The sequence below is a fragment of the Patagioenas fasciata genome, chromosome 3 (genome assembly GCF_037038585.1).
Source record: "Patagioenas fasciata isolate bPatFas1 chromosome 3, bPatFas1.hap1, whole genome shotgun sequence".
NCBI lineage: Eukaryota > Metazoa > Chordata > Aves > Columbiformes > Columbidae > Patagioenas > Patagioenas fasciata.
Window position 1 is genome coordinate 55,368,019 of NC_092522.1, and position 58,900 is coordinate 55,426,918.

At 40.0% G+C, this 58,900-nt stretch overlaps 2 protein-coding genes across 3 annotated transcripts; both read left to right on the top strand.

Moving 5' to 3' along the window:
* The first annotated feature begins 2,679 nt into the window (after positions 1 to 2,679).
* On the top strand, positions 2,680 to 30,031 carry WTAP (WT1 associated protein). Of its 2 annotated transcripts, none has more exons than XM_065833564.2 (8): positions 2,680 to 2,790; positions 6,869 to 6,906; positions 6,993 to 7,048; positions 13,479 to 13,537; positions 15,227 to 15,354; positions 21,790 to 21,968; positions 26,771 to 26,925; positions 28,802 to 30,031. In XM_065833564.2, exons 2-8 carry the CDS (start codon positions 6,877 to 6,879, stop codon positions 29,389 to 29,391), a joined length of 1,197 nt encoding a protein of 398 aa, XP_065689636.1. In that variant the 5' UTR covers positions 2,680 to 2,790; positions 6,869 to 6,876; the 3' UTR covers positions 29,392 to 30,031. The 2 variants fall into 2 exon arrangements, with proteins under 2 accessions (XP_065689636.1, XP_065689635.1); XM_065833563.2 differs by lacking the exon at positions 2,680 to 2,790 and adding an exon at positions 2,939 to 3,203.
* A 3,041-nt stretch (positions 30,032 to 33,072) lies between these two features.
* Positions 33,073 to 40,416, top strand: SOD2 (superoxide dismutase 2). Its single transcript, XM_065835554.2, has 5 exons — positions 33,073 to 33,222; positions 34,109 to 34,311; positions 36,576 to 36,692; positions 38,420 to 38,599; positions 39,908 to 40,416. The coding sequence occupies exons 1-5, from the start codon at positions 33,194 to 33,196 to the stop codon at positions 40,051 to 40,053; spliced, it is 675 nt and encodes a 224-aa protein (XP_065691626.1). The 5' UTR covers positions 33,073 to 33,193; the 3' UTR covers positions 40,054 to 40,416.
* Positions 40,417 to 58,900: the final 18,484 nt, after the last annotated feature.

Genomic DNA, 58,900 nt, shown 5'->3' on the forward strand with positions numbered 1-58,900 from the left:
TATAGCTGAACAAATATATTACTCTTATTTCTTCACTGGTGCTTGGACAGATTGTTACATGTCCTCTCAACCTGAGGGCAAACAGTGCTGCTGAAGATTTTGCAAGCACCTATTGTTCAAAAAGCCAATTTACTCCCGTTATTGCGCCGTAAACAGAAACCAATGCAGGTGTCAACTCATTTATTCCAGTAGCATCAAAAAATCCCAGGATAGTTCTCACTGCGTTAGGTGATGTGCACACAGAATTAAAGACTACTTCAGTTAAATGACCTCTTCCTAAAAGTACAAAAGGACCAGTTAACAATTTGCTGCTTTTATTTTCTCAAGCAAAAATTGTTAAGTGTAGCCTGATAGCACAGGTGTTAATATGAAGGGACAGCAGGAAGGCAGGCCAGGACACAAAGCCTTGCAGACTGATTCTGCTTCCCTCTACATGTCTCTGGCTGTCTGCCTCTTGGTCAGATAGCACATTTTCCACAAACGGAATCTGCACTTGTAAAGATAAATTTTAAATAACTAAGTGCTCACACAGGGTAAAAAAAAAAAAAAAAGCAGATATATTTTTTTGTATGCTCACAAACAACAGGCACTGGTAAAAGGTTCAAAGTCCTGTACCTCATGGTGTTATTTGTGTTAGACTTTTACTGTGTTACTAAAAAGACACAAGGAAGGCCTGGTTTCTGAACATCATAAAGAATGGCCAAACTCCAGGCAAATATTCGGAGGTCATGTGTTTAAATCACCACTGATACACTGAACATGTTTGGAAATTTACATTAAAAATAGAAATACACAGAACAGAAACAGCCTTAAGTACAGCTCTGCATCCCTTTTATATGGAAAAAGTTTGCATTCCTTGTCTGACTTGGCTTATAAGGTACTTTTAGTATTGTAATGTTTATGCATGAAGAAATCAAGTCAATTTGGTATATTAACGTTCCTATTAAGGACTATTGTGGTATTTCAGTGCCTCATCAATGCTACCATATGTAGTGGCTTCATCTGTTCATTAGCATCTTGAATGCTTAAAACAAATACCTGCAAGGTATTTTTGGAGAAAACCAGAGGCAGGAGCAGGAAACCCAGGACAGTAATTACACAATTTCTTTTTCAGTTTAAAAATAAGAGTTCAAAGGAATTAATTCAAGACCTCTGTTCTCATGGTCACCAGTTACATCATGGTCACCAATTACATGATCCTCACCCTTTTTGGGGTAATCACGTCAAATCACTTCTAGCATGGCTTGGTCTTCAAAATATTTCAAGTTCTCACTGAAAAAAACCTGTGTTTATATATATATATATACACACACACAGACTGGGGGCCATGTACCTTGGAATCTATTCTGTAGCAAATACTGGTAAGAGGAACAAAAATCTTCCAGAAACCCCTAGGCCTAATGTAGCAAGACTAGGCCTAACATAACAGAAACTTGACAGAGAAACAATAGCTCTACAGAGACTGGACATGAGGCAAAGTGGGATGTCCTTGGCTTGCAAGCTGGGAAAGCAGAATGTTCCACTCAATGAAGAAAGAGCTACATGACTTTTACTGAGTAGCAGTACAAAATTACAATATGCTTGTTCAAGAAATTAGGTCAAGAGGCCGACAGCGGGGGCTGCAAAGGCCACCAGGGACCACTACAGAGCCCTGATGAAGTCGCTCAAATACCGAAGACGGACTGCCGGCAAAGGGCAAGGTTATGTCAATATTTTATGTTTAATGCATTAACTAAGCAGTAGAGATAAATGAATATGCAATAGGTATACATAATAAATACCAAGATGTGCAAATCACGTGCACGCTTGATTAGAGGAGCAATCCTCGCAGTGTCCGGCGCACTGTAATAAAAGTTTCAAGACACTGTGAAAGAGTCTTTTTGCTGACTTTTCAGTATCATTTTCTACAGAAAGCACATTTCTGGATCATCTTCAACAGCAGCACAGTGAGTGACAATCAGTTACACCTGTGCAGCCCAGCTGAGACTGATTTAGCCTACAGAAGCTTAATGAGTTTGCTGGCAAAAAAAGAATGTATTTACTTGTCCTAACAGCATTGCTTGAGAAATCACAATAAAAAATGAGGAAAGTAAGTTCAATTCTGAACTAGCAGCTTAGTGCTAGACTGCAATTAAGACCAAACTGTATGATTTTTCCTATATGCTGAAAACGAAGTTTAATTTATTTGGAAGCAACAGAAATTTAACTCCCTTTTCTTTAATTTTCGATTGAGGACACCGACTTGCATCGATTACCGCTGAACTCACTCCAAACGAGTGAAAACAACATTCTCTAGCTTTGGAGACCGAAAGGAAGCCCCAGAGGTCAGGCTGGGAAGCCCAGCGTTCTTCTCGTTATCAACGGCTATACGCGTTTTTCCCTTCTAGAGATGTCAGCTCTTCTGACAGCCTTCCCCGACAGCTCCGAGCAGCTTTCCCAGGCGGCCTCTCGGCCCCCCACCGCCGCACCCCGCCAGCCGCTTCCGGTGGCGAGGCCGTGAAGCGCTAACCCGCAATGAGGGACAGCCCCAGGGTGTGAGCCCACTGCCCCCACCCTTCAGGTCCGCGGCGGCGGCGCCTCGCGGCGGCGGCGCCTCCCGCCGGCAGGTGAGGGCGCAACGCCCATATCCTTCCGCCCGCCCCAGGATGCCCCGCGGTTCGCTGCCCGCCGCGGGCTCCCCCGTCGCTCCCCTCTGCCTGTAGAACTAACGGACTTCAAAACAACGTTCAAATAAGCCCAGGAAGCCGCCGCACCGGCGAGGCAGGACTGCCCTAACACCGGTCCCGGCAGGTGCGCAGCAGCCTCCCCAGAGGCAGACCCACAAGCGAGCCAGGGCCGAGCCGGCCGACCCAACTGCGGCAACTCCCGCCACCCCGCGCTGACTGCGCGCGCATCCCCCGCCCCTAATCGTGAGGGGGTGGGCGGGGCGGCCGGGCGCTCATTTCCTCCTTGGGCGCCATTTTGTAGCGCAGAGAATCCGCAAATAAAGAGCGGGCGGGAGCGGCGCGTGAGGGAGCCCGGGTGGGGGACGCGGCCCCAGCTCTGGAGCGGCGGTGCCTGTGAAGCCGGTTGCGGGCGCAGAGGCAGCGGCGGCAGTAGTAGCAGCAGGCGTGAGCGGTGGCGGAGTTTCGCCCTCGATGCGTCGGTGCGGCCCAGGCAACTAGTGTGCTGGGAGAGCGAGGCCTCCGCACGGCGGGCGGGAGGTGAGTGGCCGCGCTAGCGCTCCTCCCCGCCGCCAAGCGGCCCCCTTCCTCCGGCACCGCCATCTGCCCCTGCGCTGGAGGGAGCGGGGCCCGCGGGAGGCACCGGGCACCGTGGGGTCCCGGCGCGCCAAACCGCGGCAGGGGCTGCTCTCTTCCCTCGCCTCGAGTTGGGGGAGGAGCGGAAGCACTCGCAGAGCCATTTTGTGCAAGGCCGCGAGCCTGGCCAGGCTGCTCGGCGGGGATCCTCCCCCAGCCTCCGGCAACCGCCGCGCCCGGGCAGGGCAGCCGCCACCGCCCCCCCGTGTGCGGGAGACGCGTTTCTCTCATCCCTTGTTGAGGACGAGTGAGGGCGGTCCGGTGGGGCGGGCAGTACCCGGGCTCGGGAGGCGGTGGCAGCGGGGTCTGTCAGGTGCCTGCAGCTGGTCTAACCAATGCAGCTGCGCCCGGCCCGCGGGGGCTCCGCGCAGGGGGCGGGGCCCGACCGCACACCGCGGCTACTGAGGCCGGTGCGGAGTCTGCTGTTTTTTGTTTGTTTTTGCTTCTTAAATCCTGCGCTTTATAAACATGGTACTGAAGGGTGTACAGACTGGTGGGAGTTCCCAGAGTTGAAATGCACTTTCCTCGTTTCAGTTCTGTTCATGTTTTAATTGCCATAAAAGCCTGAAACTTGATGAGGTTGCTGAAAAATTCCTGCAGTGCCCATTACAGGGGCACTTCAAGTATGGAATACGGTTTTATACTGCTTGTTGCCAGGAGCAGATACGCAGGAGGAGCAGCATGTAGTAGCCATTGTTTCCCCAAAATCGTGAAAGTGCTTAGTTAAGATAGTACGGTTAAGCTGTTCATCATATAAATCACTAAATATAATCGTGTTAATTCCAGTCAGTTATACAGGAATGTTGTTTTCGTTGATTCTTTTTATTGTAGGAAATAACACTTCGTCATGCTCTTACAGAGTATTTCTGATCTGCATAGGAAAGAGATCATCTCCTCTTTTAGAGTAGAACCAAGGGATGAGAAGCACCTCTTGCTGCACAGTGTTTGAAAAGTTACTGTATGAACACCTGTTATTGTTTGTAGCATACAAATTAATTTGTTAATGAACAGAAATCTAAAACAAATAACTGTGAAAGCTGATGTAGTCAGGCTGATGCTCTTATGTTTCTGAAAAACACTGAGCAAAATGGCAGAGCAGTAATTTCTAAGCTTTTGATAAGTTACTGCAGGTGCCAAAAATGCTGTTGCATGGGAGTAGTGAGGTGAAATTCACAGATACAGAAAGAGCACCAGTGTTTATTTGTAGATATGATCAACCTTGCTTCTCCAAAATAACTTGTAGAATATTTTTAGGTAGTGTGTGTGTATTTTTTTTCTTTAGTGTACAGTTTTATGACTACAGGTGGTAGTAGGTGGCAGTAAGATGGTAGTTTCTGTAAAGTGGTGGCCTGTAACTTCAGTCTTCAGCACTTTTGTGCTCATTTGAAAGCAGGAGATGGCTTTGTAAATGGTGGTGTGCTGGGCAAAGAGGTTAGAGTAGCTGGGTCTGATGCTGCTGTAGAGAACTGGATGCAGGAACCTTGCATGAGGTCTAGAGATATGAGATTGAGTACCTATACTTAGATGGAATATCAGCCTTTGATTTCTTTTAGTTATGATTATGACAGCAATTGGGTATTAATGGTCATATGCTGCTGGAGAGTTCACAAGCCAGGTCTTTGGGGAAACTCACCTTTTGGTATTTGTATGCTTCTGGTACTTTTCTGAGGAACAAACAAATCATGACTTGGTATAATCTGTGCACAATTTAATCAGTGTTAGCTGTAGTTCTGTGGGACATCTGAAAAGCATGTTTCTGTCTGTCTCAAGGACTTACATCTTGCAGAGATATTCAAAACTAATTCCAAACACTGGGGGAGTTAAAAGATTATAAAAACCTTTTGGAAAATTTTTAGTGGGAGAGGTAGGTGACTTAAATACAGGGATCACAAGCGTCCCCCTGTGACCTCAAGTTATTTAGTACGATTTTTGGATGACCAAGTTGGGGACCAGCAGTTTGTCTTAATAGCCTCTTATGCTTGAATACTTTTAAGGTATGTTTCTGGTAAAACAGTCTCAAAGAAGGAGCTGCATCCAGAGGTTAAAGCAAAATGCTTGAGTAACTTCTGGTGAGAGAGAAGGAAGGTGGTGGGGGTGCAGGGACCTCTTAGGCTAGGGAAGCACTTTAACAACCTGTGCGTTACCAGGACTAGGAACAGGAAGCTGCCATTTGTCAAATGTCCTTCTGCTGAATGTTTTTGGAAACCTTTCCCTGGCTTCTAATGTCAGTTTTTATTTAATGAAAGGCTTGGAAGTTGTCTCATCAGTGCACCATGCTTGGTGTGGGGTTTTTGTTTCTTTATTTGGAGGAGGTTTGTGTTGCTGTGTTTAGTGTTTTGTGTGTCTTGTGGGGTGTTTGTTTGTTTTGGTTGTTATTTTCTTTTTCACCAGGGCCTTATTTGGTAGAGTGCTGTGTATTTGTCAGTGGTTACTGTAGTTTGCAGAGGCTTTACTTCATTTGGTGTGTATTTGTACCATTGACAAACAATTTCAGGATTTGTTTAAGATTTGGAAAAGTAATTAGTTTGTGTGTTGTCATGAAAATACCTAAGGTAGTCTGTAAAAGTTTTTTGAGAAAATATTTTTTAGCTGCTTAAGAACATTGGTTTTGTGAAGCCAAGTGTTCTCAACTAAGGAGCTGACACATCCTTTCTCTGGCATATATGCATCACAGCAGCTTTACAACCTTGTTGAATCTTAATATTATATGCTACTTTTCTTCTGAAAAGCATGTTGTGAAGATGCATGCCTCTAGCAAGCCTTGCATTCATTGTTACTTGTGTGCTTGTAATCTTTGCAGACTCAATTTTTTTATATATAATCATAGTTGTAGAAAATACTATGTGCTATCCTTCTGAGGTAAGGAACCAGGTCCTGTACCTCAAGGAGGTGGGAATATGTAACCTGGCACAATGCAATCGTGTTACGCTACGTACACACAAAAGGAATTGAATTTGATGGTGCATCTAAGCCATTTCTTTGACATCTTTTCCTAAAAATATTCACAGGGGTTTTAAAATAACTGCATAATACTTCCTGTTTATCAAAATTTTAAAAGTAAGAGAATAAGTACATGAAAGCATGTGTTATTTTGCCATAACACAAACATTAGTGGTAATGTTCACAAATGATTTATTCCAAAGAAATACTGAAGTAGCAGTGTAAATTGTGTTCCTGAGACTCTGGTTATCTTCTGCATAATAAAATACATTAAATAGTTATAGGCACATATTAAATGTCTGTTTGATCTAAACAAATATGGACAAAGTTTTGGGGTGTTGCTTAGTTAAACAGGAAGAGTTGATTACTGATAGACTTTTTAGACATCTAAAAGTTTTGGTTAACTTTTAGAAAAAATGCATCTGTTAACTTTGTATGTGGATTACAGCAGTGAACTTGTCATAGTGTTGTTTTGTACTCTGGCTTTGTGTTACGTGGAACCAGTATTTCAGTAGTCTAATATTGCAAATTAAAAAAAATTAAGTCTAGAAGTACAAGCTTTTAACTTGTTCAGCATTTCATGTACGCTAGTAACTACACTAACTAGAACTCCCTTTTTTCCCTTTCAGAGTTCACAATGACGAATGAAGAACCTCTCCCAAAGAAGGTATGTTTAAAAATACTTGTGACCCCTTGCCCCTCCCAGGTAATCATGACAGCTTGGTAAGTTGTGATTTTTCTTTTGCTCCGTAGGTTCGCCTTAGTGAAGCAGATTTTAAGGTTTTACCTAGAGATGAGCTCATCCTAAGGTAAAGTAAAAAGCAGTTTTAGTCTTAAAATTTTAGTGAATGTGTAATGGAAGATATGTGACCTCCCTCTTCCATTCCTTTTTTAGCATCCTTGTTCTGAAAAACTATTTTATCTGTTACATGACACATCTCTTTTGTAAGGTTCTCATCCTATCTCAAATATTTTTCTATGTGGTTTGGGGTGGAAGCACTATTTCCAGAGACAAAATCCTGGACAACGTTTTGTAATACATTAATAGGAATTGTTTTTCTCGTTTCTAACTTTAGAAGATGTGGTTGCTTACATTCCTTGCTAGATAGCAGGTTATTTTTAAACATCAGAAAAGTGTCAACTCCTTACTCCTACGATGAGTTTTAGGTTTCTTGGTATGCGCAGTTATCTTCTCAGCATATTCTGATATTAACAGCAAAATGTTAAATGAATTTTTAATCACCTAGAACTTGCATAAAGAAGAGCCTGACTATTTTTTTTCAGCTTTTAAAAAGCTAAGTGTCACCATGGAAAAAATAGTAGGCAACCCTGTCACACAGATCACCTTCTTAAAGAAACTGACCCAAGCCCCTTGTCTCTGTATAGCTAAATTTCCTGATCTGTGAACAAGGAGCTAACTAAACCATGCATCTGTGGTCATCTGTTTATCTGCTAGAGTAGTTTGTGCATGCATTTTGGTAAACTTTAGCTCTTGGCTTTTTATACCCTGTGAGTTACTAGCATTATTAAGCTGTTAAGTTAAATATTGCTGTTTCATAGAACAAAGTCTGAACTGTGTAGAAACTGCCAAATGCAAGTGCTACACTTAAAGGATATGATCAGTTACTTCCTCTTCTGGGAAAACTATCCTGCCATCTACTTCTGGGGTGACAGTTCTTTCCAGGGGAGTGAAAATAGCCTGGTTCCATATGTTTAAAAGTATCTAGCCTTTTGAGTAGTAAAGGAAAATGTATTTGAACAGTAGGAAAAAAAGTTTATTTGATGTCAAGTGGTTTAGGCCTTGTGAACCTTTTTATAAAAAAGTTTCCATACTCAAGGTTATCCCTGGGGATAGCAAACTCCCGAGTCTGTAAAGCCATGCCCTTATTTCTGGCTATGAAAGTCCTGTCAAAGTATCAAATGTGCCACTTGCTTTTTGATTGATAGTGTGAAAACAACAACAAAAAAAATCATTGTTGCTGTATAATTGCAGATAAAACACATAATGTAGAAAATACTAATTTTTTTTGTCATTCCTGTTCAGTGAATCCCAACTCCACTGTTCTTTTCAACAAAATACATAATTTAGGTTTGCATATTTTTACTTCTGTTAACTAAAAGTGAGCAGGAGCAGCAAGAAGCCTTTCAGTCTGGCCTTCTGGGAATTTCTGCTTGTCTCGTTACTTGTTGCTGTGGACTCATCTCCTTCCCCTCTTTAATGTAGTAACTACTTAGCTGCACTGTGTGGGAGCTTCTGTGAAGAAAGTAGAGCCAAGAACACACTAACAAAGCAGTCTGTGGATCACAGCTAAAAATCTGATTGGTGTTGTCCTGATGCTTTAGCCTAGTAGTCTGTAAAACATTGAAACATCATGATTTACAGAAGCAGTTCTGAGGAAATACAGTGCTTTTACAGAACTTCAATCAACGAGGACATATAGCCAGTCACTTTTGGAATGGCTAAGGTGCAATGCTGTGTGTGCCCAACCCCCTAAGTGCTTATCATTTTTTCTCAGAAAAAGTGGACCCCAAAACTCAGCATAAAAAAATGGGTGCTCCAGGAAAAATAGTGGTATGTATGGAGATATTTTGAATCCATGGAGTCTTAAAGTCTGCTTAATATTTTTAGAGAATGAATTAACTAACCTACATAATGGTGCTCAGTTACCTTCCTGTAATTGTGAGGCTCAAAGAGACCCTTTGAATGTAAATTAATTTCAGGGCTATCTTCGCAGTTCTGTGTGCAGCTCTGTCTCTGTTCTTTAGAGCCTTTCCAAGTAGCACTTAGCGAAGCTCTTCAGATTGTCACTGTTTAGTCATTAGATTACCGACGTGAACTACTAACCAGATCAAGAAGCTGATATTAAGTGAAACCAAACTGATAGGAGAAAAAAAAGGTGGCTTTTACCCTTTTTCTTTTTCCTGACTTGAGTTGGCTGATGAGCTGCCCATGTCCTCTACAGCTGTCCCAGAAGGGGCAATATGGGGCATGGAGGTCAAAGCAACTCTCAACGTTTGCTTGAACTGATGTATCTCTTAGACTACGTGTGCGAAGAGGCGAACTTTCCCTTTCTTGGATTTTGGGAAGAAGGGCCTCAGACTTCAGGTCTGGCCAGCAAGTTCCCATGAATCGCTGGTTTATTTAAATAAGCTTTTGTAAATATGTGCAAAATCTTAAATAGTTTAACTGAAAACTGGATTTTTGTGTCACAAAGTATTGATTCTTACCAATGTCTGTTAAAGTTTAATGCAGGTATTTTGTGTAGGTGAAACCTGGTAGAAGGAATCTATCATCTTCAAGTAAGGCAAAGAAATCTCCCAGAAGGGAAATGCTTTCCTAGTGTAGTAGATGATGTGCTAGTAACCATCTTCAAATTTTAATTCTGGCATAATTTTGGGGGGGAGAAAAGTATTTCTGTTTTTATCAACTGCTGAGTTTTTTGAGCATGTTTCTTTTACTGAACTTTGGAATATGTTTAGGGGCAAAAGTATTTTCCCTGAAGAACCTTTAATGTTAGCTAGCTGGAAAATACTCGAAGTATGTAATTTTTAGAATATTATTTATATGGAAGCTTCCATAATTTGAGAGGTATTTAATGTGTTCTGGTGTCTTACGGGAAAGTTGCATATTTTTGTGCAGAGAATTATGATATTTCTCAATACAATTTGCATTAAAATTTCCAGCTGGATCTCAAATAAAGACCTACTCTGTGACATGATTACATCTGTGAGCTGGCTTTTATTCTAACTATTTCTTGGTAGCAGTAGGACCGATGGAGGTTTTGGATCATACTTGCTCTCTTTTTTTTGTTGTTGTTGACTTCTAGATCTGAACCTTTGGACTGTACTGGAGTTGTGCTTAGTAGCTGGGATTTTTAGGTGATGGTGTATCCACTGCTAGATGAGCCTCAGCTTCTGCTGTATAGTTTCAACATCACTGAGCAAAGACATCATTACAGGATTCCACAAACTGCTGTCCTTGTCACCTCTTTCAAGCTCAGTGTGAGAACAACATGTGAGATTCATGTAATGGGAATGCAGGCTTTCCTCAGCTTTGCAAGTTGGCAGCTGGGAGTCCATATTATTTACAAAACTACAGAAGCAAAAGCGTTGTATGTGGAGATTCAGTTGTACAATATAAGACCAAAGTTGTGTATCTGGAAGTACTGCCCTTTTATTGTTCAGGTAAAACTAGATTTTCTGTGAGAATTGTTCATTTAGAGAATGGTATTCCAGACTCAAACACCTTTCATGTGGTCATTTGAGACCTAGAAATACAGTTTTACACCTGTCTTGTGTGATTTTAGTATCATGTGATCTTCTGTACCAGTGTAGACATAATAGAGAAAAAGAAGTAAACAGATAAGAGTTAACAATGTTCAGAGTTGGACCACTAAACATATTGTAAATGAACTTCAGCATCTTCATTTTTAAAAATATTCTGTCATAGTTCCTTATTTTCTTTCTTCTTTTGTGTGACTTCAGAAGTTACAGCTTTGTAGTTTGGGCTTCGAAAGATCAGAATTCCACTTTAATTCTTTCTGTTAATGGTCTGTGCTACTACTGTAAACAAGGGAAAACAATCAGAGTGAAACAAGCTGGAAAGACAGTATTTAGGAAAATAGATTATTAAAGGCACTGAACAAGAAGAGTTACTGCAAGAGGACGCTTAAGAACTTGGACATTACTAAAGGTGTTTAAAGTGTTAAGTCACTTAGACACTTAAGTGAAAACTAAATTATCAGAGCCATTACAAGACTTTAAAAATATTTAAAAGTAGTCAAAGTATGTATGTGTATGTATATATAAATCTTTATTTCTTCCTTTAGGTTGGTTTAATGAATGTTTTTGAAAAACTGTCTTGTTGATACATTTGGTAAATATTTTGACATATTAGTCCTCAGGATTACTGAGAACACTACAAAAATATATACCTATCGGATGTATCGCAACTGCAAGCTTGAAAACAAATCAGTCCACTTTCAGTAGGCGCCTACTAATGTATTTGCTGATTTTCCTGAGCCGAAGTTACAAGATGGTCTACTTCATTAATGTGAATGTTTTTAAACTTTAATTATTTCACTTCTTGTTTTGATGCTTTTAGTCTGTTTGTCTGGTTTAATATTTGTGGTGTTGTTTTTGTTGGTGTTGTGTTTTTTTTTTTTTTTCAGTCGCATGAAATAAACCTGGTTTGAATTTTTTTTCTATAATTGCTAGCTTTCTGGTTTGACTGAAGTGAGATGAAAACCAGCTCTATTCCTAGAAGAGAAAATTGCTTCCGAAATCTTCTTCTATAGTTGTAGCAAATTGAGATAGTGCATGTGTGTGAAAGTAAAGCTACTGTGGTAGAAAAAGTTCAAGTTCTAACGCTGATGGCTTGATTATTGAAGAATTCTCTCTGACTCTAAGTGTGATGATCACAAGTTTATTCTGTACAACGTTGTAAACTTGCTTGAAGATGAACTGTAACAGTCATCATGAGGTTTTTGACAAAACATGTATGAAGAGTCACGTTTCTAGAAGAGCTGCCAGGCATGTGACTTGAAAAATCTGTGACGTGGCCTAGTGCATTCTGGGTTTTATTTTCCAGGAATTCAGTTCGTACTTAAATACTAGCATTTGTTGAGAGGTGACTTAGAGCTTTTCTCTCTTAACATTTTTAGTGACCACAGACTGTGTTGTGTGTGGTGTTTCTTTGGTTTGGTTTTGTTCAGTGGTGATCTGTCACGTCTACGTAGCTTGTGTTGCAGGTCTTAATTTCACTTACTCTTTGTATAGCTCCTGATGGGGGAGGAGGGAGGGTGTCAAGATTTTGACAGAATTATTGTTTTCAGGCTGTGAGATGTAACTTAAATTCAAGTAATCCTGTAGCTGTATTTGAATACCAACTCATTTCATGTAATCGTTTCATGTAAAAGTTAGGTTCTTTCTGGATTTGGTGTTTAGCTGTTTCAGTTTAATTTTTGGAGGTTTGAAATCTGAGCTAGCATAGAACTTTTAGAGGTCGAATAGTGAAACTTCTGTTTTTGATAGTGTTCTTTTTAGAGCAGAGAGAGAACTTTTAAGAGTTAAGTGGGGATACAACTGTTTTCTTCTACAGAGCTTAAGAGAGTTAATTCATACTGATTTTGTGTTCAGCTGAAGAGATGCAAAATTCTGTTGCTGCTAGAAGGAAGAGATCTTGTGCTTTTACATTTCCCAGTTTTGTGATCTTGCTTACTGTTGCATATGTTGTGCTTTTTATATCCTTTAATGACCTGTTTGAATTTAGCAAATGGTCAAAAATGGTCTAGAGTTAGATTTTATAGTTTTGATTTTTTGATGGGGTGGGGAGTTAAAAGAGTTACAAGTCTGGCATATAAAAGAGGTGTCAGGGAGAAAGAATGGTTGGGAGGGTGGAACAGAAACCTTCCTTTTCTGTAGTGGTAAACTATTAGATTTGTTTCATAATGTGGAATTTTACTATCATGAGGATGATGCATAATTAGAAGTGAGGTACTTCTTTGGAAAAAAAAAAAAAAAAGCAAAATCCCAAAACGCTATCTTGTGAACTTTGTTGGTAAGGCATGTAATGTTAAGCTTTACTGCAGACTTTGCTACTGACTTGATGGTTTATATCAAATGCAATGCTGTTCTTAAGTGTGATGTTTTCTGACTCTGGATGAGTCGCTTAAATAACATACTTTCAAAGAGTTATTAAACTGTTTGGCTTCTGGTTCATGAATATAATCAGAGTATGGTCTTGTTTTAAATGAGCTGGTGTAACTACTTAATGTAGGCTGAGTTGTAGTGTATTGTAATACACTTTTGCTTGTCTTGTTCACTTGGTAACAGGCTTGAAGTTGACTTCATATTATGTTTTCTGTTACAGAATTTTGTTTAAATTTTCCTGCTTTGAGAATGAGGTGTATCTTAGGTACTTAGACAAATAACTAAGCAATAAGTGTTTGATTGTGGTGTTTGTCCACAATATTACAGGAAGTTTTAAGATGTCAATTTTAAGTGTTGTAACATGCAGCTACCTTTTTACCCTTTTGAGATTCAAAGTGTATTTAACTATTTCTATGATCAAAAGACACTTTTTTAAAAAACTGGAATTGTCTTTTATGCAGTTGCGTAATTCCCTGTTGATATTTTCTGATTGTGGTATGAATGTATACTCAAAGTCTAGAGGTGAGATGCCTTGACTTAATAAACTGAGCTTCAGAAATTTTTTTTTCCTCTTTGTCTCTGCAATAGGTGGAAACAGTATGAAGCATACGTGCAAGCTCTGGAGGGCAAGTACACAGACCTTAATTGTAAGTTAGTCAAGTTTCAAAATGGTATGAGTTACCTGAATGTTAGTTGAACACTCTGCTTTATACAAATAGTTTTAGAAAGCACAGACATTACAGACATTAGAAATAAAAGGTAATCTGTATGTCAGTTGTTTTCAGAAAAAAATCCCTGTTTATTCTAGTGTAAGTTTTCAGCCTTTTCCAGCTTTCTCAACTGCTTGTTTTTCTTTGCAGATCTCACACAGCATGTAAAAATCTATTTTTACATCTGTAAGACCATCTTTACCTACACTGCTAGGGGAAAAATACAGAAATAGGTGTATTTTCATTAGTTTTTTTATTAAAAAGGAAATGTTATCATCTAGCAAAATTCTCAATGAATGTTTGTGCCTTGAGTAGTCTTAACAGGATTGTAAACTATGTGGGAGGGGGAATAGTTTGTAGAGGTAAAGGTCTAGAATGAGTCCCCAAGCTATGTTTGATCTGATCAGGCAAATTAACTAATTGTTTGTCAGTCTTATGTGATCTTTCAAACTTCGTCTGTCCTTCAGTCTTTCAAAAGAGAATATGGGACAAACATCTTACTCTCAAATGGGAAAAGCTGGATATGTTCTGGAAGTGACTGAATTTTAAGTAGTTTTTAAAAATTGTGTTTGAAGCTAGAGATGAGCTCTTTCCTATTTTCTGCTCACCTTTTCAGTGTAAAGACTTAGTATCACTGAGTTTAAAGAGTATTTTTCTGTCATCCAAACAGATGTCTTCTCTTTTTTTTTCTGTTGTTACATCCTTCTTCTGCCACCCCGTAATGTTTGAGTTTTGGAGAGACTAAAACATAGCAAACGGAAGCATTCAATTTCATTCTAATCTCAAACTGTCCTGACATAAATAAGTTGTTTCAAAATTCTCAGTTTCTCAATTTTGGAAATGCTGATACAGGCTGTAGTAATCACTATTATGGAACCATCTGTGAAAAACTATTTCTAAATACTTGTGAAGCAATTTGTGGTGGTCTAAGTTTACAACTGATTATTCTCAAGTAGTTAGAAAAGATAAAAATCTTAATTTTTCCAATTTTCCATCGTTTCATACGTGATAAAGAGCAGAGTCAATATTTGCTGTATGTATCAGGTCTTCCCATTTGAGTAATTTGGAAATGTGCTGTGCTGCCTTCTCTCTTACTTCAGATATGAACTTTCATAAATGTTCATGAATCAAAAGAGTTCTAGTTGTAACTGAACTGCTCTTTCTGAAGTTCTTGAATGTCTTAACTGTTTACTCATGGGATGCTGAGACCAGTTTGAAGATTGACCACAAATGGCCCTGTTTTACCGACTGTGGTTTGCTTTGTCAGAGGGTAGACTTCCCCCTTCCCTCACCCTGGTCTCAATGTTTCTTATAGATAGGAGAACAGTTCCAAGTTTTAGACTGCAAGTTGTAATAGTAGTTGGTTAAGCAAGCAATTTAAGTTATTTCCTATATAAACACAGAAACATTTTCAAAAGTTCAGTAAATCTTAAAATCAGTTGTTGCCAAGCTTTTCTAATAGTTAATGCTATTTTGATTTTTTCCTTATTTATGCTTATTATAGTCATGCTTGTTTATGACTTTCTGGTTTTGAATTTGGTGTTTAGAGTCTTATAGCTGACTTCAAAAACTGTTCATGAGAGTATGCTATAAAATGTGCTTTTTGTATGTCATTGCTTGTATTAGCCAATGATGTGACGGGATTGAGGGAATCTGAAGAGAAGTTGAAACAGCAACAGCAAGAGTCTGCCCGAAGAGAAAATATTCTGGTGATGAGGCTGGCAACTAAGGAACAGGAGATGCAAGAGTGTACTGTAAGTATTTAAAGAGGATAAGTGTTTTCAGACTGTTACAGGGATATCAGCTTTTGAGCCAGTACTCATGTGCTGTATTTTTTGTATATCTATAGCATCACATTTTCTGTGCTTGAAGAAATGACAGGGCACTTAAAATTTCACTGAATCTATAGAGATCACTTCTTAAAGTTTGCTTTTTAAATCTTAGTTATTTCAGGTGATTTTCAGCAGCAATTGTGCTTGGAAGGACTTTTGCTTCAGAACCAAGCTAGTTCTTGCGTGAGCCATGCTTTTACTTCTAGCATTTTTCAACTGTGCATATTAACCAAAAATGTTACTTTTGACACTCTCATTGGATGCAGGAACAAATTGAAATGTAAGGATAACATTGAGTTTACTGGGTTTCATTTAGGAGATTTTAGGCTAATATTTATGCTTGGTTTGGATAGCAAGGTATTTGTAAACTTCTGCATCTGGTTGGCTAGGCAGGGGAAAGAGCTACTGACTTTTTCAGAGAAAACAATTTTGAAATGTGGCAGATCTTCTTGGAGTTTCTAATGTTCTTTGTACCTAATACTTTTATTTTTTTGTTGCTATTTCTGTTTCTCGTTTATTTCGGTGGATTTTCTGTCACTGTTTTCTTCTGTGTTTAGTTTTGGTTTCTTGAAGCTATCTTCTACCACTTTTGGACTTTCGATCTTTATGTTAAGAAGCTAATCCAAAAATTTTCACCTGCTGCTTTAATTTGTCAGTTTCTGAGAGAAGATTGTAAAAAGCTTCTTATTGCTTATTTCAGTAATATACTTCTGAGAGCTTTTGAAAAATATAAAATATGTGCAACACTAATAATTACTGTTGTAGCTTTCTGCTGATATTTTCTTTTAGCCTACCTTTCCTTTTTCCTGTAGATTTTCAGAGCTGTCAGGAATAACGGTGTGACACTTGGTACATATTTTTTTAACTTCTCCTAAGACTATAAGATTAGTTTAGTTTATAGTAAACACTAGCGTGAAGAGAAAGAAAGAAAAAAGCTTACTTTGCAGTGGCAAAAAATTAATTGCAGAATCACTAAGGTTGGAAGGGACTTGCCATTTTTCTAGTCCAACCTGTCTGCTCAGAACAGGGTCAGTTGGACTGTATTACGAAGGACTCTGCACAGTTGGGTTTTGAGCATCTCCTATGGAATGGAGACTCCAAAACCTCCCTGGGGGACCTGTGCCAGCATTCAAACACAGCCACAGAAAAACAAAACCAGAAACATATGTTGAAGTGGGGTTTCCTGTATTTCCATTTGTGCCCCTTGCCTTCTGTGCTTTCAGTGGGCACACTGAGAAGAGCCTGGCTCTGCCTTGTGTTTTCCCTCCATCCAGTATTTATGCACATTGATAAGATCCTCCTGAGTCTTCTCCAGGCTGAACAGCCCTTGCATTCTCAGCTTCTGCTTGTCTGTCCGATGCTACAGCCACTTAATCATCTTCATGGCCTTATGTTTGCTCCACCCTACTACATGCATGTCTCTCTTTTACTGGAGGAGCCCAAAACTGGACCCAGTACTCCAGTTGTCTCAGCAGTGCTGAGTGGAGAGGAAGGATCACCTCCCTCAGCCTGTTGGCAGCACTCTTCCTAATGCAGCTCAGGATGCTAATGAAGATCTGTTCTGGTACTGTATGGCAGCACTTCCCTAGTAATAAATTACTGTATTGATCCTACTTTTCTTGTTAGTTTTATTGATAAATTCTGCTATGAAGAATAGTGGTAATAGTTGTTTGTGTTTTTTTTTTTTTTTTGCTTTTGAACTTCTGAGCATATAGCTCAAAAATAAATTTAAAAAAAAAAAAAATTCACCCAAACAAATTTGCGTGTACTGTTTTCACCTTTCTTCCTCCTTATTTCTGAAAGAATGAGTTAGACAAAAATTTCAGATATTTAAAACAATGAATTTTGACAAGCTTATGAAGGCTATAGGATTTTTTTGCTACGCTTTGTTATAGATGTTTATGGCTGTGATAAAAAGGCATTCTGGAACATCTGTTTAGAAGAACTTCCTGAAAGCCTTTATTTATTTCAGTGTACCTAAAAAAATAAGGGGAGGGGGGAGTAGAACAAGCCAGAAAAAGAAAAAAAACCACACACACGAGTAGTGCTTATTTTTTTCCAGGTATTGATAAATGAATAACATCAAGTATGTTGTCTCCTCCATAGTGCATGGAGGGTAGGAAGGTGTATCCTTGAAGAAGGGGGTAAAAGCTATAATGGAGATACTGGTACCTTAAAGTGTTTTTGAGTTTAAATGCACAAAGTTGCAAGAAGCTCTGGAGGACTTGGTTTTGTAGTATTAGACAGTGTGGTGTTTTTTTTTTTTTTTCAAGTAAAGTAACAGTAGCAAAATAAGTCATGTTGGATGAGACACAAAGCTAAGCTGCAGGTTGCTAAATAATTTCACAAATGAACAAAAAACTATTAACCATATGATAAGTTATTTGACATCTCTAAGTAACTTGTATTTTTGGCATAGTTAACCATTTTTTATAATCATATTTACATGTAAAATATACCACTGGTAGTTATTTATATGTAAGCCTTTAATATTCCCTGTCACATCTAAATTAGAAAGACTGAGCATCTATGGTGTCAATTTTCTTGAAAACTAAAGATGAATATTTACAATATAATATGAATAATATGAACTTATTGTTCATATTAATCTGTTTTTGGGAGGTTTTATACTGTTCTGTTGTCCCAAGTTACTTGTAAGAGTAGCAGTCCAGAACAGTTGGAAGTGGCATGCCTGAGGTGTGTAAAGCTAAATGCAGATTTGGTTTTAACATTTGTGTGGTTTTTTTCCTTAGTGAATTGAGTTCTATTTAGTAATCTAAGGTTTTGATTTTCAAAACTGTTGGGCAACATTTTATGACTCAGTGTGGTTTTACTTGCAAACTTGTCATGCTCAAATTGAAATTAATAAAAACTTTAAAATACCATACCATATTCAGATGGTGGTTGACAAGGACATTAGCAAGGACATTTCCAATTACTGATGTATAAAACACCTCAGTAGTTAAAATATACTAGCTGTGTTTTAAAGTAAGGTGTGACAGACTTTGTCTTAGTTGCTATTTTAATTTGTACTCTTGCTTTTAAGATATAAACCACAACAAAATGTATTTTAGCCTATAAAAGTCACCAAACACTGTCTTGAAGGTGTAGGTGTGCATGTCAGAGTAGCAGAATCATTGTCTGAATTCTCATTCAGTATTCTTTTTGAACACGATAGTAGTTGAGTGCAAAGCTCTGTTTTCTCTCTTGCTTGGTGCAGAGTCTAGCAGCAGAATATATGGATTTTTTTTTTGAGCTAGGAGTCTGATTGGTGTTGCAAACTTACTCTGCACAGTTCAGGGTGGCTAACTAAAGGGCTGGGTTGAAGTTTAGATGTTTACTAACCTGTGTGCCCTATTGCCAGCATCAGACTTCAGCTGCCTTCCCAGTCCTAGCAGTAGCAACACCGTAAAGGGGTTGCTGCTTTCGGGGAAGCGTGGGTGACATATCAGCTGCTGTTTCTGCATAAAAGCATTATTTCTGGCAGAGGTGGTGATGGGGATATTGCTACTTCAGGAAAGATCTTGACCCCCTCCTAAGCTACTGCACGTGGCTACTGTAGGCCAATAAGCAGACAGGCATTGGGAATACTTGCTACTTCAGTAGGTTTTCCATGGAACAGATAACAATGGGTGGAAGCTTCCTGTGGATGTAGTTGGACTGTAGTACCTAGATAGTCACTACTCTTAATAACCTACTTGTGGTTTAGGTTACAGCTCTTTTGTGTTTTCTCTCTTTTCTTTCTTTCTGTTTCCCTGAAAATAAGACAGCGTCTTATATGAACTTTTACTCCAAAACTTATTACTTTTTAACATGTATAGCTGCCTGGACACTATTTAAATTGACTTTTTTAATGAACTGTAACTAGGGCTTATTTTTTGGAGTAGGGCTTATGTTTTGAGCATCCTGAAAAATCGTGTTAGGGCTTATTTTTGGGGTAGGTCTTATTTTCAGGAAAACGAGGTATGCAGTTTCTTCCCTCCTGCTCTTCCTTTTAAGAAAAATAGATAACTGTACTTAGTCTACATTTTCTGTTAAGCAACTGTGTTATCTTTTGTTAAATTCTTCATATCAGAGGATCTGTTCTTTCTGGATATCTCTGGACAACTCCAGCTAAAAGGATTTGACTGTTTCCAAAAATATGAGAGAAGCAGAAGGGTTGAAAATGTTATTTTCTGTCTTTACCAAAAAAAAAAATAGTCCACCCAAACCCCTCACAACCTTATGTCCTTTAAACAGACTACTTTCAGTATTCTGCCTTGGGTTAGCTGCAAGGTTTTTATTCTGCCTGTGAAAATTCATTCCTATTTGTCCACTTGATGGGCTTCTGAAAAATACCAGCTAGTGTGTGCTGTGTGGTTTGGAAATACAGCCAGCCAGTAGGCATTTTGGGTGTTAGAGCACATGTCCTGAGGTCTGGCATTTGAAATTACTATTCCTGTATATTCAGCTCTAGCCTGAAGAAGTTGGTCCTGACTGCAGGAAAAACTCTTTAGATCCCACACCCCTTACCACCTGGAATGCCAGTGGGAAGAGTTGTGTACAAGGGGGTGGTTAGAGGTGGCAAGAATGGGAGGTTTGGACTGGCCAAGCAGGAAGAATGGATAAGGAAGTAGGCAGACGGGTTAAGAGGTCTGGGCTCACTTTGGCAGTGGGTCATGTTGGGGGGAGGTTGCTAGGGCTGGGTGGCAGAAAAGCCTGAGAGGTGAGAATTCTGGAGAAATTGGACTTGGGGAAACTGAAGGGATTGATGGTCTTTAAGTTCATGGAGAGAATGAGCAAGGGTTGTTCAGCTTTAGTAAATTCTTTCTGTACTACTGTTTTAGGGGTGACAGTTGAGGTGTTATGTGAAGCCTATGTGGGTGCTCTGCTTGGCCTAGGAGCATGAGCTAGAGAGATCCAAATGAGACTGTTAAATAATGGACTTCAGGCAGGATCAGCTGGGTCCTTGAGTGTTTTGGTGCATGTCTGGCATGAATGAGGAGCAGGTGGCATCAATTCTCTCTGCTGCTGAAGTAAGGAATCTATTACAGTTCCTAGGCTGACAGTAGAAGAGGGAGGGAGCTGGGCCTGGGGAAGACAAGGAACATGCTCTTTTTTTCCTCAATGATGCCTGTCTAAAAATAGGTTGGGAACCATGTTGCTGTAGCATAATTATATTCTTGGAATACAAGTTGCCAGCTGGAGGATCTCTGTGTGTACAGGCATCTGTTAAACTAGCTGTTTCACCCTCTACTAGTGCCACCCCTCACAAAGAATTGACAGGCTGCTGAAATACTTCCAGTAGTGCAAGCATCAGAAACTTAAGTGGGTAGGAAAGATATATCAATAGCAATAAATTAAATAGGTCTTTATTCAGTGAGCAATGTTGTGTACAGTCAGTGAGGCAAAGGGGTAAAATACCATCTCAGAAATGTTAGGATAATCTTAATTTGTACTTACTGTTTCCAAGTAGTATTTGTAGGTGGGCCCTTGAGTGGTTTCTTTGTTGAAAATATTTTTATGCAGTGCTTTATTCCCTTTATGTTTCTTTCTGGACAGATAAAAGGTTGTCCGTTTAAAATTCAACATATGGTGGTTATTTCATTTTTTAAGTGGCTAAACATTTTTATTTGAATAATATCAAATTAATGTGGAGTCCATGGAAATACTTCAGTTATTTCAATACCTTTAAAATCACTTATTTGAAATAAAATCCAAGAATTGTTGCTACTTGATGAAATATAAATTAAAATGTATGATATCCTGAACCAAGAAGTGACTGAGGTCACTACCTGTTTTTAATGTAAGTAGAATGTTTGTACTTTCTATTTACTATTGTTGTGTAAAGACCTCATTACAGAGTAACTGTGTGTCTATAGAAAAATATTACTTATCAATAATAGCTGTAGTGTTCCATAATATCTTTCACTGAAGTTACATGGAAATTAGCTATCTGTTTTAAGCAGATAACTCTTTGTATATACTTCCCCCTCACCCCCCAAAAGAGTGCAGGCAGATATAATAGAAAGGGAGCATTCTAATGCTCCAGTCATTGCTTTGAGAAATGTAAACTGACATGTAGAAAACACTTTGAAGCAGAGAGAGGAGGAAAAAAAAAACCCACAAACACACCAACAAACTTTTAAAGTTTAAACTTGGCAGGTGGTGGGATGGGGAATTGGGTGAATATGCACATTGATAGGATTCAGGTGGGCAAAAGTTATTTTTATCCTGCCCTTTTCAGGTTACAGCATTGAAAGACGGCAAGCTTCCTTGATGTTATCTTTACAATAACTAGTTTTATTTGTCTCTAAGTAATTTCAAAATTTTATGTAATGTTTTATGAGTAACAATCCTTTTTATTATTTTATGCAGAATCAGATTCAGTACCTCAAGCAAGTCCAACAGCCTAGTGTTGCCCAACTGCGATCAACAATGGTGGATCCAGCCATCAACTTGTTTTTCCTAAAAATGAAAGGTGAACTGGAACAGACTAAAGACAAACTGGAACAAGCCCAAAATGAACTGAGTGCCTGGAAATTTACGCCTGATAGGTAAACAAAACAAATACTCCCCAGTCAAGACTTCCCTGACAGTCCCACTACGAGAATGCTATGGTGGGACAGCCAAGTACTCGTTTCCACACCAAGACTCAGACGTTTTGAGGCAAAAGCCACATTCTTATACTGTCCAGCTTGTAATGCTTAATGTAAAACTTACCAGATGAACCTTGTGTTTCAGCTTTTTTCTCCCCCTTTGCTTCAGAGGCCTGACGGCGTCGGACTATTCTGAAGAAATGGCCATCTTCGAAAAAATTTTTCTAGAACATGTAGACATTTGCAAAATTGTTCTATTTGAAGAAAATACAGGGAGAAACAGAAGTCTTAAGTCTGTGGCACACTGTGTCTACAGATGATTTGGAGGAGAGAGAACCTAGAGATTAAAAATCATGAATTGAACATGTAAAATTCCTGTAAAATGTAGAAGTGGAATATGCTTCGCTCTTAACCTTGAGCCTAGTGACTTAGAGACACTGTAAGTCAGTTTTGCCAATAAGACTGTGGACTTCCTGCTTGTTCACTGAACTGCTGGGTCAGAACTCGATGAGGTGAATTTTGCGTTAACGAGTTTACTTGCTAACCAGTTTTGAATAGCCATGAGAGTGCTATTTGCTATCACAACAGTGGTAGCGTACACATTTGACTGTTAAGCCTTTGGGCTCTAGCACTTGACGGAGCCTTACGTCAATGTTGCTAAATAATGAACTGTTTTCTGGATGATTGGTAATACCATGGACGCCTCAAAATTAGGACTGTACGACAGCTATATATATATATTTGATCACAACTAGTATGTATAACAAAAACTGGTTGTGATAAGTATTTCGTTGCATGTTTTCATGCAGCAATGAGAATATTTCGATCCTTCTATACTAAGAACTGATCTCAAATGCTCAATACCGAAGGCACACAATGGCAACTGTCTTCAGTGTTGGTGGGGTGTTTTTATTCCTTTGTACACCTGTTTTTTTTGTATTGCACTTCTATATAAAATGTGCCTTGAAATAGTTGTAATATATAGTTCAAGGAACACTACTGGTTATACTGTTGTATTGTGAAACTCCTGGGATGAACGAGAATTGAACAGGTTGTTATTTCTGCATTGTCTCGTTCTCTGAAAACAAAGTCAGTATTTTAACAAACCAAAAAAACGTAAATGCATGCATTTTCCTTGGTGGAATCAGTGAAGGAGCCTTTGCTACTCTATTGATACCTCTGTTCTGTTGTCCCAAGTTACTTGTAAGAGTAGCAATCTGGGACAGTTGGGAGTGGCATGTCTGAGGTGTTTAAAGTGAAATGCAGATTTGGTATAGCGTTTGTGTGTTTGTTTTTTTCCTTAGTGAATTGAGTTCTATTGAGTAATCTGAGGTTTTGGTTTTCAAAACAGTTGGACAACATTTTGTGACTCAGTTTGATCCTAAAAAGGTTAAATTTAAGCTAAAAAAAAAAATACATCACCTTCTGTGACAGCTGGATGTCGAACTGTTTTTATGAATTAATAAGATGGCATTACATATTTTTAACTCGGAAGTATCGTAACTGTTTATGCTTCAGATGATTAATATGGGATCACAGAGTAGTGAACTTATGCAGGTTTATTTTGTCTGCATGAGTAATGACTTAACAGCAAAAGAAAAACCTAAAGAAAAAGGTTAATTTTTAAAAAGTGGTACGTCTGGAATGATTTTGCTATAGCAGTGTCTTAAGATTTTAACAATCTAGCATCAAAACAGAGGTAAGACTTGAATTAATAAATTATTAACATGTTACCAAGCCATTTGTAAAGCTGACTATAATGTGTGGACAGAGGCATGTTGTGGAGGTTGCTTGTTTAACTTTGAGTTCAGAAGGTTATTTTATACTTTTTAGATACAAGTTGTTTTTTTTTTTAAGTATTTGGTCTCCAAATGTGTGTGTACAACTGAGGCGACACAAGTAACTTAACACTTTCTTTCAAGCAAAAGTATCAAAAGAAAATTTTGTTATTTCTGTAGCTACAACATACCCTAATATGCATCATATAATTTTAAGTCAGTGATGCGAATGTGCATAATTCATATATGCAGTAGCTGGAATACAGAAAATTACAGTTATTTCCTGGTAAATAATTGAGGCTGTCTTCATTAACTGGGTTAAGATTTTATTGATCTTTATTTCTGGAAAGATAAAGAAATGATGACTCATGTAAAGTATTTATAAGATTTTTCCATTCTCCTTGCACATCCTGTCTGTCCCCATTCCCTGCCTCCCCCTTTTAATTGCTTTAATTGTCCATCCTTATATGCAATTACTCTTATTTCGTGGCATCAGACCTAGTTTTTGAAAGAGATGCTGTTCCTATTCACATCTCCAACTGACGTTCTTAGGGTAACACGTTAACTGCAACCCTAAACGGTGTTAGTTCTGGGCCTTAACCACAGATAAAGGTGTACAGCATAGTCATTGCTGGTGTCTGGATGGAGAAATAAAAGGGCATATTTAGTCAAAGGAATGGCTATACTAAGCCATTTCAATTGTCATTAGAGTATACACTTGGATTAAAAATTAGTGGAAATGTCATTTACAGTAAGCTTAGTACAACCAATACTAGTCTTCCGAAATTTAACCGCTTATATTCTTACAGGTTTTGTTGCATGTATGTTCAAGAGGATTTGTGAAAAGAATGCAAACCTAGTTTTTCAGCTAATAAGAGTTATTTTAATAATTACTGGATTTTATGTTCTTGCATGTGTTGTCTTTTTTGTAAATTGCAAGGGGAAGTTACATGGTGCCGTACTAGTTCAGAACATCTGGAAAAAATATGATGGTAAGAAATAGCATTATAGGTAACTATGCAAATTTCTATACAGGTAATAAATACTTTACATTTTGGCAGGAATTAACATGAAGAAATTAATGGGATTCTAAAATTGTCCCAATTCCAAGGTAACTGGTACATGCTAATTCTACAGTTGACGTTTTGTGAAGAGAAAAGCATTAAATGACTTAAACTGTGAACTTCTTCAACTTTTAGTGATGGTAACAGGAATTTGCGAATCGCTAAAAATCATTGCATGTCTGCCTAATAACTTTTGGGGTATTGTCACATTGATTATCTCCAAAGCGGTCCTGCTTTACCCAGAATGAACATCTCTAAGGAAACTTGCATCTTAAGTGTGCGACTTGGACTGTATTAGGTCAGCACAATTTAAACTTCAAGGACCTGGCATTGGACATCACGTCAAGAATGAAAAAAGGCTGCTGCTTTAGCAGAGTTGCAGGCATCCAGGACCTTACACAGCCAGATTCCTTCTGGAGCAGCCCATCTGAAAAGTTTGGGAAAGTCAGTCGGAAAATCTTAAATGGGGCAGAGTTGGCAGAACTTAAAAGTTGGCTAAGGATTGAATGCTTAAAAAGTAGCCGATAAGGAAATAACTATTTTGGTTTCAGGAGAGAACTGTGGCTGTGAATTGCAGCAGAAATTTCTGGTTTCTTTTTTAATCCTCAAAATCTTTCAGTCTTCATCACTTGTTTAAAAACGAACAAAAAATTAAGCGACCTTCTTGGTCTTGAAAAGTAATAAAGTCCTGCCATTGAATTTGCAATAAACCTGTTCAAGTTTGGTGGGGTTTTTTTTGTTTGTTTTTGGTGGCGCTTTTTTGTTGTTGTTGTTGTTTTGGTTTGGTTTTCATTGTTGTTTTTCCTGGCAGAGCTTACACTTCTGTAGAAAAGATGACAGCTTCATTATGTTGCTGGGCCTATTAAAAGGAGAACTGTTTGTGGTTACTATACTGACTTTGGCAGACCAGAAGTCTTAAATGACTTTAATTTTTCTCATTTATGGAGTCAGCTGTATTGCCTATATATTAATTTGCATACTACTTCCTATAATGCTTTACAGTGCAATTTTTATCGTGAAGATTAAAGATGTGTGATGTTACCCATTTAGTAAAGAAAATCTTGTCAGTTAAAATACTGCTTTCCTGCCTGTTTCCTGTTTCTTTCAGAAACTGGATATCCTAATGATCATTACTCATGAGCTGAAATCTGTCATTCTAAAGGAAGTAGATTAATAATATACTCCTTCCTTAATTTCCTGCCAATTTTTAATTATGTTTTACTTTCTGCTCACCATGCAAGATGTGCTTAGGGGAAGCTGACCATAGAAATCATTAAACAGACTGTGTACGTTACTGTCATATATATAAATTGAGCTGAAAAATAGACATTGAATTTTTTAAATTAGACTTACTGAACAGCATTCAAAACAATGTCTGAGCCTCTTAAAGAAAAATGGATGTCACAATGAAAAATGATCGTGGAATTTAAAGTTTCCCCAAGCAAGTTTCTTCTGTTCACTCAAATGTAATAGTTAAGTTTTACTAGTAAAATGAATGAAGGTGGTTTTTATCTATAATTCAGTTTACACATGTGATTTTCATGCAGTACTTTATCTGTTGAATTATAGGCACATCTTTAATCAAATATTTAACTCAATTGAGAATTAGCACATGCAAGATTGTGCATACTGATAATCCAGATGTTGGTATCAAAAAAAAGAACAATATGCTTATTCATATTTGCAGTAATAAAACTTGCCTTCCACTTTATGGGACAGCGACAGAAGATCAACTGGCGTTGGAACAGCACGTGGTAACTATAGGGAGACTTTCTGCTATGACAATTATGTTGAGACATAATGTTCTTTGAATTGTGACATGCAGAAATTGCATCTCCTTTTTGTCTGTAATTGTGATTGAGGAAGATTACTGAAGGTTTTGTATTCATTTTGTGATAGATGGCTCTTTCCTTTACAGCCAAACAGGCAAAAAGTTAATGGCGAAGTGTCGAATGCTTATCCAGGAGAATCAAGAGCTTGGAAGGCAGCTTTCCCAAGGACGTATTGCACAGCTTGAGGCAGAGTTGGCTTTACAGAAGAAATATAGTGAGGAACTTAAAAGCAGTCAGGATGGTAAGGGATTTTTTTAAGAAAATGGAGTTGCCTTGCACTTCTGCCAGTTTAATTTCCTGATGATACGCACTGTAAAACCATCTTTGCCAGAATGAAAGGGCAATATGAAGTAAAATATGAAAATTTTAAGTCTTCATTGGTAGTCTTAAATTATAAATGATAGATACAAACTTAACTTTGGGGGACTGGAGGAATTTGCAGCTCCAGTAATGCAGTGTTTGAATTTGAAATTGCCAGGTTTCGTACTGTAGGTCTTGCTATTTGACAGGGAATGTTTAGACTGCACACACTTGGTGAACTGGTAAGATGAAAGCTATTAATGTTGCATGAAGCTAAGCATGCACTGAGAATAGAATGCTGCTTGTTAGCTCCGATTAATTTTGACATTTTTAAAAAATCAACAGCTTTTTAACTGCCCAAGAAAAAGGAAAAAAAAAATTTTTTTTAGCCTTGGGTAACTCAGGTGAACTAAAATATCTGATTATGTTCACAGTGCAAATTTTACAGTATTGTAAACCTAAATTGAAATCGCATATAAACTGTGATCTCTTGCATTATTTAAATGGAGGGGCAAATGCAAAGTTAAAAATATCTTCAGGTGAGAGTTCTGCATAGAATCACTGCTTTTTTAGTATAATGTTACAGTAAGTTATCTGATTATTACAACAAGTCTTGGGATACAAGCTTTTTAGGTATCACATGAAACTGGATATGTTTTTGTTTTGCAACTGAAGTTTGTAGGATACCATAGACTTGATTTGGCATTAATCTAAGCTGGTATATCCTGTATTTTTAAGGATAGATTTCTCCTTCCCCATCCCCATAGGATCAGATTTTTGAGAAAGTAATAGTATAAAGTGACATTCAATAACTGGAATTCTTAAGGCAAATTATTCTTTCTGTAATTACTTTTTGTTGGAATAGTTGCCCTTTTGCTTCTTAACTACTATTTGGGGTAATGCACTTCATCTAAATTTACCAAGTTCATAATTGAAGCAAAGGTGGACATTCTTTAAAGATTTCTGCTCTTGAATGCAATGTAGTAAAGTAAGCTCCAGAACCAAGATGTGTTCTTTAGCCCCTATGGCTTCTTCCCCATATGAACAAAGACAATTCTGCAGTTTTCCTAATGATTTTTTTTCCCATAGCAGCAAGAACACTTTAATTCTATGAAGTTTTACAATAACAAGCAATTTGCATTTTAACTCGCCTGTCATATCAGTGGTGCAGTTTAATCGAAGACCAAGGGAGTCAGTGTTTCTCTTACTGATTGCAGGTCAAATTTGTTTTGCTCCAAAATGCAGGCCTAACTGTAAAATCCTTTTTCTTGGTGTGTAAGTACTAAAACACCCTGTGGAATTAGCTAACTGTTTTGTGAGTAAGAAAGTCTTGCAGTGTCCTGTTATGCAAGATTTAAAGGATTAAAAACAGGAAGAGCTGAAACTTCATTGAAATGTGACTAATTTGTTTTTTTTGATTGCTGAATAGGCTTTTGTAATTATTCAGATCTGTGTGATACAGATGTGGTTCATGGTCACTTTCAGAGTACTTCTAAGATTTTATACTTGAGTAAAAGTAGATACAGGTGGTTCTACTTGCAAAATAGTAATTGCTGGAATTGAACTGTTTTCCAAATACCATCCACTGGAAATTAATTTCTTGTCATATATTCTGAGTAGCAGTATAAAATGATGATAGTTAAGCATTTCCTCCTTCAGAGGCAGAGTGTCAAAGCCATGCATTACCTGATGGCTGAAAAATTGTTGAAACATTTAATCATAAAATGTTGAGTTACAGGGTTTTAATTTTTTTGTCTGAGATTCAAGCTATATACTGGCTATTAAGTATATGCAACAAATGTGTTTTCTTTATATAGAATTGAATGACTTCATCATCCAGCTTGATGAGGAGGTAGAGGGCATGCAGAGTACCATTCTAGTTCTCCAGCAGCAGCTGAAGGAGACTCGCCAGCAGCTAGCGCAGTACCAGCAGCAGCAGCAGTCCCAGGCCGCCAACCCCAGCACCAGCAGGACTCCAGCAGCTCCCGAGCCCACAGAGCAGGGCGAGGTGGTGGGGAAGGACTGCAGCCGCCTGGCAAACGGACCAAGCAATGGGAGCTCCTCCCATCAGCGGACGTCTGGGCCTGGATTTTATAGGGAGGGTAGCGGCACGGAAGATGACTTCCCGGCTTCTCCAGGGAATGGTAATAAGCTGTCCAACCACTCTGAAGATAGAACTGGTAGAGGAAGTGGTAGCTACATAAACCAGCTCAGTACTGGGTATGAAAGTGTAGACTCTCCCACTGGCAGTGAAAACTCTCTCACTCACCACTCAAATGACACAGACTCCAATCATGATCCTCAAGAGGAGAAAACAGTGAGCATGAAAGGTAACAGAACTGCGGGTTCTCGTCATGTTCAGAATGGTTTGGACTCCAGTGTAAATGTGCAGGGTTCAGTTTTGTAACGTTTTTCTGCAACATTTTTATACAGTGTCATTTAAATTGGGAGAGGATGCTGTCCAGAAGCCGTTTAAATTAGTGCATACTTGTCACAATTTTGCCTTTTTGTGGGTTTCTTTTTGCTTCAATACCTCTGCCACTTTGGAAATTTTAACAGTTAATTATGTTGAATGTTGCTAAAAGGACGTTTGTGTAGCTCAAGTTATTTTTATATGAGTTAATGTGAAGTTGAAATGGAAATTACTTCCATAAAGTATAACATAAATGATGTCTGTACAAATCTGTGTATATCTAGAACCTGTGCTGTGTAAGGGCGTTCTTACTCATACTGTTGAACTTACACCACCTTTGAGACTTGTCATAATAGCTGTGGGTTTATGACTGCCAAGTTTGCCCAGTACAGTAGTTTTATCACTAAAAGATGGACTTACTGAAGGAGTCCTGTAGTAGTTTCAGTGTTAATTACAGTTTTTCCCACCACACATCTGTGCATTTTCTCCTTAGGTGACCGAATGTTTATGAATTGTGTGCATAGTTACTCAGTTTTTAAGAACTGTTGTATCCTGTTCATGCATATTGCTCTGTGACTCCAATATTATCTTACCTGTACTGACCAAACCTAAATAAAAACTTTTAATAATGTTATTTCCTCATTGTTCTGCATTGGCTTGCACGGTTCTATTTGTACGAAGTGTATTTACTGTACTTGCTTTTTTAGCTGAATTTCTTCCTGTCTCAATCCTATCTGATACAGCTTATGCCAAATACCTGAAGTTACAGGGGTGTACTGTCATACTAATTTCAGGCTAACCTGACAGTGCTTATTCTACAGGTTTTTCCTTACTGGCAGGTAACAGAGAAAGGGGAAAAAAAAAAAAAAAAAAAAAGAGAAAGTTAATGAAACTAAACCTTAGAGTTGGAACCTGGCTTTTACAAACTCCGAAAATCTAGAATTATCCCACAGATAAATATACAAATTAAATTACAGAAGGAGTTAGTAATTCAGCTTCTTAAACCAGATGTATGTCCTGTTGTTTTTAAAAGCCACCCTGAGGGAACTGACTTCTTAACAGGTGCAGAGAATGAAAAAATTACCTTTAAGTGCATACTTTTATTGTTCAGTAGCAATGAGTTACAGATTCTCAGAACCTGAATTTCTGGTTATTTTATCTACTAGTTTAGTGACAGTAGCATATAAGCAAGGAGGTGAAAAAAATTCTGACTTTTAAGCACTGTTTGAAGGGAAGATAAAAGTACTTAGCAATATATTTTCAGGTAGACTTAAATCCGGTTTGAACATTTTTCTTACCTGTGAATCTTGTAATTGTCAGATGAGTAGTAAATCTCATTTGTAGCCACTAAAAACAATAGTAAATAACTTAGTTTGGAATTCAGTGTGGGAACAGACTCTTGTTGTTTTGAAAGCAGTATTTCTCCAGAGTTCTAGGACATACTTGAATTTGTTTTGAATTTACAGTTAAATTCCTAGATTGTAGAAGGGTTTCTGTGGTACCATTTTTAAGTGGCATAGCATCTGCAGTAGTCCAAGACAAATGGATGTAAATAAAACACTACTAGGTGCTGTCATCTGTGTTGGAGACATGCTAGTGCATGTACTGCTGCTGTTTTAATTTCATTGCTTTCGCTTAAATGTATTAAAACCACTAAGTAGTTGTCACTGGAAGCCTAAATTCCTTTTGCGCTACCTGGTTGTTTTTTGAACATGAGCCCTTGTGGACAGAGAAATAGTAGTTAACAGCTGAATGCATGAGAGGGAAGTGGCAAGTATCTATACAAAAAAGTACCAGCATCTGGCACACAAAGTCATTTCTAGCTTACAAAAATCCCTGATGGTGATGTAGCTCTGTAGTTGCTGGTGATTCATACTTGGTCTTAGTGTCATATTGTTTGATTATCCATAGCATGTGTATACATACATCCTAGATCCTGTACATGGTAGAAATAATATCTTGAGCTTAAAATGCTGGTAACAGACTATAAGATTGGCTTTATCTGGTAATATTGATGGTAAAAATCCATGTGAAATATGTGGTTGTGGTTCAAATCAGTCTGAAACATGAAAGCAATTCATGCCAAGAAAATGCTAGACATCTTTTTACCTAGTATAAGGAATTAGAAGGGTGTAAATAAATATTTGGAGTTACAGTAATTGCTATTAATTGTGCTAAGGTTAAAAAAAATGCATAGTTTACAGGTGACGGCTTGCTACTTAAATTTGTCAGTTATTATAGAACACACATGTCTTAAATACTCCTATAAGGATGGTATTAATTTTCTTAAGAGTGTGTGGTGCTTAATTTTTAAGAAGTAAGAAAGCTTAGCTAAAGAGCTAAAAAAAAATTAGAAATACAAATTTTACCCTCAGCCTTGATGTTAGCTTAACTTGCTGGAGAAAACTAATTGTAAGGCAAGGTAAGCCATTCCCCTTGATTTTCTTTGCTTAGAGGGTATCTTCTAAATAAGCAGGCTGGGGTATTTTATTTGATTTTTTTTATTTTGTTTTTTTCTTCCCCCAAAATGAAAGCAACCCAGCAATTGCACCAGCTAATAACAAAATGCATCATATAATTTATGTGCCTTCATGGAACACTTCCTGCAAATCTTTAGTGTATTGCAGTATAATAATACATACAGAAATGCTAAAACCTGTTATATTCGTGTCCTTGCCTTGCTGTCAATGCCTATATTATGACATTTAGTACTCCTGAATGTAGTTAGTTCATTTTAGCAGATGATGACATTTTGTTGATCACCAATAAATACTACATATTCCTCTTTAAAATTAGATGCTGCCAGAATCTTGCTGTATATGTTTTCAGGGGGAAATACTGTTTCCAAACCTCCTGTTGATTTTGGACAATTCACCTTTTATTGTGTTTATTGATAAAGCAGTTATTTTCACTGCTCAGATTCCAGAGAGTAGCACTGGCTGATGGGTGAAACTACATCAAAGTGGTCTTATAGGGTCTGTCGAGAAGCAGGGGCATGGACACATGCCACTGTGTGGGCTGAGATCCCCAGATTCCCAGTGTGGATCTCTCCAGGTGGGTTTCCTGGCAATTTCAAAGATAAGGTAATTTATTTAATTTCAACAAGGTTGTTCAGACCTAACCCCCACTTAATTGTTTTGACCTTCTTTATGGTCTGGTAAATGTAATATCTGTAATATCTTCGAATATATATGTTTTATTCAAAAAGACAAACCGAAAAAAGATTGAGGATTTTGTGGTAGCAGAGATGTTTTCCATACAATTCTAATTTTACCTGCTGTTTGTCTTATCTGCAGTGTGCCTCCTGAGGGAGGAGTTCTCACTGACCTTCCTGGAGAACCAGTTTTTAATGGGTCTTTGAACTCATTTGTACTAAATATACCGGTTATTTTATCTGATGGGGTTAAGGTATCCACATGAAATTTTCAAAGCTTAATGTGGCTGGTTTGTGCTGCCAGGTCCTCTCCACTGCCCACAGGCAGAAGCTCCTGGCAGACATTTTTCTGCCTGGTAGAGCCTCCTCAGGGGCTCCTCACCTCGGCTCGCAGCGTTGAGTTTTAACATAACGGCTCTATATAGTGGTTCTGTTTATAATATTGTGATACTTTTTTTTTTTTTTAAATGTAACTTTCTTAATGTGAAGAAATTGGGTGACTGCAGCCCTGTGTCACCTGCGACTCGGGGAAACTTCAGCCCCCTGCGCTGCCCGCCCTCGACGCCGCCCTCCGCGCCGACAGCCCGGGCTGCGGGGCGGGCGCAAACCCTGTTGCGCCGTCGGTGAAGCGAGGGAGCCGCCATGTTGTGCCGCTTCGCCTCGGCGGGAAGGTGAGGACGCACCGCGGGGTGCTGGGGGGAGTGTAATGGTGGGCAAAGCTCAGTAGCGTGAGGCGGCGGCCGGGGGGCCCTCCCCCGCGGCGGCCGAGCGGGAGGGGAGGCGAGGCGGCGGTGGGGTCGCCCTTCAGCGGCGCCCCGCCATTTCGAGAGGAGGGAGGTCGCAGCGCTGCCGGCTGCTCCGCAGGGCTCGGCACCTGGCCGGGTGCTGCCAGAGCCTTGCTGGCCAGGGCCACCGCACCCGGCCGCTGGTCACGGCCCCGAGGGTTTCGCTCTTGGTTTGTCTCTGCTTTGCGCCAAGGTCACCAGCGAAACGTACAGTGGCCTCAAGAGCTGGGTTTTCTCCTGGCGCAGCGGTTCTCCTTTTACGTTTCATGACAAGTGCGAGATGTTGAGGCAGGCAAGAGTGACCACAACCTGCGTGGGGTTTTCAGCCTGTTTGTTTTCTGGTACGGGGACCTTGTGGATAGTAAGGAAAATGGACTTCAGGGACATCTCGGCCTCTTTTTCATCCATAAAGATGAGGTGAAGCTTTGAATGTCAGCATGTTGCTGCTGGCTCTCCGTTCCCGCACCCATCTTTGCTGTGTCTGGGAAGGTGGGTGACACTTTGCAGGGGTTTGGGGGGCTCAGTTTGAGAAGTGGCAGCTTTACATTGCACAGCCCTGCATCTGTGACCTTTATGTGAATTCATCTTTGCAATTAAGCTACAGAGCATGCTTGCTTAGAGCTCCTGAAAAATGGTAGTTTGACTTCTTGGCCTTAAGATACCACTCCATAAACTCAAAGCAGCTGATCGTAACAGTCATGCATATAATCTGCTTTAGTGGTAAAACCCAAGTACTGAATAAGACTGCTTTCTCTTGTGTTTTCTCTTCTAGAAGCAGCACCAAGTTGATAGCACCATTGGGCTGCTTGGTCTCCAGGCAAAAGCACACTCTTCCTGACCTGCCATATGACTATGGTGCTCTGGAACCTCATATTAGTGCAGAGATCATGCAGCTGCACCACAGCAAACATCATGCCACCTACGTGAACAACCTGAATGTTACAGAGGAGAAATACAAGGAGGCACTGGCAAAAGGTTCGTATATCCACACTCAACACATGAGGCAGAAGCTAGCTGCTGTAGATGATATAGAAGAAAAAAATGGATAGTCCTTCATTCTAGGGGAAATAGTTTATTTTAGAAGTTTTGGGTTACCTAATTGAAGCTTTTTTTTTTTTTCTCTTTTTAATAAAGAGAAGGACTATTAGGAACAAGCTGTCATTGTGAGCTTCAGTGATGCTGATAATTGGAAGCTAGGTGTAACTAAAAAGCATTATTTCTGTTCTCCGTAGTGCTGTAAAACTAGAAGACAATTAATTGTTGTGGTTTTAGTCCATATTTACATTAGTAACTTGAACCAAAGACTGAGTAAATAGGAAACTGCAGTCATTTTACTGTACAAATATTTTTTAATGAAAGGCTAGTAACAAATGTATACAAAGTGAAATTTGTGCACCTTGATGGTTTTTACATCAGATGCTCTGCTGAATCTTGCAAAATAATCTTAGTCACCAACAAATGGAGGTAAGACAGATGTGCAGGTAATGTATATGACACCCAGTGAAGAGATCTGAATTTGGCTGTCATATCATTGGGTCAGATTAAGAGGTCATAGGTTGCATGCCAGTGTGAGACACAAAAATATATGTCAAACCATCATGGAATTTTTTTTAAGATCTGAGATTGAATCTTGAGATATGCTTCTGTGAAAACTTCACAGTTGTTCTAGCAGTGCTACACAGAAGCACATGAAATGCTTGTTTCAAATCTTGCAGTTTTTCAGTGGGACTGATGGAAGTATGTGGTATAATGTGTGTATCTTTTGAGGAAGCTAGAATATTTTCTGAGGTTTTTTTTCCTATCATTATGATCTTTCTAAGGATCATCATTTTATCTCTAATAAGTGATTACTTTATAGACGGATCTCTGTGTGGTTTCCAGGTGACTACACACTGTAATTTAACTGCCTGGGTTTGCATGAAAGTGAGAATTGTCAATTTCTGAGCCAGTGTGCTTGAATAGAGAATGTTACCTATGAAAGCATAGAGATTTTCAAGTGCCTACATAAACCTGAAAATAACTTGTGCACTAACGAGATTTGAGTAAGAATCAGTTACTGAAGATTGGCTGCCAGCAGTAGGTCTAGGAAGGACCTGAGGGAACCTGAACTGTTAGAAATCAGTGTATCTGCTGCTGATGTTACTAATGCTGTTTAATGAGCAAGGTTTTAGCCATTAGTGGAGGCAGAATTTCTGGTTAGCAGAAACATCTGCAGTATTGTGGATGATTTGAGGTATTTTTCAAAAATACTGTACTTTGGTAGTGTCTCATTGCTAGCTGTTGGAAATGGTCTGTCTAGAGGCAGAAGTCAAGCTTTCCTTATGGATTTTGCAGGCATTATTTTGCAAATTGGTAATGTATTGGTGATGGTCATGCATGTCAAAGCAGGCAAATATTTGCTTGTGATATCTGTGTGTGTTTTGGTTTGGCCTTTTTTTCTGAGCTGGTATCCCAGTATATTGTGTGTAGTATTTTGACCCTCAATAGGAAAACTTATAAGGCCAAGCTTCATGAAAGGAGAATGTCTGAATGATCACCTCAGTCTTTCAGTATTGTCATTCCTTTTCTGTATTTGAAAACTGAGGATAAGGAAAAATCTTTCTACACTGCATTTCATTGTTGGGTTACATAGCATATCTAATCACTAATACCTCTTCTGGATAACAGATTTTTGTCAATGGCTTTTGTTCAGCAATAGAAAGTAAAGTTTTTTCTTCAGATCATCTTTAACATCTTCCTCACCTATCTATATCTGCTTAGAAAGCTCAAATAAAAGCTGTCCTGAGTAGAGCTGGCTTATGTTGTCAGCTCATTTGAAAATGAGTGTGCACTTTTGTGAGCTCATGGATGAACAGTGTTCTTGTCTTATAGTCTTAACATGGAGCACTTTACAAATGCTGAGTGCTTAAAATATTCTGACTCTACTAATTGCTTTATTCTGCTCTAGAATAATAGTAGATCTTATATGTGTGGTCTGAGTTGCCTGATAAGTGCAGTATTGCCAGATCACACATAATTACAGGATAAGAAAAAGTCAATGATAAAGAAATCTTTAATGTAATTTATGTCACCGACTGAAATATGGATAACAGTCACAAACCTTTTCCATAGACATGTTATAGACTAGGAAGACTTGAAAGATTTTGGAGATCAATGGAGGCTTAATAGCAACTTAGTGACTACTGTGGTGATGATTATGTTTTTATTTATCTTTGTATTTTTATCTTCTGCATCCTTAGGTGATGTTACAGCTCAGGTATCACTTCAGCCTGCCCTGAAGTTCAATGGTGGGGGTCATATCAATCACACCATCTTCTGGACAAACCTTTCTCCTAATGGAGGAGGAGAGCCTAAAGGTTGGTGCTTGTTAGTTTATTGGGTCAGTTTTAATTAACCAGTAAAACTGTTGATAATTTTTCAGAGAGTAAAGGATCTTTATTTTTCAGAGTTAATTTGCCTGTCTATATGTGACAGTTATTCCAGGTCTGAGGACTTCAATGTTTTTCAGATGCAAGCCAAGAACATGAAGAGCTAGCCCTGTGCTAAGTATTTTTAATTTCTAAATCTAGTTGTCTACACTGCAGAAGACTTGGCTGTTGCTGCATATTGTCCTTTCCATGTTAATATGAGAAAATAGTTTTTCAAAACTATACTGAGTAAGTTGTCATATATGTACTTGCTTCACAGAAAAGAAAGAAGTGTGCTGCAGATCACCCAATGTAGTGACTGGGTTTATGCTCTAATTTGAAATAGGGATAGTTTAGCAGTTAAAGCCTAAAGGAAGAAATTCCCTTTTGGAGGATATCATAGTGGTTTTCTACAAGTGACCTGCAATTAAAGGTAAAGGCTCTATAATACAGATCCCACAAAAGCTGTTGTGATAAACTTGAGGTTTTGTGATTGAGGTTCTTATGCCTGTCTGTAAATTGATGGCTTTCAGGTAGTTTGTACTCCAGTGGTCATAGGTGACATCTGCTTGTGACTTTTGACTCTGCTATGGGAGTACAATGATGCCCTGAAGATGGTCCAGTTAAGACTAGAGCATAAAGTTTTGAAGCTGCGAAGCTGAAATTTCAACACGCAGTTCTTAAATCAGTGCATTTCTGATAGAGCTTGTTTTTAGATTACATTATCAGAAAAGATGCTATAAAACCATGATTTTTGTTTCCCAATTTCTGTGAAGTTTTTGTGGAAGTCAGTAAGTTTAAAATGGCATTTTTCAGTTTCAAATGAATGGTTCAAGGCTTTCGTAGGAACCTGCTAAAGCTTATCTTAAGATGCACTTCAGCTCTCACCAAGCGATTTTCAAGACCATCTTTCTGAAGGGGAAAGGAACGAAGAATTCTCTAGCATTGCACTGTGTGAAGTATTCTTACATGTGCTAATTAGAGAGAAAACCTTCAGGTTTTGAGCAAATACTTAAATATCTGAAAACTACTAGTGTACTGGGTGTACGGAAAAGGAAATAGTTTGACAGTGCATTGTTACACTAAAACAATTCTAGTTTCTGTCCCTTTTGCCCCAGCACAGGTTAGTTTAACTGTATAATAAAGAAGGGACCTAATCACAGGGCCTACTTAGCCATATCAAATAGGCTACTTAACTGTAGAAGCAGATGTAAATCTTAAAACTGAGAGAAGCGGTTAAATACCTCTTGCTATGTGTAGGCTCATTATATTGATGTCAGCGATGTCCAAATATTTCTTTGTATGAAGACAAAGAAATTACAGCCCCTGAGTATTGTCCTTTTAGATATGCAAACTAGCTCTTTACCTTATTTTCTGGTCCTCCTCTGTGACTTTCCTTTTCCTTTCAGACAAGAATATAAATTCCTGAATGTCCTGTTGGTAGCACCCTGACTGTGGCTTTGAGAACAGCATGTTTGACCACTGTACTGATTTCTTGCTTGTCCACTTCAGCAGATTGGGACAGAACAATGCAACTGCTCTTTTAGTCTAGACATTTCCCTCTCGCAGAGCCCAAATGCTTCTGCTCCTCTTTCCTTCTGTTTCTATGTGATATCTGGAAATTGAAACATGTTCAGTATCTGACCTTCTGTGATTTTCTGTCCATTTTTTTAAAGGAGAATTGATGGAAGCCATCAAACGTGACTTTGGTTCCTTCGCAAACTTCAAGGAGAAGCTGACAGCCATATCAGTTGGTGTTCAAGGATCAGGCTGGGGGTGGCTTGGCTATAACAAGGAGCAGGGACGCCTACAAATAGCAGCTTGTGCAAATCAAGACCCTTTGCAAGGAACAACAGGTCCCATTTCTTTTGTTCCCCTCCACTTCTCACTTTATAGATTTCTTAGAAAAATATATGAAATCTGAAAAGGGCTTTGTGGACAAATGCTGAGAAGAGATTGCTGGATAAATAGGGCTGGAATACTGAATGTCACTACTAGCAGGAGTGAAAAACAGTTGCAATTTTTAAAGCAGCATTTGTAAATCAGGAGTTAGAAATGGTAGACAAAGAGCAGTAGGGCTTGAAGTCTGTATAGGCAAAGGGGAAATAGATGGGCCATATTGTTGAAAGCACTCTCTCAGACAATAGTTTTAGTTTAGGCTCCTGTGGATTATTTTTGAGTAACTGGAGTAGCTTGCCTGTGTTGAGGAAGATTAAACCTCCTGTCTTTAGACTGTTTTCTCTGGCAGAGACACTACTCACAGAACTGTCAGTGTAGGTCAGACAGCAGGAGGGGGGAAGGTGAACATAGTAGTTACTGGGTAGGCTGGGTTTAAAATGGAGGGCTCATAATCTGATTCCTTAATATTGATAAGGAGCAGTGAGTGTCAATTAAATAAGCCGTGGATGGAGATAAATTACGCAAACAGCATAATGCTGGCCTTATCACTTTTGAAGACATTTTTATTTGCTTAGACATGGCAGTGACGGTTGCATGCTGGACACCCTCCAGAGAAGGAGAAGCTTATGGCCAGTGACAATCCTGCCTGCAGTGGCTGTTTGTCCAAATTCTATTTCAGATATCTTAAAAACATGTTCTGTAGAATTCATAGGGAAGGACAAGGACTTTTATGTATTGCTTTTCAGTAAGGAAAAAAAAAGGTATAGGAACATACAGCATAATGTGGGTAAATTTCACCCACCCCCATGAAAAATCCCCACTAAAAATTTAGTGAGAAGGATATTTTAGCACAAAAGCAAGGAAAATAATCAGATACTTAATTAATAACTTGTGTTAAAAATATATTGAAGCAAACTGGCATGGCAAGAGACTCCTTCATGTTGTAACTTCCAATGAAAATGCTTTCATAACTGTGCAAAAGATGTAAACCTTTCAAAAGTTTTTTTATCTGGTTTCAGTTATGTCTTCAAGGCAGTTCTAGAGTATTCATAGGTGTTTATCTTGATAATGTATACAATATATGTGTGTGTGGAGAGCAAACAATTCTGCAAAATGTTGCAATAGGCACCTGTGTGCTGGAGAGCTCTTTGTCTTCCTGCAGATAAAGGGTCAGAAATTGGGTACAACTTCAGGATGCAAGACAAAACTTTTTACATTGAAAACATGATAAATTTACAAAATTTATCCTCCCATTTATTTTACAGGCCTTATTCCTTTGCTAGGAATCGATGTATGGGAACACGCTTATTATCTTCAGTATAAAAATGTTCGACCTGATTATTTGAAAGCCATCTGGAATGTGATCAACTGGGAGAATGTATCTTCAAGATATGCAGCTTGCAAAAAGTAGAGTGGAATTCTTGCACAGACTACTGAAATGTCACCACTTCTACTCTGATTCCACTCTTGTAGTAGTGCCTGTGGCTTACAGATGAATTGCTTTCGTGCACACCGAGTTTGTCCAACAAAAGCATTTCATAATCAAGCAAAATGTCTGCTTGTTTAATTCTGTGAGATGTATTTACTTAGATTTTTGAAGCTTTACACTGTTGTGCATCTAAGGAAAATACTTCAAATAATCTTTTCCATTGCATATAGATCACTTTGCTGAAGCTTAATGAGGTAATGGATTTCCTTGTGGCACTGAAATACCTAAGTGGAAACATGTACTTCATGTTGCTATAAACAAATAAAACTCAAGAATCTTCTATAACTGTGTACAAAAGACTCATTTTTAGTGATAGCTGGTCCACTTGCTTGATATGAACATGATTGGAGAAGAGAAATGCCTTTTGTAATTTGTTGCATTACAGGTATGGAACTTTCTTACAGATTAAAAAAGAGAAATGGGCCTTGTTGTGCCTGCCTGGCTTGGCTGTCTGCACTCATCCCTGCCCCTTCCTGGGTCTCTTAAGTGAGATCTTCATTTATTGCACCGAGGCTGTTAAGTGTTACCTTGGACAACAGATTACAATACTGGGTCAGCCTAAATTGTTCTTAAAGGGACTGAATGACAGCATGTGATACTCAGTTCATACTAGCTGCTCGAGCGTATCCTAAAACATCCTTTAGCTCAAGAGATTGATTAGGTACATATTTCAGGTGTAAATTGTCTCTGTATAGCTGTGTTCCTGAAGCAGCTGTAACACTAATGCTTGAGGTGGGAATGAAGTACTGTCTGGTGTAAAGGAGCATGCCCAAAAGGTCTTGAAAAATACAAAAAATAGCTGGTGTGCTTTGGGTGGTTTTTTTTACCAATTTTGTTGCAAGTATTTCAGACCGGATGCTACTGGACATTCATAGTACCTTGTGTATCGGTTTTCTTTGAGCTTTTTTGGTGTAGTCCTACAAGTTCAGGATGGATTTTCAGGGAAACAAGGAATAGGCTTACATTACCATACTGCTATGCTACTGTTTTGAAGTAGCAAGCCAGATTAAAGCGAGACGTGTTTATAAAGAAAGAAATGCCTTTCATTATCAGATGCAGGGAGAGAAGATACTATCACCACAGGAACAGTTTTCAGTAGCTAACCAAAGCTGTGACTGGTGGGAGACCTTTGTTGCAAATGCAAGTGAGTTGTACAGACATGGCTTATTTCATCTGTAAAGTGTTTTTTTATTTTTTTCTACCATGGAATATTTTTTTTCTCTAGGCTCAGTTCTCAGATGTGCAACTGGAGCATCTGCTGAAGTCTGGATTGCTTCATAATCTTGTTTAAAACATATTGTCATCCCTCTCATCCTTGATTTACCTCTGAGGGTGTGAGAGCAGTAATGAAGAAAAGCCTCTTGGTAATCAGTCTGGCAGTTTTTGACTTTAAATAATAATAATAAATGTCTACTGAAGGACCTGTATTCTTGCTGTCTGCAAAATCCTCTAAGTTTGGAGAGCTGGTGAATGAAGACTCTGTCACAAACGATGCTCAGTTTTTCTTCTTAGGGAGGAAGCCTGAGTCTCCATGAGTAAATACTAGCAGCATGTGGATTTTTTTCACGATGCAAGCTTGTGGTACTTCCTGTGTGACAATTCAGTACAAAATCTTTGCAGCAATTATTAACTGGGGTGATCAGTTTATTTTGAAGCACATCTTCCTAACTTAATGTTTCCAGCCTCTGTCCTTGAATGTTTCATTTTAAGCACTTCAGAATGCTTAATTTAATGCAAAATACATTGTGTAGCCCACAATATTCCTGTTGCAAGACTATTGAGGCAAATCCTTTTTAAGGATTTAATATTAGCTACAGAGTTGATTAATATTGTTGATAATTATTAGGGAGAGAAAGGAAAAGCACCATAACTTGTAGATCTTGTGGCTAACTATAGATTTAAAACTTACTTTAAGCAAGTTGGGTTGGTATCTGGATTTAAGGCATGTGTAGGTTTTAGTTGTCAGATTTCAGTTTACTGAAATCCTGTGGATAAGGTGGATTGAGTGGGGGAGAGAGAAGCACAGAGGCAGCTGTTGTGTTTACGATGGAGTGTACCTGGATATGAAGGAAACAGTGGAGTCTTTTTTTGTTTTTCTTTCCTTATACGAGACTATATGATGTGGTGAAATACCATATAGCAGAGATCAAAAAACCTTAGTGGAGTGCTCCTCCTCAGTGAGTGAATGCTGAGGCAGGGCTTTGGTGGTGAGCGGCATAGTGCGTGTGTTGGGCATCTTCTTGGTGCTGCGTACTCCTGAAGGACAGAGAGGTAAATGTGCCATACGCTAGTGATCTGGAAGGGCGTGTGTAAGCTGTGGAGTAAGCCTGAGTTAACTCCAAGCAGTTGAGGAGGTAAATTCTGGGAAGCTCCTCAAGCAGCACTGACTGTTGCTGAGGCTTTAAGGCTGGTAGTGTGAGACCCAACACATGCTGTTGGGCTTGGTTTCTGCTGTGCACCAGGTTAAGAAGAAGCTCCGCTCATCTGCTTACAGTCAGCTGGTGAGCTTCACCTAAAGTCTGAATGTAGGAAGTCTAAAGCTGTATACAAAGAGGAATGTTTGTGGAATAGGAAGATGGAAATTTACTAAATGTTGAAGGCGAACAGTAGGAACACTGAAGCAATGGAAGCAATTTAATGCTTGTTCTGGTGGACAATTATAAAGGACAAACAATGGCAGGTTATGTGGTGCTGTTGAAGGAAGGTCTTGGTTAAACTTTTTTAACTCCAAACTTCCATGAAATCTGGAAAAAGTTCTAGTGGTTCTTGTGGTACTAGGAACTGAAGTGCCTGCGTGTCATTTAGCAGATCTCCTAGCAAAGCTGTCAGTGAAAGTGCATAAACCTCTTAACTAATCTCTGTTAAAATTGGAACTGCTTGTTGCTATTCAGAACTAGCGCTTTGCATTACAGAACTTGCTCTGGAGGCAGGCAGGTGTGTGTCTCCCACATGAACTGAGAAACAGGAAGGTAAATAATGATAGCTAATTCACGTGCCCTGTCTGAATGGACAAGTCTATGACCTTTTACTCAAAAACTGACTACAGACGCAGTTTGTTCTACTTGGAGCTTCCTGACCCTAATGGTAAAAACAGTAGTTGTGTGTGTAAAGTTGTCTCCAACCTGAACTGTGCAGGATATCTCTTGCCAATAAGCATGGAATTACTTGCAGACTTGATCTGCATGACAGGGAGAATGAGTTTTCTAACTTCAGTGCTGATGTCAACATACTTTGAGCTGGGACAAACCAGAAGAGTTGCAGAAGAATTGCATCCTGACAGTCACCCTGAGTCAAGCTTTTGTCAGTCCTTGCTTAACTGTTTTGCTTATGAAGGTGTCATGCAGGTATACACAGATAATTTGTGTGTAGGCCACAATGTTAAAACAAGAGCTTGGAATTATTTTCAAGAGGCGAAAAAAGTGCCATACCTAACCCAAATGCTCTTGGAAATCATTATATGTTACGAGTTGGAAGAAAAAAGTGCATCAGGGTGATCCCATTAAAAATACTTATGGGTGGCAAAACTGCTGCTCTTAGAGGCTTTGCTTTGAAGACTGAACAGATTTCACTGGCTGAACTTCATTTCAGAAACAGATGCAATCAGGTCTCAAAGGGCAACACACTTCTGCGAAATGCTAGCGCTCATTTGTGGTTTTTTGCTGACCTGTAAAAGACATTTGAAGGCTGGTATAAGTTGCAAAGCATGTGTCTCATTCTGTACTGCAAAAGATAAAAGTAATGTAAGGCCAACCCAACCGAGCTCTTGCAGCCTCTCCACTGTCCCTCTGTGGTGGCTGCTCCCAGCAAGCCCGGAGGGTGGCACCTTTGTCCTTTTCTTGGAACAGAAGGGGTCTGTAGATGGCTTTACTGAGCAGTCAGAAATGGAAATAGATAAAAGATGTTTTGTTTTGTTTTCCTCCAGCTTCTCCTTTTCACCTCAGAATTATTTATTTCACATTTATCTAGAGCATGTATTTTTTTAAAAAAAGTAATAGACCCCAAACTGTCTCCAGAAGATACTGTCAGTGACTTGGCTTGTGAACTGGCAGGCTCTTCTACACATATTAGAACTTCTTTATTTACAGAAGACTTAGTTGTCTTTGTTTTGCATTCAAGAATTTAGTTCTCTCTAGTGCAACAAAATAGGTTTCAAATGCTGCTACGCCGTTCCGCCAACATTTTACATGCCTGTTGCATTGACCTTGCCGAAGTTAATCGTTACACTAGCGTGAAGCAAGAGAGCTGTGTTTGCAGGCCTGTCTGATGCCGAGAGGATAAAATACGGGTAGCTTTCTGCTTAATGATTAAAAGCAACGCGCTCAGATTTCACCATAGCTGTTTTTACCCCTTTCCTTCAGAAGGCGAGGCGGCTCTGGGGGTCCCTGGGGGTTTTTGAGGGGGGGTGTGTGTGTGACTGCAGACCCCTGTGCCGGGGACCCACTAGGTGGGGGTGTGGATCCGTCGCGCTGCGCGCTCCGAAGCGCTTCCCGGTCCCGTTCCCAAGGCGCAGGTCCAGAAGCGGTTTGTGTGCTCCGGCTGCACGGGAGGGGGAACTGTTTGGGCGGTTGCTTTCCGCTTTCTAAATAATCAGGGTCAGCCCTGCTGCTGAAGCCACCTGTCAGTATGCGGGGAAGAGGCAATGCTGTTGCGGAGAAAACAATTTATTTCAATACATACAGTCAAATATAGGTGTTGCTATAACTAAAGCCAGGCAGGGAGAGGCTAAAGGAAGGTACTCCTAATTAAAATGAAGATGCTTCTGGGTTTCCCACCTGGCTCCCTCATCAGACTCTAACTGTGTCTCTGTAGGGGACATACAATGTCCATGACATCCTGCACTGTCTTCAAGCGCAGAGACCAGCTATTTAACCACAGGGAATGATGTCTGTTACATTGCTATAGTTAAACCAAAGCTTCAGAGAATGCACAGGCGATAGCCTGAGGCACGAAGCTTTGCAGTTACAATCGTGCTGCCTCCAGCGCCTGTTGCTGCTCCGGAGAAACTCCAGCTTTTCACTGGATTTTCTCAGTTGAAGAGATGGATGGACAACTTAGCACAGAGGCAAGTCAGCAGACCTGCTGCCTGGACATGCCAGAGCTGGTGGTGTAGCCTTGTGACATCACTGAAGCAGCTCACTGACAATGTGTCCCTCTGGGTTGATGGCAAATCCCTGGAACACAGAGAACTCTCCACAGTGCAGCACTTGGAGAGTTTGAGTGCTAGAGCTATGTGAAGTGACTGGCAGTCCCATAGTTGTGGTCTCCTATCACACATAAAGTTGCAGAAGAAATCACAGTTTCCTGAAGGTGTTCATTTCTCCAAAACTCTGGGGAAACTTGCAAAGGTTGCTGGTTACTGCACTATGTATTTGCAGACAGGTTGTGAGCTTGCAGAATCTGACTTCTTCCGGAGGAAGGTAAAAACTTTGAAAAGCCTCCGTCTATCTTCAGCTGGACTACAATTCCCTAGTCCTTTCTTGTTTCTGCCACCTTTTTGTCTGAGGAGGAACCAAGTGTCTAATTCCCTGGCTTCTCCCTACTTCTACTGAGGTCCATTATTGAGGGCCACCTCCTTCAGAGTGAGCTCTGCAGTTCTTTAGTTCCTTGTAGCTGGGTTCCTTCCCAACAGCTGCTCCATAATTCTTGCATCCTAAAGGCTTTTTCTTTACACTGCTGGCAGCAGAGCTGTAGCTCTAAAGTCAGATCTAGAAGCAAGTAGCATGGTAATTCAACTATTTTTTCCATGAGTTTTGTGACACAGGCAATAGCAGAAGGCTACTGTATAAGAATTTCATTTTTTCCTTATTTTTAAAGAGAGGATTAAAAGTTTTCACACTGTTATTGTGTGAAATCACTGGCGCCTCTGAGGTCTGCAAACATGGAGGTAAGGGGAAAGCACATCTGTTTAGTTGTCATGATTTGAAGGTAATGCCAGAATTCTTGCAGGAATTTTAAAATTTGGCAGTGGTCAAAACTGGCCAGAATTGAAAACTTGTCAGTATTTCCAGGAATCCAGAAGCTCCCTAGGCCCTACAGCTGCTGGGGAAGTCTGATGTTCTTGTCTGTCGGGGCAGCTGTCATGGGCTTCAAGCCTCAGGCTTCCCCAAAGGTCCTTCAGAGAGAGTTGTTTCAAACAAAGTATTTTGGGCTCAGCAAGGCAGTGTTTCAGAAAGCTCTCCTTCTCTGTGTATCACTGTATGTGTCTTTAGACTAAATGCTTTGTTGGGATATTTCCAGCCACTCTTGGCCCTCCAGAAGAACTGTGTTGAGTAAGAGGCTGTAGGGAGGAGGGAAGATGCAGCCTGTCAAAAGATGCATCATCAGACTGTCTTCAACTTCTCCCTCCCATACAAGATGTGCACAAACCTGGCCAGCCTGCCAGGAGAAGAGCTCAACTCGTGGGTCCTGTGAGTGTCTGAGTTAATTTCTCAAGACGCCGAGAGAAGCTTGTGTCAGAATCAGTTTACCATTTTCTTCCATCTGGGCTCCCCCCCTCTACTTAAGATTTCAGGCCATTTCAAAAGACCTTGGGTTTAATTACAGTAAGATACACTGTTATTTACAGGGAAGAAATGCTCATGAATTTCTACTTGTTTATTTTTCTCATGACAGAGTAAGGATCATGAAATTGAAACCCTCACCTGTATTTTTTTGCGATGGAGGAACATTATTTATGAGGCTTATGTGTAGGGCTTGGTGCTTGTTTGCACAACTAAATAAAATGGGAACAATCAACTGGAATTAGCCTGTCTGAGGGACAAAAGCTCCAGTGGGGATTTTTCCGTGCCTTCATGAGATCCAGGTCAGTTAAAAGCAGTTCAGAGCCAGAACCACTGTTTTTCTGTATTATCTAGCTGAGAATTGGAGTTGTTCCTGGATTTTGTTTCATCTTAAACATAAGATGCAGCAGCAGTTAAGTGGTGGTTGTTGTCCATCTGCTGATATTCATTGCTGTCGTAAATGCAGTCTCTCCAGATGGTGTGGGACTGTGCAACACACATTGTGTGTGTGAGTGTTGAACCCATGTTTCGTACAGGAGAAAGCACAGGATATTAAATGGAACAAAATGTTTTTGTTCCAGATGTAGCTGTCTGGCGTAGACACTGTGGGACAGATACAGGTGTGGGCTGGTGCTCAGGGTACAACCCTGAAACTGGTCCTTGAAAGTAACATCTGGATCTATTGATTCTGGGCTGATTTGCCCATGTGTCTCTCCAGTGAGCTCTGATGTCAGCTTCATTAGAAATTGGTGTGTTTCTGCAACCTCAGAGAAGTATTTGAGGAGCTAGCTCATGTTGGATGTAGGGATATCCCATCAAAGTCCTCTTTCCTTAGCTTGAGCCTTTTGCGTCAACAGCCAGTGTCTCACAGCAGTGCAATGATTTTCCTGATGTACTTGTTACTCCAAATCCCAAAGAGTTCACTGCAGGGCAGCTTTGCATGGATAGAAAAGAGCAGAGCTGTCCATGGCCAGCTGAAACCCTGTCCCCATGTGCTGCACCCAGGAGCCACCTGCAGAGGCATTTTGTGGGCTGCACCCCTGGGCTGGTCCTGGCATCCAGGCAGTGACATGGAGAAGTCCTAGTCCAACTGCTACTCACAGCTTCTTGCAGAGTGTGAGCTGGACCTGACAGCTGAAAATCCTAGTCGTGCTGGTTTCTTAGGGATTACCGTTTTGAAGGGACTAATATGTCTATGTGTTTAAATATGCAAATGTGATAATGAGTTTATCTGTGTGTGTGTTGTTCTGTTAAACTCTTCTGAGTGTTTGGAGAAAAAATGGCAGAAGAACCATCTGGTTACATTCACTCCTGCAATCCAACATCTGGCTGCCAGAGGCTGTGTAATCTCTGCTCATACGGTTTCCATGCTTTTGACTGGGCACTGGAGAGGAACTTGCCCCTCACGGCAGAGTGCAAGCTGGGCCTCTGTTGGAAGGACAGGAGGTGTCCACCATTAGACCTTTTTATGTGGAAGTGTTGCCAGGTTAGTCCAAGTGGCAGTATGTGTGTGTGGTTCTCATATTGCTTCACCACTAAAGCCTTGGCCTTAAAAACCTGTTGCTTGGGCTGGAAATGCTTGTGCAGTTACCCAGATGTACCATAGAGGTGAAATGCTAGTTCTGCAATGTGAATGCCATAAAGAATGAAGGCTTCCTGTTAGCCTCTGAACTGAAATTCAGGAAAAACATTTTTTTCCCCCCTCCCTAACTCCTAAGGAAATGAGACCTTGTGTCTTACCTCCCTTGATTTATTTCTGGATGAATGAAAATGGGTGGGACGACAGCACCGTTCACGCAAGGAGGGAGGAGGCAGGTGCTGCAGCTTTGCCTCTGCGCTCTGGGTGGGCAGTTCAGACACTCCTTCAAAATGCAGGAGAGCAGCATTGAATTCTTCCTCTGCTGAAGCCGACCTGAACATATATTTCCCACTGGAGTACCCTGCCTGCCCTACCAGCAGCATTTTGGAGGTGATGAATTCCGAGTTCCTTGCAGCCAGAACTACTGAAATGCCCATTAGCTGGGGTAGTCAGGCAGAGGTGGCCCCCTCCAGACCAGTGCCTGAGATTCTCACCTAAAAGGGAGACTGGAGTTCCAAATAATGGTACAGGCAGTATTCTGACTGCTCAAGGGGAGCTGTCTGCCCTCGTCACGGTCTCGTTCCACTAATTGAGCTCCACATCCTCTTTCTGGCTCCAAGCGTTTGGTGACTTTGAATAAACTGACAAAACATTCTGAATCAGTCAACACCCTGTATTCAGTAAATAAGTTGTTTGCTTCTCCCAGTCTTGCCCAAAGCATTTTCCAGCTCCAGGAAATAATTTTCTATTGGTCTGAAAGGGCAACAGGAATGAAATAAATTTGTTGACTGAGTCAAAGAACATGTAATGGCAGCTAAACAAGAACTCTGATTTACTGATTTTCATCATGATCAAATTTAGTCTTCATCATCTACAGATATTTGGGCTGTGAAGTGGGTTTTTTATTTTGAAGGAATTTACAATGAATTTGTTCATTTCAAGACAGAATGACTGCCTTGGTGGCACTTGGCAGTGACATTTGGGTTATAGGAACTTGAGCACAAAACTAAATATAGCGTAAAATTAAATATAGCACCAAGTAGAAATGAGGAATGTGAAAAACAAGGAAAAAAGGAAGAACTACTGGTAAAACTGCAGATCAAAAGGAGAGGATTATTGGAAAGTCACAGCATCAGTATTTTATGTTAGTTTTTCTAGGGAAAAACAAAAAATATATGATAGAATGAGAATTGGGATAATTGCTTTATTTTTTAAAGCAACACGACCTCAGATTCTCTTGGAGAAATTACCATTTTTTATCCCTCACCTTGACCAGAAAAACAAATGCAGCGGAAGAGGCAAAAAGAGAGCCTGTTTTCTGTCTCTTGTACTGATATGTATGGTATTCTTGACAATGGTGAGAAACTTGTAGACATTTTCTGGAGGAAAAAACCAAACCAAAACCAAACCAACACACACAAAACCCCAAAGAATCAGAGATAAAGGATGTAACTGGAAAACAACAAAACAACAAAAAAAAAGGTTTTGTAGAAAGCCAGTTATTTGGTCACCTGTTATAGTGATTTTTGGTGAAGATTAAAAGCTGCTCGCAGGAGTTAGTATCACCACCATCCGCCCCAAAGAAGCTGTCACCTCTGTTGGCCTCATCTGTCAAGTTCTCAGCTCACAGCCAAGGATTAGCCAGAATGGCCCAGGCTTGCTAACATTAAACCTTTAAAAAGATATGTCAAATCAGATAGCCCACAGGTAGATCAAACAATATCCTATTGCCACAATATCCTTCACTCTCAACTTGAATTGATGTTAAACTAAACAGCATTACCATATGTGCAGAACCTCTGCTTTCCTAGAGGTATTTGCTCCTTCTCACCAAAGAAAATGCTCCCAGAGGAGCTTGTAACTGCTTTTGGGATTTATTGTCTGATGTATTGACAGTCCAGATTCAAACATCCACCTTTCCTGACAGCTGTCGCACGTTCCAGATCACCATGAGTCAGGTGGAGCAGGCAGCTGGATGAATCCAGCAAAGAGCTCTCTGTTAAGACAGGACTTACCTAGGCAAGGATGAGCACTTCTAGCAGGAGATGGTATTTATTTCCATAGGAACAGCATAAGCCATTTAATGTCGCTTCCTTTGCTGTGTGGCAGAAGAGAGAAGGGAACAGACAATGGTAACCTCTGGCTTCTCCTTGTGCTCTCTAAAACTGTGCAGATGATGCCATGCAAATTTAAATGAGTTTTTGAACAAAAGGGCATTTTCATGTTTTTCCCCAGGAACTCCCTACTGTTGTTGGTAAACTATTTCTCAAATACCTGGAAAATGCGAGAGCTGCCATGCTGAAGTGACCTGTTTTTGTTTCATTCTTGCTGGAGTCCAGCCTTGCATTCCTCTGACAGGAATGGAAGGAAACCTACTGCTTTCCTGTAACCTTTCTGGGGACTATTTTCTGTTCTTTCTTATGTGCCTTTAACTGGGATTGTGCTTTTTGGTGGGACAAAATACAAATAAAATTCCACTTTTCCATTAACCAGAGGGATGTTTTGGTTTGTTAGGATGTGTAGGCATTTCACAATGCTGTGCTTCATCCATCATTCAAGGTGGCCCAAAATACAACCAAAATTGTCTGTAAAAGTTTATTGTATTCTGTGTATTCCATCCTTCCTAGTAGGATGAATTACTGCAACACAGCACAGAATGGAAGTGGTGCTTGATACAGCTGGCAAATAATCATGTGGTACTTTCTGGAAAATCGCATTACGTAGAAAACAATGAGAAAATTGCCCTGAAATATATTTTCTGCATTTAAATGATTGATTTATATGTTATCTTTCCTTTGAAAAATGTTTTTGTTAGCCGAGAGCCAGGTGAATATTTTTCTTCTAATTTAGCATGCCACCTTTATTCTCTGAACTTGGTTTTGAGTTGCAAGCTTTGCGTGGATCCCATTTACAATGAATGATTAATAAACTTACTTTGGTTTGGAACTAATCCAAGCAAGACATTGCAATTAAAAGCTTAAACTGGCCCAGATTCAGGTGAAAATTTCCTGAAGCCAGTGAAACTGTTGATAAAAAATGAGTTCAGGAAGCAGGTGACTTTGGGACGTTAAGTATGTAAAGATCTAAATCCTGGACAAGTACATTTATCTCCAATTTATGTTAAATTGTTCACATGTGGTATTAATAGCCAGGAGTGTCATGGAGTAAGAAGTCGGCTGCATTTCAGTGATCTCTTTATCAGGCAAGTCTCAACACTTCTCTGAAGCTGCAGAATTCCATGATGTCCTGACTGCTGGTTTTGTGCTGCATCCCCAGCATGTAAAACTTCAATTCTTCACAAGTCCTCTGGGGAATTTCACTTCAATTTCCTTAACAGATGGGATATTGATATCCTTCAGAAGGAACACGAGCAATGGAGACCAGAAAGACACTGCTGCTCCTGCTGCTTTCTGAAAACACATCAGATTTGTATGCATTTGCAGAAAGCTTGAATATATTGAGAAGTGTTTTGTATTTTTGCACTGGGAACTGAAGGAGCCCTGGGGGGTCCCATCCAGTATGACGATGGTCTGTGAATGTCTGATCAGTAACGCTGGGTTAGAGCAGTGACGAGAGCATGGGCTGGGTGCTCTTCTTTCAGTGCCATTGAGCAGACTAAGGTTAAGAAATTTAACTTGGCATAAAATTCTGCCCAAGCAATTACTGCTGGGGCTGTGGTGATGTTTAGAGGGTCACTGCCTGAACCCTTGGTCTGAGATGAAATTTGCATTAAAAGAATGCTATAAGTAGGGCCCAGAGACTGCTGGATGCACGTGGGACGGCCTTGGCTGTCTGCTTGTTCCCCCTAAGGCATAGCCATAAATATCGCTGTGGTAATGAGAGCTCGTAGAAAAGTCTGAGACAGTTCTTCCTCTGAGGGATGTTGACTTCGAAGAAGTTTGAATAGCAATATGTGTTCTCTAATAAAGAGTTCTGGGACATCCTCTATTCTTTTGAGGTCCCCTAGTGACCTAACGTATTGGCCATGTCTGTGGTATTTTTGGACAAGAATTCACATACAGTGTCTGGAAAGGGGTGTAAGAATGTTTTCCCAAAAGGTGGATAGGTGATGCTAGTAAAAAACTGCAATATTGGGATGCAAGCAAATGTTCTTATTCTGAAGACACTTGTGATTATAGTTGTAGGGGAACTAACCATGTGTTTGCTGGGAGGTAATCAATCACATAATGGCCTGGCTTATGCAGGAATTTATATTAAATGGATGATCAGAGTGTCTCTTTGTGTTTTAAAGCCAGCAAACTTAATATATTTTCCTTTCTTTTCTTAATTCCCATATAATTTGCTTTACCCTTCCTGTCTTTCTCCCTGATGAGAAGTTGATTTCTCTCTCCCTCCAAAAGCTGAGGGCTTCGATCAAATCCTACTCTCACTGTTATTAATTTGTGTGATTCATTAGATTAGTAGGATTCCTGTGGCTAGTCTGAGTGTCTGCACTGAAGTGTATGGAACAACTAGGTTGTCCAAGGCCACCTAATCCCCTATGATACAAGAAAGCCTCAAAAAGGAAAGATTATCTTTGTTTTAGAGACAGCAATAACTAATCCCCATCTGAATCACACTGATGTAATTTATTTTTTTTTTTCCCCAGTAGAATAAAAGGTTTGGGTAGTAAACTGTCATAGGAAAACTAAGGACCTATAGTACTAATGTAGGCTGAAGACTCAAGTTACCAAGAAGATAGGTTATATGTGGCAAGCAATGGGTTTTTCTGCAGAGTGAAAACTTAATTAAGATGTTCACAGGCCAGTTTCATGTTCCCATACTTTGCTTTATTTAACTGAGCTGCCAAAAGGCATATCCTATATGGTCTGTCACCAATTGCATGGACATGGACACCAACCAAATGGGAGGTTTTTCTTGTAGCTGATCTATGAGCCTACCCACATTTTCCAACATCACTTTTCATGTGTGGTCGTCAGCCTGGTAACTTACAGCTCTCTTTGTCTTGCCTTCACTAGCGCTGGGTGCAGAGAGTCAAAGCACCTGCCAGTGATGCTTCATCCCCTGCTTACCTACCACAACATCCCATTAACTCTGTGGACAATCTCAGGCTGTGTTTTCTTAAATAAATGAAGTATAGTTAAGAGAAGTTGAGGAAGGATGTATTACTACCTAAAAAACACATATACTAGATAGAGTACAAAACTATTTTTTTGTGGTTGTGGTAAAACTTTAGAAAAGGTTGATGTGAAAAGGACAAAATTGGACCCTTTAAAACAACAAACATACTGCCTAGGAAAAAGATCCAGTGCTGCAGAGGGATGGCTGACATGACAGATTTTTTTCTTCCCTAGTGTGGTGAGTTTCCTCTCTGGTATTTCTTCTCTAGTATGCTGTGAAGGGAAGGGTATCCCACCAAAACACTGCCTTCCTTCCTCCGCAGGGCACGGGGCTGGGTGTTTACTTGCATCAGCCTGCTGTACAAGAAATCAGGACGAACCCTTCCCATGTGTTTGATAGATTAAAACTGGATATTTTCTTTGGCCATTTGGGGAAATTGCAGATGCTGCTGTTTCAGCTGTGCTGACTGGTGTGAAAGATGGGATCCATCCCTCTGCAGACCTGAGAGAACTTCATCACAGCAAGTGACCTTCTGCCTTGGTTTCTGGGAACAAACCAGCGCTCTTAAGTGTGGCTGTGCAACTTATTTTGCAGCCTTTCAGGCTACTTTCTCCCTCATCTTTTGTTGTGCTAGTGATCAGCTATTTCCAGCACCACAGCCTATTTTCACACGCTTTACAACAGCTGCCTTGCTTCGGAGCTGCGGCTGTCTCGCTCTCCTGACTATGAGGAGGGCCAAGACCTGGCAGAGCAGGAGGACGTGTTGCCTCGATCATGTGTCCTGCCTGGGTACTGGTAAGAGGACCAAATTTCAGCCCCATGTGTACCTGGTGACTCTCAGATACATGGGATATACTTTTATGTGTATACGTGTAGGCTCAGACACACAGGAATGGGGGCCCTGAATCCAACAGTGCCATGGTGCCGATACGATGGTGGAGAGGAGCATCCATCAAACTGTGTTTTGTCAACTCAAAGTCCCAGACCAGCTGAACACTTCAGCAGGTGCTTGATTATAAACAGAGGAACACTCACAAGCTTGAAGACAAAACAACCATGAATTACCTAGCTGGGCAACACTGAAAAAAGGCAATAACTGGCCAGATGTGCTCTTCAAGAACAAAACAGGGCTCTTGGCATAAAATTACCTTTTTGACCAACATTTTCTCATGGATGACACTGCTTCTTTTTGATAGTCAGAACTGATTGGAACAAAAACTCAAAACCAAATAAATTATATGGGAGAGGAATCTAGCAAGTGTAGACCTAAGTGTCTAAAATTCCTGACTCTGTAATGATGTGGTTGTCAGTAACAAATGTATGAAAACTGAAATGTCATTTTTGGATTAATCAGTGAACTCTTTTACTACTGAAAAAAAAAAAAAATGAAAAGAACATCACACTCCCTTATGAATTGCCAAGTGAAAGCACAATAGCTGCATTTATTTTATTAGCCTTCTGACCTTTCCCTTCTCTGGTGAGGTTTCTTTTTCCTATTAGCTCTATTAGAGCGTCTACTGAGATGGCAACAAAACAAACACTGTTATTGTTGGCTAATTCTCTCTTTTAGCAGGGAAGAGGGATGCACAGGCCCTGAGCAGACGTTTGCCTTGCACCTCCAGCCCATAGCAGGGCTGGGATCCACACCATGGCTGGGACACCAGGAAGACCGCGTCATGAACACCACCATGCTGAGGACACTGCATCTATTTTCACGTAGCACTTTCAGTCACACTTGACTTCACAGCTGGGAATGATTTATTTGCTTCCAGTGAACGAATGTTATTTTGTTTTGTACCATTCATGCATTTTTGCACAGATATTGGGGTTCCTCCCCACCTTTTTATAACTACTCCACAACACCGTGTTCTCTGGAGCTGATCCGTGCTACAGTGTGTGGGGATGGCTGGATGCTCCCTGTCCCTGTGGTTTCTGGGGCAGACTGGTTTGCTACGGCAGCTCCTGGAGACATGGGTGTGATTATTGTGGCAGCTCTTGCCCAAAATCTTATGCAGATTTTGTGTCCTTAATTTACCGGTCAGTGCAACTGACTGCTCAGCATCAGCAGAACTGGGTGTTTCGAAAGTTTATGCCAAGCAGTAAGGGTCGTCTGTCATGCTGGCACAGAGCAGGACTGTGGAATTTTTGGACTTATATGGAAGTCTGAGAAAACTTCAGAAATAATTCTGGAATGTGCCCAGCAGACTGCATGGTAACAGAGGAGCTGGCTGAGGCATTTATAGTTGTGGAGAGAGAATAATAGTCCTTTTTTTAAGGAAATTTTGATCCTAGGAGGGGAAAAAACAACTCAGAAGGCTAGTGGAGAATTTGTCAATTACTTTTTCCTTCTTGGGGTAACTTATCTGGGACCTATATACATAAATCATAGCAATAAGACAAACACTGCTGAAATTACCAGCAGCATCTAAGCAGGAGAATTTGAGGCTGGGATCTCACCAGCTTTCCAGAATGCCAAGATTGCAGCCCCTTGTTATTCTAATATTAGTCATTTCAAGCAGATAAGGTTGCATGTAAACCACCACCCATCTCCAGTTTCAGGAGGGCCAAACCAGCTTATTTAGGAGCAGTTAAATTGCTAGTTCTCGAACACAAGTGGCAGGATGATAAATGTGACCTGTTTGCTGTTAACTCCAGGAAAGTGCAGCCAATTTTACTTTAGTTTAGCCTAAAGGGAAAAGCATATTAAATCTTTGCCTGTTGGCATTCAGAGTCTTCTCTTTTTAGAACAATGGCACACCACTTCGGAATTTAAGGAGGATGGCTGAATCAGTTGCTCTTATACATTTACTCCATACAAGTACTTTGTTTTCCTAATTAATTTCTTTCTATTATTTTACCACTCAGGAGACTTAGTTACTTGCTATAATGCATGGTACTAGATGCTCTTAAAACACACACCACCAACAAAACCACCCACAATTCTCTTTGTGGCTGTCTAGATTCTGGGAAAAAAAGTTTATGGTACCTGTATTTGTTGTTGCACATGAGGTGCCTTTCAAGTCTGGTGTCTGTCTGATGAAGAGACAGCTGGAAGCATCCCTGGCACCCCAATGTGTGCTGTGCTTGATTTTAGAAAGAGAAAGGCGGAACTGCTGACTACCCTAGGGGAGCTGTGCATTTGAAAGCGAACAAATGACTGTGCTGTTAGAGGAGATGTGATGAAAGAGAGAGATACTTCAGACAGCAAGGAGAACAGAAAGGAATAGGATCAGGACCCATCCAGTTATGGGACAGGCCTTTTCAGCAAGGCTTTGGGATCATGCACCACCTCAGGTAAGGTTACACTGAGCCTTTTGCTGACAATCATATCAAGACGATCTGGTACCCTAAATTCCCAACCCAAAGACTAAAGATTTGGGACTGTGGTATTGCAAGTAAAATAATAACAGCAGCGGCATTGCGAGGGCTTACTTGCAGCCTGAGCAGCGATGTTCAGCTCTCTGTGATTTCACATTGATCCTACTTCACCAGCCAGTTGAACACCTTGTGATTTTCCAGAAAGCTGCTCATGACAGGCAGAACAGCAGTGACTGTGATGCTTTTCTGGGCCCCATGGCACAAAGGGTTAAGCCAGGACTAGGGTGAACAAGAATGTTTTTGCTGTTTATGTTGAGAGATACTTTAGGGCTGCCTCTTAAGAGCTATTGCCCAGAAGTCCACAGTAGTTAAAAAATGGCTAAGAACATCTTCAGCTGTTTTCCCTTTCTTTTTCATTCATCTGATGCAGGTGCTCAGCACAGTGGAGACCGTTCCCAGTCTCTGCATTTGTCTCACACCTGTGTAGTACCAGCTGGGTTCTGTGGACTACATCAGTACAAAAATGTAAATGTGAATGAATAACTATCTTCTAGGTTAGCACCCTACTGTTGTTTTCACCTTTTCTGTGCACAGATGTTCCTGCAAAATTGCAGTTAAAAGACAGAAAGGGTTAACAGGCTACCAGGGCCTGGGTTAGACCCAGGCAGTACCTCTGGTTATCCAGTTTGAGCCAAGGAGTATGTCAAGAATGTACATACCACTATCCACTGGGAAGATATATGCTGTATAAACTCTGAAGCCTTGATTGGCTCAGCTGGAAATATTTCTAAATGAGTGTTGCAAAACATTGTATAGTTTTAAAATGACAGTTAGTCCTTTACTGTTTTTTTGAGCAGGAGTAGTCAGAAGAATCATAGAGTCAAAGAAATTCCAACCCAATGTATTCATGGCATCACGTTTAATAGCAGTGAACCAAATAGTGGAAATTACCCTAATGATCCCTTTCATTGTAATAGCTGGACTACCTCTGTATTTTTCAAATAACTGAGGCTGTAAACTTCTCTGCTTCTTAACTAAGTTCCTTTTTGGTGTCAGTTAATGTTATGTTTTATTAAGTCAATGTGGTGGTTGCCTGCCAGTTTTATATCATGTTTTACAGACAAGTCATCTCTATAGGGTACTGTTAGAAAATATTTTATAACATTTCACATCTATTTGCTAACCACAAACAGTCTCTCTGGTAAAACAAAATGCATCCAATTATCTTAATTTTTACTAATTTCACTTTTCTCTGAAAAGTCCCTTCTGATGTGGAGAGCACAGCTGCACAGGAGGAAGCCAAGAGCAGCCCAGAGAGAAAACAGTGGTGCTGGCTGGAGCCGCTGGATGGGGACTGCGCAGCTCCCGGACACCCAGCCTGCAGGGAGGGGACCCTGGGGTGCTGCTCCCCAATCCCTGCACCCAGGGCTGGGAGGGGGCTCAGCATCCACTGGCTCCTGCCCCCGCCAAACCGGAGCTGTGGTCCTGGATAAGGGAAGCCAGCTGTCCCAGCTGCAGGTGACAAGGGCATGGATGGAGGTGTGCTGCCGATGGGTGAAAGCTCTGGCCCTTGGTGGTGTTTGGTGTGGGCTCGGATGGCAGCTCCCTCGCAGTGTCTGTGCGCTTGCTCCACAGTAGCAAATGCTGAGGAGTGAGATACACAAAGCGGTGCCAACAAAAACCCTGCTGCTGCTCCAGTTTTTCTCTTTTAGTGGTGTGGACTGGCACTGCTCTGCTCTTTGGGATCAGCCCAGGAGGCTTTTAATGCTTTCCTTTCTTGAGTGCAAGGGTGGAGTGAATGGGTTGACCCAGGAAAGCTGGTTGCCTTGACCTTGGTATGTATTGCTTGTAGTGTTAGAAGGCTGGTTAACATCAAACTGGGATTATAAAATGGGTTGTCTTCAGTTTGGAGCTTCATTTGGAATACCAGCTTCTACACTCTCCTTTAACAGCAGCCAGCTTCTCTAAATAGTGTCTTTTCAAAAGTTCAAGATTCCCAATGTATTTTCCATATGATTTTGCTTTAAACATTGAGTATGGCCTTATGACCAAAAGACTTTCTCATCTCTGCAAGTATGTGGATGTAAAATAATCCCCGCAAGGTTAAAGCTCTGAATGGTGTGCAAGGTTGAATCATTTTGTTGGAAGCAGGGAAAGACAAATGGAAAGAACAACTTAGAGCACATTCTGTCACTGCAAGGTGTGAAGTATGTGTTGTGTGTAATTCCTATTTATACTTGTATTCCAAAGCAGTCCAAGTTTAAGTTTGCTCTTCTTAGTGCAATGGAAC

Excerpts from the sequence above, each read along its gene's own strand:
- WTAP (XM_065833564.2), top strand. The coding sequence starts at position 6,877 with ATGACGAATGAAGAACCTCTCCCAAAGAAG. Across the intron at positions 15,355-21,789 it reads AGGAGATGCAAGAGTGTACT|AATCAGATTCAGTACCTCAA; the intron begins GTAAGTATTTAA and ends TATTTTATGCAG. Across the intron at positions 26,926-28,801 it reads ACTTAAAAGCAGTCAGGATG|AATTGAATGACTTCATCATC; the intron begins GTAAGGGATTTT and ends TTCTTTATATAG.
- SOD2 (XM_065835554.2), top strand. The coding sequence starts at position 33,194 with ATGTTGTGCCGCTTCGCCTCGGCGGGAAG. Across the intron at positions 33,223-34,108 it reads CGCTTCGCCTCGGCGGGAAG|AAGCAGCACCAAGTTGATAG; the intron begins GTGAGGACGCAC and ends TTTCTCTTCTAG. Across the intron at positions 38,600-39,907 it reads CCCTTTGCAAGGAACAACAG|GCCTTATTCCTTTGCTAGGA; the intron begins GTCCCATTTCTT and ends TTTATTTTACAG.